Below are 72089 nucleotides of genomic sequence, written 5' to 3'. Positions count from 1 at the left end.
CTTTGCTGGACATTGAGTGTCGTCAATATAGTTTGCTATGGTCGAGGTTGAACACTCTCCTAGATCGAAATCACTCACACAAGCCTTTAACGAAATTACACATTAATGGCAAAGATTTATCCGGTGTTAAGCTCGCTGATGCATTTAATGATTTCTTCACAAGTATCGGTAACACTCGGTCTCCATCCTCTCAGGCTAATAACTACGTATGCGCTCATAATGACAACACAATGTACCTTCATCCTGTAACACTGAATGAAGTTACGTCCGTTATAAAAGCCTTGAACAACAGCACCAGTTGTGACATAGACGGTCTTCAAGTTGGCCCTATTAAACACGTGGTTGACACTATTGCCCCAGTACTCGCTCACATTTTTAACACGTGCTTGCAATCAGCAATTTTTCCGGCGAAAATGCAGTTTGCAAAGGTTACTGTTATTTATAAAAAAGGAGATCGTAATGATCTGGGAAATTACAGGCCGGTATCCATTCTACCCGTGTTTTCAAAAGTGTTCGAAAAAATTTTGTCCAAGGATGACAAACTTCATTGAAAAGCATAACTTGTTAACACCACATCAATACGGTTTCCGTAAGAACAAATCAGTCGAGTTAGCATTACTAGAACAGAAAGAATATATACTAACAGAGTTCGAGAACAGAGCAGTAGTTGTTGGTATTTTCGTAGACTTTTCAAAAGCATTTGATTTAGTTGACCATAATATTTTGCTGGAGAAATTACAGAATTATGGGATACGAGGACAATCACTATCTCTTATAAAATCCTACCTTTCCAACAGATCCCAAGTTGTTAAAATAGATACTTTTACTTCAAAAGCCACGTCTTTCCATAGCGGAGTGCCCCAGGGAAGTCTTTTAGGCCCTATACTTTTTAATATTTATATTAACGATATCGTCAACATAAACCCTCAGGCAAGATTTATCATCTATGCAGATGACACCAGTATTTTTTTCGCAGGGAATGACATCCATACTCTCATTAAACAATGTAACAGTACAATGAAATCCTTAGAGGAATGGTCGAAATTTAATCTAATGAAGGTAAATGAGAGCAAAACGAAAGCAGTTATATTTAAGCCGAAAAATAACATATACCTCTGCATCAAGATATTAAATTAAACTCGCGCAGTATTCAAATAGTGGAAAATTTCAAATGTCTGGGTGTCGTCTTTTCCGCGAACATGTCTTGGGATAATCATGTCAAAAATGTTGTAATCAAACTGAGCCAAATAACAGGTGTAATAGGCCGATTAAGGTACATTCTTCCTACGCACATCAAACTCTTGCTATATAATTCCCTTTTTTATTCACACTTGAACTATTGTCAGTTAGTGTGGGGAAACACGACAACCAGCAATCTAGAGCATATTTACTCAGTACAGAAAAAATATCTCCGACATACATATAATGCTCCCTACACTGCATCGACAATAACTTTCTTCATGAACACCGGTGTAATTCCAGCGTATAATTTGTACAAATATCGGTTAAGTCGTGTCTATAAGGCAGAAGTCTATAAGAATATTTTTAATCTACATAAACTCGCCCAATTGCAAACTAGACCACCACTATATAGCACAAGACACTTCGAAGACTGGGCAGTACCGACACCACGGTCAAACTATGGGAAACAGTGTCTGAGGTATACATTACCCACACTCCTAAACTATTACAATTCGGTTGGTTTCAATCTGTTCTCTTCCTCTCTCAATGAGCTCCGGCTGATGTACGCGATTGATTTGTAATACTTCTATGACCATTGTATGTATATTTTTCTTTGATGATCTTCGTGACTTCTTGAGTAATGTATATGATATGCAAAATTATGTATGTACGGTATAAATGCGTATATTTGAATGAAAGAATGTGATGCTGCCTCTGCCCAAATGAGGGACGGGGGACTTGTCAAACTGTTCAATGGACAGCTTTTTTTCCTCCACCCCTCCATCTGTATCTTACAAGATCTGTACCTTACAAGATGGAAAATAAACTTTCATTTCAGATCTTCGTAGCTGTCTCTGTAAATTCCTGACACCTGGCGAGTCTCCTGCCGTCCGAGTAGCTAATGGCAGTACAACAGCCGTGATGGGAATGTGGGCCGCCCGTGTTAGCTATGCCTGTCGTCCAGTGTTAGTCCTCTTCAATGTACCGGCCGAGTGTCCACACAAAGTGATTCTCGGAGTCGACTTTTTGAGTGCCCATTCAGCACTTATTGACTGAGCAACCAGCACCTTTTGCCTCGAACTGCCCCATTACTTTGCCCACCCGACCGACGCCCACGAATTCCAACTTCTTTCTACTGAATTGCTTAGACTACAACCTGAAGCTTCGACGTGTGTGCTCATGTCGCCTTCTCCACCACGTCGAGATGGTCCTTACGTGGTGTCCTCGCTTTTTGACGTCCTCCTCGCATGGCAGATAGCACTATCAAGCTCGATTGTAACTCTAGTCAACAATCGAGCATGGCTTCCTCTTGTGAACTTTGGTTCGTGTCTGCAAGTGCTTCCTGTGGGTACATATCTCGCGGTGCTGTCCCCTATGGAAGACCGTGAAGTAAGTGCTCTCACGCCCGAACCATGATTCGACACTGCTGCAGCTTCTGCCCCTCCTACTTCACGCAACTGAAAGCTTACGCCAATGACATCTACTGATGTACGACCGGCTTACGCCGACGCTCTTCCCCGCAATCTGATGTCCTAATAAGGCACCTTTGATTTTGGCAATCGCGCTCTAGGTCGAACCCATGTCGACACCCGCCCAATCTACCCTGGTTACACTCCTCCTATACACCTGAGGCTCCATAGTGTGTGTGCGGCTGAACGCCAGGTGATCCAAACCGGGGTGCACTAAATGCTCTCGAAAGGTACTGCCGATCCTCCCTACAGCCCGTGCGCGTCACCTGTCATTTTGGTTAAAAAGAAGGACAATACCTCGAGGTTTTAAATTGATTACAATTACCTTAAAAAGATTACCAAGAAGGACGTGTATCCGCTTCCGCGTAATGATGAAGCGCTGGACCGCTTACACCGTGCGAGTTATTTTTCGCCGATTGATTTGCGCTCTGGCTACTCGCAAATTGCAGTGAATGAACGAGGTCGCGATACGACCACTTTCGTCACCGCAGATGGTCCCAAAAAATTTAAAGAGATGGCTTTCGGACAGTGTAATGCACTCGCTACCTTCAAGCGCTTGACTGACTCTCTTCTGTGCGGAATCCAATAAACCACACGTTTCTGCTGCCTTGATGACGTCACTGTTTTTTCACTGACGTTTGAGAGCTATGTCTACCGACTCTCAGCTTTCCTTGCTGTTTTTGAATGAGCTGCCCTACAACTTAATTCTGCAATATGTCATTTCGGCCTCCGGCAAATGCAAGTACTTGACAATTTAGTTGAAGCTGCTGGCGTCCAGACTGATCCTGACAAAGCTTGTGTCGTTGTTGTGTTCCCACTTCCGCGTTCTTCTACCGATATCCAAAGTTTCATAGGCTGTGTTTCTATTTTCGACTACTTATCCAAAACTGTGCCGAAATCGCTCGTCCTCTCACAGGCCTCCTCAAGTAGGACGCCATTTTCTTTTTTTGGGGGGGGGGGACTTGACCAGGTTGACGCATTTTCAAAGCTTGTCAGTCGCCTTATCAATCCCCCATGTTGGGTCATTTTGATCCACATAGCTACACCGAAGTTCGCACTGATGCAAGCGGCGATGGCATTGGCGCTATCTTGTCCCAATGACAGCGGGACACCAATCTCGTGATCGCGTATGATAACCGTCTTTCACAACCAGAATGCAACTACTCCATAAGAAAACGTGAATGCTTCACGTTTGTTTGGTCCGTTGCCAAATTCAACCCTTACCTGTTCGATCGGCATTTCACCGCCGTGACAGATCATCATCCCTTATGTTGGTTATCCTCACTCAGAGACCCGACAGGCCTTCTTGGCCGCTGGGCTTTACGCCTGCAAGAGTATACCTTTTCCGTGTCCTACAAATCTGGGCGGCTATATAAGGACGCCGGCTGCCTCTTCCGCTATAACTTCGACCCACTAAATGGCACCGAAACCGATACTGCGTTTTGACAATGTCTGACTTCTCTCGCAACCCCGACGGGCAGCGTCGTGACCCATATTAGCGATCCATCATCGAACGCCTTACCTCGGAGCAACAGGGCGTTTCCCTCCGTATGGTTATTCTCCAGGGCGGGTCTTTACACAGAGACAATATGAATCCACATGGTGCTGAATTGCTTGTTGTCATTCCCCCGCATCTGTGCTCAACAATTCTATTTCAGTTACACAATGTGCCCACCGCTGGTCATTTGGGTATTCCCGTACGCGCAACCGCGTGCGCAGATGATTTTTCTGGTCTGGGCTATATACTCTGTTCGAAGCTACGTCGGTGCCTGCCGAACTTTGCCAACGTCACAAGAAAGCTTCATTGTCTCCCGTTGGGTAACTGCAGCCGATGGATGTCACCAATGAGTTATTTTTCCGCGTCAGCCTCGACCTCCTTGTACCATTTCCAACTTTATCCACGGGCAACAAGTGGGCACGGGGCCGTTGCGACGACCTATACCACGCGTTATGCCATAACCTGGGCTAAGCAACCATGGACTGCGCAACTGATGTGGCTGATTTCTCCTTCATGAAGTGATCCTACATCATGGCACCCCACGTCAGGTACTCACTGATCGAGACGATTGTTTTCTTTCTAAAGTTGTCGGCATCTTTCTTCGCTCTTTCTTAACATCCCACATGTTCACAATGGCTTACCAACCACAGACAAACCGTAAAACCGAGCGTATCAACCATACACTCACGGACATGCTCTCTATGTACGGGTCCGATGATCACCAGGATCGGAACTGCACCTTGGCCTCAGGTGACGTTTATGTACAATTGTTCGCGTCACGATATTACTGGTTATTCTACATTCTATCTACTATATGGCCATGACCTACTCCTGCCCCTTGAATCGCTGCGCCCTTCCGATGCCAAGGCTAGTACCTTCTATGCTCAAGATGCCATTGCTCGCTTGGCCACAGTACGTCGCATTGCCTGTGACCGTCTTCCGGCGTCTCAGACTATCCAAAAGCATCGTTACGATAGTCGTTGTCGGGACGATTATTTCAGCCCTGGGTCACAATTCTTCTTTGGTTACCCTCCCGTCGCGTCGGGCTCTGCGAAAAACTGCTGCCGGGATACGTCGGGCCATACCGAGTTCTTCGCCAACTCACCAGCCTCACATATGATGTATCACCTGCGAGTTCGACGTCTTCTACCCCACCAAGAACTGATACCGTGCACGTTTCGCGATTCTAGCCCTGCAACTAGCACACTGATTCGACGCCGTAAGAAGCGTCGAGGTGATGCTTCTGCAGCCCGGGGAGAATGTCACGCACGAGTTTTTTCCGCTGTGCACAAAAGGACGTTGGCAGGTGAAGAGGAGATTGAAGTATCTCCAAGAACGGTTGACTGTGTTACCCTGGTTGCTTAGCTACACCCTTGTAAATGTATATATTTAAATACGTATACTTTCCCCCCATAATAATTGTGATAATATGGTGCGCGGAAGTAGGAAATATAAACACATGAACGCAGTGCGCCGTGCGGTGGCGAAGAGGACGCCGACTCTTGGCAAATACCCGTGAGTGAGGACCCTCATCATCATCATCGACACGGAGTTGTGAGCGTCGACGGTGGCGCCTCGAAAAGCGTTGCGCGAGAGAGAGTGGCCCGTGGCGTGAGCAGTGCTCGAGGTTCGGCCAAAGAGCTCCCTCTTTGGGCGTCCGGCCCATTGGAGCTATCGCCACCTGCGTCACAACGCCACACCCGAATCTACGCTGTCACCCGATGTGAGGCTACCTCGTCCAGTTCTTCCGCTGGGCAACTGGTCCAGGAGGGCTGGCGATGCTGAACCTGGGTGAACGAGCGTTCGGTTGAGCCGCCAAAGGGCTACACACGCCAGTTGTGGACGTGACCCGGTGACTGCTGCTGTGGGCTCCCGACCGCAGTTCCCGCCGGAGGGAAACCGGGCACGCGGAGGCTCCAGTATATCGACTGTGGCGCAAAGCCATCTAAGCCCCGCGAGGCCGTCCGACCCTGCTCTCCCCGCAGGGGTGTCTGCGTCAGCAGGCATTTGGTGTGTTGCGACACCACGTACCCGAGCACACGAGGGTCGGACCCGCCCGCGTGTAACCGTGCGCGGCTTAGCCGTGTATGGTGTAAGGGGGATCCAGGGGGTTGAGCTGATGCTGGGTTTTTGGACCTTTAAGGCCCCCCGGCGGAGGCAACACACCCCTTTGACCTCTGCTTCACATAGACGGCACCACCGGACTGACCCACCCGGCGGAAATCGGTAGTTGCCTTTTCCTGTCTCTCCCTCCTCCAGCCTTCGTCTTTCTCTGACTTTTCATCTTTCCTGTCTCCTCCTCATTTATTTATTACTTCCGATCTTCCTGGCAGCAAGGGTTAACCTTGTGTGAGTAGCCAACCTGGGTTATGTCATATTTGGTTGTAGTGGTAGCGTACAGCTGGCGTTTGTAGGCCCTGTTTTACAGGCCCTGCAGCGTCCCCTTGTTGGGCTCCATGGTGGGTGGCTGGCGCTACTGCCGAAAAATACACTCCCACTTACGGCTAGTTCTTTCCCTCCACTATCTGATCGATCCCTGAAAAGGGTGCGCACCGAAGAATTGTTTGAATTTTTTGGACGCCAAAAAGAAACTCCCGCGATTTCATGTAATCCATTCTGGAAAACAAGGAAAAGAAGCACGAACAATCTCACCTTTTGTTGATTCAAGAACCCTAACTCAGGCATTCGGACCAGATTATAAAGCATCAAAGATGGCTAGCGGTGATCCCCTTTTGGAGCTACGCGACAAAAAACAACACGAGAAACTGCCTAACATTCTATCATTTGGAGATGTCCCTGTGACAGTTACCCCGCACCGCACGATGAACACCACCCGTGGTGTAGTTTCGGATGATGAGCTGATGGAGCTTACGGACGTTGAACTATTAGAAGGCTGGAGCGATCAAAACGTAGTCAATGTTAAGAGAATTCTGCTAAGGCGCGATAGAAAAAGAGATCAAAACAAAACATCTAATTCTTACGTTTGGTTTAAGTGTGCTCCCTGAGAGCATTGAGACAGCATATGTGAAGCTCCGAGTCAGACCATATATCCCAAACCCCCTGAGATGTTTTAAATGCAAGTGATTTGGCCACAGATCATTGAACTGCCGCGGCAACCAAACCTGTGCAAAATGCAGTGCTCATGAGCACTCCGCTGAATCATGTGAAAACACTCTCCACTGTGTGAACTGCGATGGGGTGCACGCCGCATACTCGCGGTCGTGCCCATCCTGGAAAAAAGAGAAAGAGATTGTAACGATCAAAGTGAAGGAAAATATAAGTTTTAAGGAAGCACGCAGGCGGGTGTCCTTCCTGCCAAAGAGCACCTTTGCCCAAGTGGCGCGTCAGGGGGCAGCGCCACAGCAGTCTCCGGCGGCTGACCATCCCACACCCAGTGAGGCGGCAATGACGCCATCCGCCCCCTTCACCCCCCCACCCCCCCCCCGGCGGCTGCAGCTAGCGCTGCTATGCAAACCCAGCAGACGGGGCCATCTATCTCCACGAAGGTGGAGATAGATGGACGAGACCTCAAAGGCCGGTACGTTGGACGAGACCTCAAAGGCCTCGTCCAGCGTACCGAGGCCTTCACGCCAAACAAAGCGCTCGGAAGAGCGCGTGTCCAGCGCCTCGCAGGAGGCGATGGACACAACCACCAGCAAGACGGCGCCCCTAGCGCCTAAGGAGCGGCGAAGCACTCTCGATCGCTCTAAAAGAGACAAAACTCCCGTCACGGCGCCTAAAAAAGGCCCGTGAGCTAATCCTCGTCTCTTCACACAGCACAACACACAACACACAGCACCCAACACATATAGCATAATGGATGCACAAATACTACAATAGAATGTGAGAGGACTTCTCCATAACCTCGACGACATTAGAGAACTCCTACACAAACACAATCCCAAGTTGCTGTGTGTTCAAGAGACACACCTAAAATTAGAACACCTACTTTATAAGGAAATATGCCATTTTCCGCAAAGACTGTGATGATGCACTCACCTCGTCGGGGGGTGTAGCCATAATAGTCGATAAGGGCGTAGCGTGTCAGCAAATAAATCTCCGTACCCCCCTCGAGGCACTTGCAGTACGAGCTGTGCTATTCGGTAAGCTAATAACGGTTAGTTCGATGTACGTCTCTCCTGCTTGTCAACTTACTAAAACAGAGTTCGAAAGCTTCATCGATGAACTTCCTCCGCCATATATAGTCGTTGGTGACCTAAATGCACATTAGAGAACTCCTACACAAACACAATCCCAAGTTGCTGTGTGTTCAAGAGACACACCTAAAATTAGAACACCTACTTTATAAGGAAATATGCCATTTTCCGCAAAGACTGTGATGATGCACTCACCTCGTCGGGGGGTGTAGCCATAATAGTCGATAAGGGCGTAGCGTGTCAGCAAATAAATCTCCGTACCCCCCTCGAGGCACTTGGTGACCTAAATGCACATAGCCACGGGACTCGAGGTTGGTGACCTAAATGCACATAGCCACGGGACTCCCGCATGGATGTAATGTTTTCGGTGGAGGAGCTTGAAGCGGCACTAGCGACTTGCAGGCGCTCTTCGTCACCTGGGCCGGACGGCGTTACCTATGCGGCGCTCGCCAATCTTGGGCAGAAAGCACGACTCATGCTGCTAAACCTCTACAACGAGTCTTGGCGCAACGGTTTGGTTCCACGTGAATGGAAATGCAGCCGCTTGGTTCCACTTCTCAAACCTGGTAAATCACCGTTAAACTTGTCATCGTACCGCCCCATCGCTCTGGCCAGCTGCATAGGGAAAATAATGGAACGAATGATTTTGACGCGCCTGGAATGGTACCTGGAAAGCTACAACGTGTACCCAGATGCTATGGCTGGCTTCCGGCGTGGGCGCTCATCCATAGATAATGTCATCGATTTGGTCGCGTATGTTCAACATCAAAAACGGATGAAACGACTCACTGCGGCATTATTCCTTGACATAAAAGGCGCCTATGACAATGTAGCACATTATGCCATTATAGAGGCTCTGATTAAAGCAGGAATCGGTGGCCGCACTTTTCAGTGGCTGTGCAGTTATTTGACTGACAGGCATTTCTTCGTGATGACCGAGGAAGGCGCCACGACTCAACACCAAACGTTCTGTGGAGTACCGCAAGGCGGAGTGTTGAGCCCGACGCTATTCAACCTAGTGCTCGTTGGCCTAGTCAGATGCTTGCCCAACACAGTTCAAGTATCAATCTATGCCGACGACATCTGCATTTGGGCGTCTGCTGTAACACGAGTGCAGGTACGAGCGCGGCTACAAAAGGCAGCTACCGTAACATCACTGTACTTGCGAAAACACAACTTAGAGCTGTCTTCAGAGAAATGCTGCCTTGTTACTTTCACTCGGAAGGAAATGAAGCGTTATTCTGTAAGTGTCAACGGCCAAGCAGTTGCACATGCACGTAAACACCGCTTTTTAGGGGTAATTATCGACCGCGACCTATCATGGAGCCCGCACGTTTCGTACCTAAAGAAGAGGTTGCTGACAATAATACATCTCCTCAAGTTTCTCGGCGGAAAGTCATGGGGCACATCGGTGCGATCAATGCTGCAGCTTTATAACGCCTTGTTCCTCGGCTTCGCAAGATACAGCCTCCCTGTGCTTGGAAACACCTGCAAAACAAACCTGCGTGTACTCCAGGGACTACAAGCTCAAGCCCTAAGGACGTGTCTCGGCCTTCCGAGGTGTGCGTCTACAGCGGCAACGATTGTCATAGCTCGAGATCACCCAATAACAACGTACTTGGTAACCGACGCTCTCAGAGCGCATATTCGCCACGTTGCCCGGCTACCTTCTCACCACCTTGCCGCTCTACCCGCAGAAAGGCCACACGCAGCTATCAGTCGTATGATTGTTGCCAATCGCACCTCATTGCCAATGAACTACATGCCTGCAGCAAGACCATCCACACCTTTATGGTGCCTGCACAGACCTGAAGTACGCCTCACCATCCCAGGAATCACTAAAAAGGCTAACATGCCGTCGTTTGCCCTGAAGCAGGCCACATTACAGCTTATACATGAGGTTCACAGCGGCCGCGTACACGTTTACATCGATGGCTCAGTCACATCTGCAATTTCAGCTGCTGCTGTGGTGATACCAACAAGATCCATCGAAATACAGCTAAAAACGTCGCATGTATCATCAACGACAGCTGCTGAACTGGTAGCCTTGCGTGCGGCTCTCCATTTCATTCAGGAGGAACCACCGCATGCATGGTCAGTCTTCTGTGATTCCAAGGCAGCCCTACAGAGTGTACTCTCAGCACTGCGCCATGGATCACATGAACAGCTCGTCGCAGAGATCAGAGAAGTACACCATCGCATAGTTGACAAAGGACACGATATCATATATCAGTGGTTGCCTAGTCACTGTGGCATACACGGCAATGATCGAGCAGACGCAGCTGCCCGATCTGCCCATGACGGCGTCAGGTGCGTTGCCATTCCTCTTTCGAGAGCCGACGCAGCGAAAAAACTTGCCGTACTGGCAAACGACCTGACATTAGCTCAGTGGAATTCATCCGATTTCACAAGTGCACGACTTCATACCCTGGACCCTACTTTACAACTCCGTATTCCGCCCGAACTTCCACGACGCGACTGTACCCTTCTAGTTCGTCTATGGCTTGGAGTAGCATTTTCAAATGCGTACTCCTTTCTTATCGGAATGTCCGACAACCCACTTTGTGACTTCTGCGGGTGCAATGAAACAATCGCGCACCTTCTTTGTGAGTGCTCTCGTTTCAACCCGCAAAGAGCAGTCCTCTCAGCAACCCTAGACAAACTGGACAAGCGCCCACTGTCAGAACACAAGATCCTTGGACACTGGCCTACGCGAACATCAGCGCGATCGGCTATGAAGGCACTGCTGCGGTATTTAAAAGACACTGGACTTTCTGACAGATTGTGACTTCACTGTGTGACTCAGGATTGTACGGTGCACTACATCACAGTAGGAACGCCTTTGCGGGCTGCGTGACAGTGCCCACAGAAACAGTTTGTGTCTACGTGAGTGTGTGTGTAGTTTCCTTTCTTTTTTAATCCTTCTCCCTCTCACCTATCGCTTCCCCTTTCCCCTCCCCCAGTACAGGGTAGCCAACCGGAGATAATCTCTGGTTAACCTCCCTGTCTTTCCTTTGCCTTTCTCTCTCTCTCTCTCTAAATGCACATAGCCCCCTGTGGGGTGACACGCGTCCCGATGCGCGTGGGCACCTTATAGAAAATTTTCAGTTTTCTTCAGGTGCATGTTTATTGAATAAAAAAGAACCAACGTACTATCATGTCACACATAAAACATACTCGTCCATAGACTTGAGCATAGCTTCGAGCTCATTATTTCCGTACCTGGAGTGGTCTGTTCTCAAGAACCCCTATGGGAGTAATCACTTCCCAAATACATTAAATCTAACAAAATCGGATGCATGCTTGCATCAATTCCCTCGAGGGAACCTCGAATCGGCAAACTGTGAAATGTTTCGAGAACTGACATATTTAGGCGTAGACGACATTTCTGATTTTAATATAGACGATGCTGTGGCATACCTAACTGGTTTTATTATTGACGGTGCAACGAAATGCATTAAACAATTTAACGGACTGGCAAAGAACCGTCGCATCCCATGGTAGAATGTCAAATGTCGAAAAGCACGCAAAAATCAAAACAAAGCTTGGGGATTGCTTCGCAATTCTCCAACCGCTGAAAATCTTAATTTTAAACAGGTCAAATCACAAGGCAGGAGAACACGTCGACGTGCAAAGAGAGAGAGCTGGGAGCGTTACATGTCTGGGATAAATTCTTACAAAGATGAGACAAAGGTGTGGAATAGGGTAAATAAACTAAAAGGCCGGGAGACGAACCCAGTGCCCTTAATAAGTACCCAAGGAGATGGCCTGGAAGACGAGGCAGACTGTCTGAGTGAACACTTTGCCTATAGCTCCAGGGAATCTCATTACACGCAATTATTCCTCAAGTTCAAAGAACGTGCAGAGCGACAGGCTCTTGATAGAAAATGTGGCCATTATGAAGATTACAACCACCCGTTCTGTTTAGCTGAGCTTAAAACTTCTCTTGCATGTGTCAAAAGCTGAGCGCCAGGTGGTGACCATATCATATGAAACTTCTATCAAGCACAGCATGGGGCAGTGACAAAAAATGTATTTTGAACTTGTATAGGTGTCTTGTTGGCTCGCGTCTTGACTACGGCGCTATAATATATCTGTCCGCTACACAAAGTGCTTTAAAGATGTTGCATCCTGTCCATCATTTAGGAATCCGCCTCGCAACCGGAGCCTTCAGGACAAACCCCGTAGGTGGTGGTGATTTTGAAGCAGGCGGGGTTAGCCTGGCATACATAGCCGGCAATTGTTCCGCCTGACAAGCCCCGTACAAATCCTTTACGTAGAAGCAAATGTATGGTCACTGCATCTGCAGAGATCATATAGCAGTTTTACATATTTCCTTAAAATAAATTCAAACCCCGAACATCCCTCTTATTCATGCATAAACGATATGACCGCTGCCATACTCTTCAATGACCGACCTGCAGCGAGAAGGCCGTTCTCTTTGCGTGCAAGAAACCTTTATGAGGAAATGGGTGTTCCGGTGCTTGAACATTGTCTTATGGCTCCAGCAAAAATATTACCGCCATGGCAGTAGCAGCTGATAGAGTGCGACACATCCTTTGTAGAGGTCACTAAACATGCGCCAGAGGCACATATGAAAGTGCATTTCTTGCAGCTCCAGTACAAGTACTCGTGCACAGAGTTTTACACAGACGCTTCTAAGTCGCATGCCGGGGTGTCCTACGCAGCCATTGGTCCATCCTTCTCGGAATCCGGTGTACGGCACCCTGAAACGAGTATATTTACGGCTGAGGCCCATGCACTATTGTCGGCTGTGAAACATATCAGAAAATCAAATCTTCAAAAAACAATTATATTTACAGACTCTTTAAGCGTCGTAAAAGCCTTGAAGTCACTCTGTAAACACAGAAACCCCATACTTACGTAGTTCTATTCCATTCTCTGTAGAGCATATATGTCTAACCAGCGTGTCATTATATGCTGGGTACTTGGCCATAGAGGCATCGAGGGGAATGTACTAGCTGACGAAATGGCTACATCAATCACCTCGCAAGCTATTATTCCTGCGGGTGCTGTCCCTGTCATAGATCTGAAGCCTCTCTTGCAGAAGAATCTGCGAAGCCACTGGCAACACTTGTGGGACAATGAAACAAATAATAAGCTCCATTTGATTAAGCGAAGGATATGTTTCTGGCCCCCCGTTACAAAAACAATACGGACTGATGTCCTATTCTGCAGACTCAGGATAGGACACACATATGGTACTCACAATTTTCTGCTTAGTGGCAACGACCCTCCTACCTGTGGTAGATGTGATGAAAGGCTCACCGTCCTCAACTTCCTCGTGGAGTGTCGGGAAGCCGAAAGAGAAAAAAGGAAACATTTTCCTCTAGCATACCGTTATTATCTCCCTCTCCATCCTGCTATGTTTATAGGCAAAGAACCCCTTTTTACCACCAAAGCTGTCCTGGATTTCTTGAAAGATGTGGTCTTGCATGTTAATAGCCCAAATGTCTCGTAGCACATCCTCTCTACAGAGGATGATGCTGTGATATTAGTCGTTGTACAGCACACGCCTTCAGGTCCTTGCGCTTCCAAGGAATCTGTTAGGGCTGTAGTGCTTTTCGAATTTTTATCCAAATGACCAATCGTACATCGCAACTCTTTTACAATGCACCTTTCGCGTCCTTGGCACACTTCATAGTCATTGTCATAGTTTTATTACATGTAGCTCTTACACACTTTACAGTGGCCATCTCTTAGGCTCCTTTACAGCCCCATAACATTCATTGCTCGTAATATATTGTTTGACTTTGATATAATTACCATTGGCTTGGCGCTCTTTAGCCAAACCTGGCCCTTGCGCCATAAAACTCCACACATCATCATCATCATCTCCGAGCCTGCTGTCCGAACCGGCTGTGCGACACTGCTGTCCAACCATGCTGGCCGACATCGGCTCCACAACGCCTCCGACATGGCGACATGCGTTTCCGCGTGAACTGCAGGCCAATTACATTTGACTGTTACATACATATAGCTGCATGTGGTCTAGAAGGTACTTTGGGGAACTGTCGCCAGTGTGTGCTGTTTTCTATGTGTTATGCGCGTCAATACAAGTTTTATGTGTGTTTGTGCTTCTGCGTGTTGCTTCTGCCTCTTTATGGAGTGATCCTGCACCCAATAGCACCACCACAATATCATTCCATCCGCAAATCTCCAACAATATTGACAAGGCAAGAAAAATGATCTTGGGTCTTCCCAGACCATCGCATCGCTCATTCTAAAATAAAAAGACGCCAAATAAACCGACACACAGAAGAGAAGAGAATGGGGCAGGGCGCTTGCACTTATGCGATATCGCATCGCATATATGCAGTGTATGCCGCCTCTAACCAGATCACTGAAGCTCAGCAACATTTCGTTCGACAGCTCATCTGGAGAGATACACACTCTGGATTGCAATGTTATGAGTATATTTTAGCGCCTAGAGCCCACTCAAAATGTCATCTTTGTGCTAGTGCTTCCCCTGTTCCTGCTGTAAATACTGTTACAATACTGTACAATACTGTTCCTGCTGTAAATCAACAGGTTTGGTAGCTCCTGCTGTCATTTTTGCAACTACTCCCAGCCCAATGAACAATTGGTGCTTTTCGATAGTTTTTAGGTGCTGATGCTTGCAATGGATTTTAAACATTCCTGAGTAGAAGTTCCTCCACTTTTAAAGAACTTTGAAAAGTTATTACGCATGTTACCTTGGGACCTTAAGTAGTTTGTCAATCAACATATTTACTCACCTCACTCAACAAATTGCTTTACTAAATTATTGGGCTACATTACACAAATTTTTACTAAAAGGCATCGTACCTTGTTTATTAGTGTGTTGGGAAAACATCTTTAAGGCGGCTACAAAACATCTCGCTACACTACTTTCTGCCGTTTTTAAAACGGCTTTAAGACGTTTTATCATAAGAAGCCAATAACGACGTTTTGCAATACAACTCATAGCCGTTTCTAAATTGGCTAGAAAACGTCTCGTAAAACGTTTCATAGCCGTTTTTAAAACGGTTACAATATGCCTTGCAAAATGTCTTACATCCCTTTTTTGACGGTGCATTAAACGGTCTTCACGGCAGCTACAAAACGTTTTAATATATCCGACAATGTTTTAGTAAGACGTCTTCAAGTCCTAAATAGCCTGCCAAGGCATGTTGAAAATGTCTTGTAATAGTTTACGATAATATTCAAGACGTCTAGGTGATCTTGTCAAGACGTCTTTTAGACGGCTAATAGACCAATGTGTGTTCAGCGGGACGGCTGGAAGATTTAAAAAAATGTGTTCAAGAACATGGCAAATCATGTCCATTAAATAACATCAATTTTCAACACCTTAGATTCCCTTGGCACAGGAGATGGTGTTCAACAAGAAAATTTGAAGTTTCATCCAAGATAATGTGTTGCTAAATACCAATGCTTTTTACTCGCACAGGCCTAATTTAGCAACCTCCCTTCCATGTTTTTCTTGCAGAAAACTTAAAACTGTGGAACATTTTATAGAGTATTGCAAGCGCGACGTGCACAGAAAACGGTTTCTAGGAGGTCCCCTTCGCCAACTTGAACTGGTCATTACGCTTCCTGTGATACTGTCTATTGGGGCGTCGGCACTAGGACACTGAAATAGGAATGTGTGTGATGCCGCATTCAATTTTTAAGTGAAACAATGAGGCTGCTATGTTAAATTTATAATCTCACCTTCCTCAGCATGAACACGAAAATGTTTTAAAATTTTAAAATAATATGGCGTGTGAAAATTGATAATAAAGAATATTGTTCATCTAATATCTTTTTTACAAGAAGTTTAAGTATTCTTCCCTTTTATTTCATAGCCGATACCCCATAGCGGGTTTAGCCATATCCCTGGGAACCAAGCGAAAACCAAACGTTTTATTTGTGCAGTGCTGGTCTGGCACCCTCACCGACTTGTCATGTGTGTAGGGAAGGTGAAACCAAAGAATTTTTTTCAATTTGTTTTCGACAATTTATTAGCTTAAAACGAACCTCAGAAATACTACTCCGCCTTCTTGGACTAGATTTACCTGTTCGAAATGTGCTTTATTTCAGCGCCTCTACACTTGGCCGACGCGAAGGCTAGCACTGCCATCCAAAATTTTCTTTTAGGATCAATGAGATTTAAACTCCATACAAAAATGTTTAGCGTTTTCTTTTCCTAAAATTGGACTTGAATTGTTTTTCCTTTGTGATCATGGTAAAATTTTCTGTTTCAGAAAATCGTGCAGGCTCTACAATCTCCATGTGTCAATTATTGCTTAGCTATTATAAAGTTTTGAATTATTGTGCACAATATAATACTCTACGCGATTATTGGTCAATACCTCTTAGTGAGTAGGTGCCAGTAGATGGCAAGCCGCTCAACAGGAAACTATGAAACCAAAATAAAAAAAGAATCAACCAACTCCTGTGCTTACAGAAAGTATTCTATAGGCGGCAGTTGCCGCTGCTGTGCGTTCAACACCATTGGACACTTGAAAGTGCTGCAGTGGAACTGTGGTTCTATATTTTCAGCTTTAACAGATTTATCTTGCCTATCTATTCAATTCAATCCAGATATCTTACTTCTTTAAGAAACGTGGCTTTCACCAGAGAAAAATTTTTGCTTAAAATGTTTTTGGTGTTTCCGATTAGATCGAGACTCGCGAGGTGGAGGATTAATGATACTTGTTTCCAGTAAAATTTGTGCAAAGGGAAAAGCTTTTCAAATCACGGACTGCGACTGCGAAATTTTGGCCATAGATTTATGACTCCCAGGATACCATCCATTTTCAATTATAAATGCTTATTTCCCCACCGGTGTGCAACGTACACGTCAACGTGATAGGGCTGTGGCTGCCTGTAGAAAAGAAATTTTGTTTGTAGGGGATTTTAATTCGAATCACATGTCGTCGGGGCTAAAAACAGATTGGTGAGGTAAGGGACTTTAGGAGTGGACTATTGATAGTCACCTTTCATGTCAGAACACAGGACAAGTAACTTTTGCTTGAGGTCCCTTTCGTTCAGTGTTAGATTTGGCATTTTGTAGCACTGGCATCAAGGTTTTGTCGTGGGTAGCGGTTGACTCAGCAACCAACAGTGATCATCTTCCTGCGTCACTTGAAATCAATTGTCCAATAGCATCTTTAGAATACCAGGCATGCACATTTGTGGACCATACGAAATTTAAGACTTTCTTGCGTTATGCCGTTTCGAAACTTGCCAATGCCAATGATAAGGAAATCGCTTCAACCATTTGCTCAATTCTAGAGGATTCACGGAAACAAGCAGAATTTGTCATCCCTTCGGCTAAAGGCACCGTTCGTCGTTGGTGGAATAATGAGTGCACGCCTGACTATAGAAAAAGAAAGGCCGCTTGGAAAATGCTTCTGCGCAATCAGTGCCCGACAAATTGGAAAAATTATCAGTTTCACGCTGGTGTATTTAAGCGTACTGTTAATCGAGCCAAAGAGGAATACGATATTAGACATTGCGATTATCTATCTAAATAAAAAAAATAAGCTTGCTTCATTTGCATTCCTTCATGCTAGGAATGTGCTACCAACGCCCTTAACATTAAGCTCAATTGTTTTGACCCCATAGGAACTGAGCGCCTCCCTAGAAGAGATTCGCGAAGGCTTAGAAAATCGATTTACGGCCAGGCTTCCGGCTATTCATTCTACATTAGGTCCTTGGGATGGCCTTACTCCAGTTTCTTTAGCTGAAACTAATGAGACTGCACTATGTTTACCGAATTCAGCCCCTGGCGCTGATGGTGTCACAAATGCAATGTTAAAAATATTGTTACAGGAATCACCTAAGCGTCTTTTAGACCTAGTGAATTATTCAATTAAGTGTGCTTGGATTCCGTTGCACTGGAAGCTCGCCAAAGTAATATTGATGTTTAAGAAACAAGAAGGAAGGTATGTATTGGAGAACATTAGGCCCATTGCGCTTACGTAAAACGTAGTAAAAGTCATTAAGAGGCTTCTTCACCGTCGTATCATGAAATTTATTAACGATAATTACATTCTTAGTCCCTGTCAGATTGGCTTCAGGGCCGGCTACTCCATCTGGCATGCCCACGTCGACTTAGAAGGCCAAATACAACTCGCTCGACGTCATAAGCAATACGCTTTCTTTGTGACCCTCGATATCGCTAAAGCATACGACACTGTGGAGCACACTGTATTGACCAATCAGTTAGCTTCCTGTGGTGATCCTGGGTATATAGTAACGTAGATTCAGTCATTCTTAGGTGAAAGAGAATTCTATTGCTACGAAAGCGGCGTTTCTCCTTCTAAATACAAACAAACGAGAGGCGTACCGCAAGGCTCAGTTCTTTCCCCGGTGATTTTTAATATTCTCATGAGCACACTACCTTTTCATCAAGAAACAACTTGTCATGTTTATGCAGACGATATTGCGTTTTTTGCGTCTGCAAAAGACATCCACACGTTATACAAACGACTGCAAACTTACCTTTATGCTCTGGAGAGGTGGTTAGATGTTAGTCACTTCACACTCAATGCCAGCAAATGTGCTGTTCTCGTTTTCCCTATACGTGACATCGTGCACATTTCATTGTCTTACCGCCTTCAAGACATACCATAGGCGGAATCTGTTAAATACCACGGAATTATTTATAACCCCTCCCCTCAACTGGCGCTCACACATAGATCATGCGACTGGGAAAGGTACCCGTGCAATTGGCATATTGCGTAGGCTGAGCAGTCGTCGAATAGGATTGAGAAGAGATGCACTCCTAATGATATTGCCGCGAATCCATGCAGTGCCTGCTCACTCAAGTCTGCCGCCATGCGACGCAACGCAAGACGCGCTGCCGCCATGCGACGCAAGGCGCGTCCAGTTGAGACGCGCCACGCAACGCAAGACGCGTCCAGTGGAGACGCGCCAAGACGCGCTTTAAATTGAGCGCAGACGACAGCGGCGGGCATTCTGTTCGACGACCGCCGAGCACGCTGGTCGCGTCGCCGTCGCCGGGTAGCTCAGGGCATTGTGGGCGCAAGTCAGCCCAATAAACAGTCTTCTTTGGACAAACCTTTGTCCGTCCTCATCGTCCCTGCGACTGCCGTCACCACTATTTCTTTATTTATTTATCTATTTATTTATCACAGTAACCACAGCGCCAGTTTGGCATAACAGTGGGGGGGGGGGGGAGAAGTACATATATCATGGACAAACAGCAGGTGATATAGGATACATGAAAAAAAAAAAAAGATACAGCTCAGGGCAAATCGCCGTCACAACAAAAAGAAGAAACAAAGAAGCAGAGCATAACCGTACATGTGCGAAGTGAAACAAGCGGTTTCTGTTGACGCAAGCACTAAGTACAGAGAAAAAAAAATTGCAAGTCATACAGCTGAAGCAAAGGCATCATTTGAAGATAGCGATACAACATCGCTGGGCAGCCTGTTCCACTCACTGACCGTCTTAGGAAAAAATGACATCTTAAAAAGCTCCGTTCTGCATCTATACTCTTTAAACTTAAGTGGGTGATCGCGCCTGCCAGAAGTGTACTCCGGTGGCCTTATGTAGCTATCACGATTGAGGCCGGTTTTAGAATGATATATATTGTGCAAAAATTTTAATCTGAATGTTTTTCTACGATTTTGAAGTGTATTCCAGCCTAATGTTTCCTTTGTTTGGGATGCGCTAAAATACCGAGTATAATTTTGTACCAAGAAACGGGCTGCTAAGCTTTGTACTCTTTCTAGTTTCTTTATGTCTGTCGCAGTCCACGGGTCCCAGATAGTACAAGCATATTCCAGTATTGGTCTTATGTTAGTCTTGTAAAGCACGTTCCTTGTTTCTAAGGGAAAGCACTTCGTATTTCTACGTAGCATAGCAAGAACTCTATACGCCTTAGCAATTATAGAATTAACATGACGGTGCCAGCATAGTTGAGGGGTCAAGTACACCCCAAGGTATTTATATTCACACGCGGATGCAAGATTTGTCCTGTTAATGCTATATGTATATACATTTGGTGACCTTTGTCTCGTAAAGCACATCTGCACAGTTTTATCAAGATTTATACTCATGCCCCATTTATCACACCACTCTGCAACCTTGTCTAAATCCTTCTGTAGTTCATTATAATCATCGGGACCTTTCATAACGCGATACAGAACGCAGTCGTGCGCAAACAATCGGATGAAAGATGATATGCCAACGGTAATGTCATTCACGTTTAACAAAAACAATATCGGACCCAAAACTGAACCTTGAGGCACCCCCGATGACACATCAACACCATGCGACAGTCTACCTCCAACGACTACGCGTTGTGTCCCACAATTTAAGTATTCTTTTATCCATTCAACAACCGTTTAATTTATGTTGTACCACGATAATTTTTGAAGCAGTAAAGAATGGGGCACTAGGTCAAAAGCCTTCCTGAAATCTAAAAAGATGCTATTTACGCAGCCCCCTTTGTTAAGAGTGGATGCTAGGTCGTGCGTTAATTCTGTAAGCTGAGTAATAGAAGAAAAACCACTTCGAAATGCGTGTTGCTGAGAGATCAACAAGGAAAACGAATTTAAGTGAGTCATGATATTGCTAAAAAGTACATGCTCAGGGATCTTGCAAGGTACGCTAGTCAAGGACACCGGTCGATAATTAAACACAGATTTTCGAGGTCCTGACTTCGGAATAGGAACAACATTGGCAATTTTCCAGTCTATAGGCAACATTCCGCGTGTCAAGGATCTGGCAAAGAGCACATAAAGGTATTTAGACAACGGGCCTGCACAATCGGAAAGCAGATAGTTCGGCAAGACATCGGGACCGCTGGCACTAGTGGTACTTAAACGTTCAAGTTGTAGTTCAATACCCGTCCTGTCGAATACGATGTCATTCATTGGTTCCCCTCCGATAAGCCCGTAGTGAAATATTGAATCAGTATTAGTTGCGCGCGCAGAAAAAAACAGAACCGAAGAACGAGCTAAAACATTCTGCCTTATCTAGACTATCATGCACAAGAGACCCATTGTGTTCGAGCACAGGAATTGACACTTCGTCTTTTCTATTCTTCTTCATAAACTGCCAGAATTCTCTAGGGTTACTTTTTAACCTTTCCCGTGCCTTTCCCGTGTGATATTGCGGAATTCGCCTCATTCTTGGTTTCGACATGGCTGCCGCCATGCGACGCAAAGCGCGTCCAGTTGAGACGCGCCACGCAACGCAAGACGCGCTGCCGCCATGCGACGCAAGACGCGTCCAGTGGAGACGCGCCAAGGCGCGCTTTAAATTGAGCGCAGACGACAGCGGCGGGCATTCTGTTCGAGGACCGCCGAGCACGCTGGTCGCCTCGCCGTCGCCGGGTAGTTCAGGGCATTGTGGGCGCAAGTCAGCCCAGTAAACAGTCTTCTTTCGACAAACCTTTGTACGTCCTCATCGTCCCTGCGACTGCCGTCACCACTACCTGACAATATATCGTGAGTACGTCCACCCTGTATTAGAATTTGGTTGCGCGTTCTTCTCTGGAGCTCCAGCCTACATGTGCCATCCTCTAATCCTCTTACAAAGAGAAGCAATGCGTCTGTGCTTAGGTCTTCCTAAATTTGTTGCAAATTCTATTCTTTATCTATAATCCCGTGTTCCTCCACTTTAGTGCAGGTTCCGACTTTTGATGGTGCGGGCGTTCTTAAGGATTTATGAATCACCGCTGCGTCGTCCCCAAATGATCTTTATTTCACAACCTGGATTGTTTTTCGGTGTCATCTAGCCGCGACTACATACTCCGCAAATTATATTCGTGCAAAAATTACTTGACTCTTTGGGCGCGTGCATATGCGATGTACTTCCTATTCCCGACAGAGCTGTTGCAACGGATATACAATTCGATGACACTTTTCCTAATAATGCAAAATTACTTCCACACCGTATTCTAGACGTTATATTACAAGATCATCTGAAAAACCTTCAAACAAACGTTGTAATTGCTACAGACGCTTCACAATTTGAAGAAAAGTCAGGTGTAGGAATATTTTCCCCGATTCTCAATTGGACATATTCTCTTCAGCTGCCAGATTTCATACCGATCTTTCTAGCCGAATTCATTGTCTTGGTGCTGGCATTAGGCAAATTAGGACCATCAATTACGTCAGCCGTGATAGCCACTGGTTCGTTATGATTGTGCTCATCCGTTACTGCTTCTAGTGATTCTCGCGTGATGAGAACATTTCATTCATTAATAGCTGGTTACTTGAGAATCCTGCGTTTGATTTGGGTGCCTGGCCATAAAGGACTAATCATTAATGAAATTGCAGACTCTCTAGCCAAGGCATCGATAAGTGGCCCGATTCTCCCTTGCTGCCCTTTGACTGCTTATGTTACTGCTGCTAGATTTCGCAGGAGTGTCACTATACAGACAGTGTCAGGCTCCGCAATTACTAACTCTGTGAATTACGGATATCTCCTACACCCTTGGAATAAAGACTTTTGCCGAACACGGAAAATTGAAGTGTCCATCACGAATCTGCGCTGCCGTATACCTGCATTGAACTTCTACCTCCACAGGGCTGGTCAGGTCCCCTCACCATTATGCTCGTTCCGTGGCGAAGTGGAGTCAATAGACCATTTCTTGTTGTCTTGCAGACGTTTTCTATCATAAGAAAACGACTACTCGAAATCCCGCTTCGCTCTATCGTTCTAAATTTATCAGTGCCTGTGATCGTATCTTTTGGAGCCTTCATTATTGGGTTCAGCCACAGAAATTTTTGCTTGAAAATACAAAATTACCTCATTGAAACCAATTGATTTTCATGTTAGATTGATCGTTGTCCCTCTTAACCATAGCTTTCTCTTATTCCTTATCTATTATTATTATTATTATTAATATTATTATTATTATTATTATTATTATTTCAAACCCGGTTTTATCTGATTATTTCCTTTTTTCTCCAAACACAAAACGTTTACATTTAAAATGCAACGCTCGAATTGTTAACTCCCTTGTTATCATTATTATTTTTATGCACCTACTTGAACCACCCGATTCTAGGCCGGTTCTAGGTCGGTTCTGGCTTCTCCTGCTTTGGGGGCTTAGGTCAAGTATCGGGTGGTATTTTCTTTAATCAGCTTGTTACTTAACATAACCTTTATATATATATTTTTTCTTTTTCTGATGTGTTTTTGTGTTAGCCTTGCTTGATGTCTGTAGCATCAGCTGGCTACGGGGCTTCCCCGTGGTCAGCCTGGGTAGCTCCTCAGGAGCAGCCACTTAATTTTTTCTTCGCAGTGGAGCCGGCACTGTTCCTGTGGCCATGGTGCCGACTGACGGAGGGACGATCAATTTGAAAAACCCAAAAACGATTCAGGGCGAATTGCAGAAGGCCTCACCCCACTTCCGTCAAATCACAGAGGTCCGTCAATTTGGCAGAGGTGGCATACTATGCTGCTCGCCAGACCACACCTGTGTCAAAGAACTGCTGAACTGTTCCACATTCGCTTCCCATCCGGTGAGCTGTTTCGTACCACCACATCTCGCATGCTCCAGAGGCATTGTACGAGGGGTGGACGTCACTTTAACCCCTGAGGAGATTTTAGAAATGTTCTCGGTAGCTGGCGTCATCTCCGTTTACCGGTGCAGTCAAGTGATTGGTAATAAGAAGATACCAACAGATTCAGACATAGTTGCATGTGCTGGAACGACGCGGCCCACAGAAGTTAAGGTCTGGCCCCTAATTTACAAGGTAGAAGCTTTAGCTCCACGCATTCTGCATTGTAACATGTGTTGGCGATTTGACCACAGCATCATAGGCTGCTGATCTGCACCCCGCTGCCGTACGTGTGGAGACAGCCACAGTTTTAGTGATTGTTCCTCCAAAGAAGAGAAATGTTGTCTCCGTGGTGGTGGTCATTCCACCAACTACTCGAGCTGTCCTGCAAGATCACAGGAAATGCAAATTGTAGATTTAATTGTAAGGATACGTTGCTCGCGCCATGATGCTGTTGTTGAGGTCCAGGAGAGATCTAAGGGATATGCAGGAGTGACAGCCCGTCAGCAAATGGTTACAGACTCAGCCCTTTCCGATTCTATTGCGACAGCGGTCGAAAAGGTGTTGTCAAAAGTTATGGAACGACTAACATCAAACCTGTCGGAAACTCTAGCTCAAGTGTTGACATCACAAATGATTCAGCTTTTCACTCCTTTAGCGAGTTCTAATGCTAGCTCGCAGATTATTACACAGACCCTAACATCGAAGGCTGAACAACTAATGGACCCCTCATCAGTTATTGTACAAGACGCAGACAATGCTGTGCCATCCACTTCAACTCAGCAGACCGACAACGGATGCTTCTCTCTAGATCAGTGTCAGAAAACAACCAGGATGTAGAAATGGACCTCCCGACTCTTAAACGCACAAGATCACCTAACGATAGCTCATCGATCTTTGTCCCGCACTCAAAAACCAAAAAGTTTGCGAAAGATGGCCTTTCGAAGTCAGATTCTTATCCTAACTCTTCCAGCTATGATCCTCAATCAAAACCGACAAAGTACGGTAAAGACAGTCTTTCGAAGAAAGATTTTTTAAAAGACATTTTAGAGCAAGCGGTTTCTATAGCAGGCATTAATTCATCATAGGTTATCTAAAGGTATTAAAGTGGAACTGCCGTTCCATTATTTCTGCAGCTACTGATTTAATATATTTTTGCTCACAACTTTCTCCCGACATTATCCTTTTGCAGGAAACTTGGCTCTCCAATGGGCAAGATTTTCATATACAAAATTATCGTTTATTTCGATTGGACCGTCCATCGAGAGGTGGAGGACTTGTTTTCTTGATAGCAACTAAAATATGCCACAAAGTAAAAATTTTCGACCAGTACATGTCTACGGAGTGTGAGGTACTAGCAATAGATGTAACTATTCCTGGTTGTTCCCCATGTTCCTTAGTTAATACATACTTTCCCACAGGCGTGCATGATACTAGGTTCCTCGATACCGTTGTCAACTCTTGTAGGAAAGAAATTGTGATAGCCGGAGACTTTAATTCGCATCATGTATCTTGGGGTTTCAAAACGGACTCATGTGGAAAGCGATTATCCGACTGGGCAATTAATCAAAATTTTTGTTGCTTAAACACGGAGTCAGCTACCTTCATTCAGGGTCTTTCTAAATTGGCATTGGATCTAACATTTGCTAGTTCAGGACTTTCCGTAACTTCCTGGTCTACTGTCGACTACTCAGCTTCAAATAGTGACCATCTACCCATTAGGTTTGACATTGTCTGCCCTGTTGTTCACCTGGAGTCTCCGACGCGTACTTTTGTCAACTACCAGAAATTTCAGAGTATCTTGAAAACGGTACTCAGTTCCCAGAACATGCTACCGAATGACATCAAAGCCATGAGGCTTTGCGCAATAGTCAAAAGTTCCTTTAAAAAGTCCCAATTTAATGTTAAGATAAACAAAAATACAACCTCTCCTTGGTCGAATTCGGATTGCACGCGGGAATATAGAAGACGAAAAGCCGCGTGGAAGAAATTACTTTACAATCAGTGCCCGAGTAACTGGAGTGATTAAAAATTTGCAGCTGCTGCGTTCAAGAGAACAGTTTCGAATGCCAAACACGAGTATGACGTAAAACATCATGAATTCCTGTCTAAGCCCAGCAACAAAAAAGCTCTGCTCAGATTCCTTCGATATAGAAAATTCATGCCAACACCAGCGAATATTGAATCGATAATACTTTCACCATGCGAGTTATCTGCTTCTTTAGAATTCATAAGGAAAGGGCTTAGCGCAACGCTTAACATCACGTTTGCCGAATGGGCCACTAAGACCTCCCATCGCTGATGACTTGTCAGAGTGTCAGAGCTCTCTAATGTCCTTAGATCTCTGCCTGCCTCAGCTCCAGGTCCTGACGGCATTTCCAATGCCATGCTAAAAATGTTGTTTGAAATGTCTTCTGATAACATTCTCAACGCAGTTAATTATTCTCTAAAAAATGCTTCGATTCCACCAGAATGGCGGACAGCCAAAGTAATTCCGCTGCTTAAAAAACAAGGAGCTGGCTACAACCTTGACAACATTAGGCCTATCTCTCTTACGTCAAATATGGTAAAACTAATTGAAAGAGTTTTATATGATCGTATGATGCATTATATATCTGAAAATTCGTTGCTGAGCCCAAGTCAAATAGGTTTCCGGCCCGGTCTCTTCATTTGGTGTGCGCATGTAGATTTGGAAAGCCGCATCCAACTTGCTCAGCATAGAAAAGAAATTAGCGCTTTAGTGACACTTGACATAGCAAAAGCTTATGACAGCGTCGAGTACTCTCTACTGCTGGACACATCACATTCCTACAGTTTTCCTAAATATATAACGGCATGGATGTTTGAATTTCTGAGAAACAGAAAATTTCATTGTTTTCAAAACGGATTTTCTTCAAGAATGTTCGATCAGACAAGAGGGGTGCCTCATGGGGCTCTTCTGTCTCCTATACTATTTAACCTGTTGATGAGTACAGTACCACTGCACCAGGATGTGAATCTGTATGTCTATGCAGATGACATTGCATTTTTCGCGACAGCTAGAGACATCAATTCCCTTCACCTGTCTTTGCAAACGTACCTCTGTACTCTACAGACGTGGCTTCACAACCTGCACCTGTCACTAAACGTAAACAAAAGTGCAGTCCTTGTTTTTCCGCTTTCCAGGCCGTTACAGTTATCATTAGTATATGAACAGAGAACCATTCCTCAGGTAGAGTCGCTTAAATACTTGGGTATCACATATGACGGAAAACTGAACTGGCGTTCTCACATAGAAAATATTGGAACGAAGGCGACACGAGCCATAGGTTTACTACGTAGAGTCAGTAACCGACGCTCTGGTATGCGAAGTGACACATTAATTATGATTTATGGTATGTATATACGACCGATCCTAGAATTTGGTTGTGTTTTGTTCTCCGGAAGTGCAAAATATAAATTAAGGCCCCTTGCTCTGTTAGAAAGAGAAGCTCTTCGACTATGTTTAGGTCTTCCTAAATTCGTTGCTAATAATGTATTATACCAGGAAGCGCGCCTACCTACTCTTCACGCAGGATTCCGCATGCTTACGGTTCAAACCTACTTAAGAGCTTATGATTCTTCGCTACGACGTGGACAATATGCATTTATTAGTGAACCAGGTCCATTTTTTGAGACCACGTGGTCACGGTTCCATACCCCGCAAGTAGTATTTGTGCAAGCGCAATTAGCACCTTTAAATTTTCGCCTTAGAGAAATAATTCCGCTCCATAGGTCTCCGCGGGGTCACTGAAAATTAAATTTGCAGACATTTTTCCACACAATGCGAAATTTCTGCCCACAACATATTTGAATGAGCGTTTACAAGATTATTTGGCCCGTTTCAAAATGAACGTTATTGCGACCGATGCTTCTTCGTGTGAAGAGAAGGCAGGTGTGGGTATCTACTCACCATTCCTCAATTGGTATTTTTCACGTCGCCTACCAGATTACACATCAGTTTTTCATGCCGAACTTCTGGCTATAGTTCTTGCCTCGCGGAAATTACCTATGCATATTACAAGAGTTATTATCATTACAGATTCTGTATCTGTATGCAGCGCACTTACTGCGTCTACAAAGTCGCCAACCGGAAACACGTTTTATTCATTGGCTCCACCTCACTTAAGTTTAGTGCATATAGTATGGGTCCCTGGCCACCGAGACATTGATATAAATGAAAAAGCCGATTCCTTAGCAAGAGCTTCTTTAGCAGGTCCTGTGCTATTTGTGCTGTCGGCAACTGCGCACATTACTGCAGCCAGATATCGGAGATTTTCTTTGAGCAAGGACAAAAAAGCTCTGTTATTAGCAAAATCTTCAGATTTTTTCCTCTATGCTACCTCTGTAATGAACCAGAACCTATAGATCATTTTTTATTATCATGCCGGCGGTTTTCTAATCATCGAAAACTATGTCTAGAAATTCCACTTCAAAATTTAGGATTACTTTTAAGCAGCACTGTTATACTCTCCCTTGGAGCAACAGTTTTGGCATATAGCCACAGGAACGTTTGCCTAGCCCTTTATAATTTCCTATGTGGCACAAAAAGAATGCTTTGTTAATAGTTTTTAGTTTGAAGAATTGATTTATTTCTACTGCAGTTTAGAAAATTCAAAAAGTAAAAGCACCAATTCACAGTTCAAATCTTACTATTACTATTCATAATTTAACTTACTCAAGTTTAAGTATATCCTTTTTTAACATTCCTATCAACGCAAGGCTTACTATAGTATTGATCAATACTTCATCTCTGTCACGGATCTCCTCCGGAGAACACTCTGGCCGAAAGAATGGACTAGGCGACAGGTGTACCCACACAGATGCACATTTAATACAACCCACGTGACACGAACAGCAGCACACAAACCTAACAAAACTAACACACAACATACAAAGGCTATCAGTACACACGAACCGGTAACACTACCACTAGCGTTCTATTGAGAGTGGTTGGCGTTCGTGCTCACGTCTGGTTCGGTGCGGATGTGGCGTGGTGTGGGTCCCGTAGCCGGCGTCGGAGTGGCGTTCGACGTTCTAGGGCTGGCGTCGCTGGAGGCGTCGTTGGTTGCGTCGTACACGCTCCCGGTCCAAGCGCCCGTGGAGGTGTGGTCGATGATGTTGGCGTTGGGGCACCACCCGGAAGGCTGACAACAGTGGTAGAGACACCCCTGGCCGTAGCAGGTGGTGGCGTCCTCCGTGGACTCCCAGGAACGGGCTCAGGAACGGCAGGAAGTCTGCGGTGCAAAGCCGTAGAACACGAGCTCACCGGAGCAGTAGCCGGCGTCGCTCTCTTCCGGTCGAACCGTCGCTCACCCGCCGAGTCTCCGCTGCTTTCTTCTCCCCCCTGTGTCTCGCCCTTCCTCGCCCTTTTATAGCCTTGTTAGTCCACGTAATCCTTCTCTTCGTCTTCTCTTCTCCACCAATCATCGCTTTCCATCTCACCGGATACTTCTCCACCAATCATCTCTTGTCACCTCACTGAGAACTTCTTTGTCTTCTTTCGTCCTCGGTTAATCCACGTCATTCTTAACGCCCTCCTCGTCGTCTTCTTGAAACCTTTCTTCGTCTACCATTTTATTTTATCTTCCTTCTTATATGTGACAAGGGCCCCCTCTCTCGAGTTTTTCCCTGAAAAACTGCTCAAGTCGTCCTCCTCTTCAAGCCATCCACCCAGCAGACTATCTTCTGTGGCGATTCTGGCCCCAGCACACCACACAGCACAACGCAGATGACCAGCACACACCAAAAGCACACCACTAACACATCACTGCCGTTGTCCATACGGGGTTCTAAACATGTGAATGTCCACAACTAAACTGCGTTTTCAGAACAATGCAATTGTCCACATGGTGTCGTTAATAAAAATGTTAATGTCCACAACACGCTGCTATGTATAATCATGTAATAACCACAACACCAACAACGCGACACATCCCTGAAATACATAGCATAGCAGCAACAACAAGATACCTCCCAGAGATGCCTAGGGCTGTTCAACTGGCTCTACTCATAAAGTCCGCTCCAACGTTATCCCTGCCTTTAATATACTCCACCTGAAATGAGTATTCTTGTCTTTATCATGCTTTTCTTTGCTTCCGTGCTCGTCTTCGTTGTGGTGTTTCTCCTCGCTTTGTTGCTTTTCTTTACTTTGCTTATCCTTGCTGTGTTTCTTCTTGGTGCTCTTTTTCTTGCTCGACTTCTCCTTACTGCCTTTGTCCGCCTCCTTGCTTCCTTTGCCCCCCTTCTCCTTGCTGGACTTAGCCTTGCCAGCCTTATCTTTGCTTCTCGATCTGGAGCTGCCTTCCTTAAAGGAGCCTTTCTTGGCCTTCTTGGACTTGCGCTTGCGTCCTTCTTTCTCTTTGGTGCTCTTGCTGCTCTTGCTGCTCTTGCTGCTTTTGCTGCTTAGCCAGGGACAGAAACCCTTCTATTTCTTCTTCTCTTTACTATCGTTGCATTTGCTTTTCTTGTCTTTGCTTGTCTTGTCTTTGGACCTGTTTTTGCTCTTGCACGTCTTGTCTTTGGACTTGTCTTTGCTCTTGCTCGTCTTGTCTTTGGACTTGTCTTTGCTCTTGCTCGTCTTGTCTTTGGACTTGTCTTTGCTCTTGCTCGTCTTGTCTTTGGACTTGTCTTTGCTCGTGTGCTTCTTGTCTTTGGCCTTCTACTTACCCACTTTCTTTCCAAACGCTGCATTGCTCTGCCTGTCGCTTGAGCTCTTGTCTCCACTGCCGTCGAGAAACTGACTGCCCCATCCCCATCACTCGCCTGAGTTGTTGTGGCCCTCTCCTACTTTGGGAGTTCTTCAACGTCGAGCATGCTCCACTCAGAATCGGGGTCCTCGACACTTCTTGCACCCGTAATGTTTCCCATGATGAGATCGTAGATGGGCTGCTCTACGCATTTTGCCACTACCTGTCCGGTATAATATGGCATGGACACTCGAATCCTGGCTTCAGGAATGTACCCTACTGTGCTATCTGCGAGAGTGAGGTTCGATGTTTCCCCTGTAAGTTCCTCGTCCTTCACCAGGCTACTCCTTACCAAAGCTGTGTTGATTCCGCTGTCTCTAAGCACCAATACAGGACGGTCCCCTATTTGCCCCACCGCCACCGGCATTGCTTCTTTTGACTTCGGTGCTCCAGTCACCACCTCATTTCCCAGTGGCGTTTCTTCTCCTTTCAGATGTGAACTTCAGATGGTGTGACAAGTTCTGCCCGAGAGTCGGCAACGCATGCAGCTTGGTCTTGCCCCAGAGCTATCCGCTGGAATCTTTGCGGATACGCGTCCAAATCATCTCTTTTGTCATCAAAAGGGGCCATCAACTTTCTTGGACAAACTAGTAGGTCTAGGGGCTTCGGTACCAGCTAAAGAACGCGTATCATCGTCCGTGATCCCCTCATAGCCTCCTGCGATATGCGCCTGTTTCCACAATATGAACTCCTTCTCTCGTTCTATCCTTCTTTTCTCCTGTTCTGCCTCGCGAGCTCTTCTAGCCTCTCGCTCTTCTGCCTCACTAGCTCTTCTAGCCTCTCGCTCCTCTGCCTCGCGAGCATCTGCGCGTGCTTGCGCCCTTTCCTCTCTCTGCCTCTTTGCTTCTTCTTTCTTCTCGTCCCAGAGGTGCATCGCCACTTCCTTGCTTAACCCTAGCTTGAGCGCAAGTTCTAGCGTTTTTGCCAAATCCATACTTTCTGCCGTCGAGAGTTCGGAAAGATCCGAGACAAAGCAAAAAGGAACAAGGAAATGAATCCTGGCAGGCTCGCCACTTGTCTTTCTCACGGATCTCCTCCGGAGAACACTCTGGCCGAAAGCATGGACTAGGCGACAGGCGTACCCACACAGATGCACATTTAATACAACCCACGCGACACGAACAGCACACAAACCTAACAAAACTAACACACAAGATACAAAAACTATCAGTACAGACGAACCGGTAACACTGCCACTAGCGTTCTACTGAGAGTGGTTGGCGTTCGTGCTCACGTCTGGTTCGGTGCGGATGTGGCGTGGTGTGGGTCCCGTAGCCGGCGTCGGAGTGGCGTTCGACGTTCTAGGGCTGGCGTCGCTGGAGGCGTCGTTGGTTGCGTCGTACACGCTCCCGGTCCAAGCGCCCGTGGAGGTGTGGTCGATGATGTTGGCGTTGGGGCACCACCCGGAAGGGTGGCAACAGCGGTAGAGAGACCCCTGGCCGTAGCAGGTGGTAGCGTCCTCCATGAACTCCCCGGAACGGGCTCAGGAACGGCAGGAAGTCTGCTGTGCAAAGCCGTAGAACACGAGCTCACCGGAGCAGTAGCCGGCGTCGCTCTCTTCCGGTCGAATCGTCGCTCACCCGCCGAGTCTCCGCTGCTTTCTTCTCCCCCCTGTGTCTCGCCCTTCCTCGCCCTTTTATTGTTGTTGTTGTTGTTGTCCTGAGTGGCCGTGGCACATACCCACAGTGGGGGATTGGCCAAGAATCGGGCGGTTTAATTAGGTGCCTAAAATAATGATAACAAGGGAGTTAACAATTTGGGTGTGTGAGCTTAAAAGTAAACGTTTTGTGTTTGGAGAAAAAAGGAAATAATCAGATGAAAACCGGGTATAAGATAATAATAATAATATCAATAGTAATTAATAAAAGATAAGAAAAAAAAGAAAGCTATGGTTGGGAGGGAGAACGATCAATCTAACATGGAAATTTTTGGATCGCCAAGCAAACATTTCTATGGCTGAACCCAACAATGGAGGCTCCAAAAGATAGGATCACAGGCACTGATAAAGTCAGACCAATAGAGGGAAGCGGGATTTCGAGTAGTCGTTTTCTTATAATAGAAAAACGTCTGCAAGACAACAAGAAATGATCGATTGTCTCCGCTTCGCCACAGAATGAGCATAATGGTGAGGGGACCAGACCAGACCTGTGGAGGTAGAAGTTAAATGCAGGTATACGGCAGCGCAGCTTCGTGATGGACACTTCAATTTTCCGTGTTCTGCAAAAATTTCTGTTCCAAGGGTGCAGGAGATGTCCGTAATCCACAGAGTTAGTAATTGCGGAGCCTGATATTGACTGTATAATGATACTCCTGCGAAATCTAGCTGCAGTTACATAAGCAGTCAAAGGGCAGCAAGGAAGAATCGGGCCACTTATCGATGCCTTGGCTAGAGAGTCTGCAATTTCATTAATGATTAGTCCTTTATGGCCGGGCACCCAAATCAAACGCACGCTTCTCAAGTAACCAGGTACCAATGATTGAAATGTCCTCATCACGCGAGAATCACTAGAAGCAGTAAGCGATGAGCACAATGATAAAGAATCAGTAACTATCACGGCTGACGTAATTGATGGTCCTAATTTGCGTAATGCCAGCACCACGGCCATGAATTCGGCTAAAAAAATCGGTATGAAATCTGGCAGCCGAAGAGAAAATGTCCAATCGAGAATCGGGGAAAATATTCCTACACCTGACTTTTCTTCACATTTTGAAGCATCTGTAGCAATTACAACGTTTGATTGAAGGTTTTTCAGGTGATCTTGTAATATACCGTCTAGAATACGGTGTGGCAGTAATTTTGCATTATTAGGAAAGATGTCATCAAATTGAATATCCGTGGCAACAGCTCTGTCGGTAATAGGAAGAACATCGCATATGCGCACGCCCAATGAGTCAAGTAATTTTTGCACGAATATAATTTGCGGGTTATGTAGTCGCGGCCAGATGACACCGAAAAACAATGCAGGTTGTGAAATAAAGATTATTTGCGAATGACGCAGTGGTGATTCCTTTTATAGTCCTTTTATAGCCCTTTTATAGCCTTGTTAGTCCACGTAATCCTTCTTTTCGTCTTCTCTTCTCCACCAATCATCGCTTTCCATCTTACCGGAGACTTCTCCACCAATCATCTCTTGTCACCTCACTGAGAACTTCTTCTTTGTCTTCTTTCGTCTTCGGTTAATCCACGTCATTCTTAACGCCCTCCTCGTCGTCTTCTTGAAACCTTTCTTCGTCTACCATTTTATTTTATCTCCCTTCTTATATGTGACAATCTCATGTATTCATAGTTTATTTTACATCTTGGAGTATTTGTTTTCCTTTCTTTTTTTCGAGTTATTTATTTATTAACCAATTTATTTTATTTTATGTATTGAGTCATATTACCACCCGATTCGTGGCCTATCCCCCTCAGTGGGTTTGTGCCATTACCTGAGGCTTCATCATCATCATCATCATCATCATCATCATCATCATCATCAATCCCCCACTGCAGTACATTATTTGTGCCAGTGAATCAAGAACAGTGCTTGCGCTCATCATTTTTACCATGGTGTTTTCCAGCTTCGTCGGCGGGTACACCGACTGCCTTGTGGACAGCGTGTCGAACAGGAACAGTACTCTGAGGTCCAGGTACCCACACAATGTGAGTAACGCAGGTTTGCGCGGAGCTAGGGAAACCCATGTCTGGGTTGCAGTGACTGATCCGTTTTCCTGCAGCTCTAGGTATGAGCCAGTGGATGCGATATTTTGCTGATGAGCATCCTGCAGAGAACTCATTTCTCGACAGGGGTGCCCGGATTTATAAACGCTCGTTTACATAGGTTTTTGGCAGGTGTTATCCGCATCGTGCGCAGTAGGCTTACTGTATTGCTTCAAAGGTGGCAGACAGGATCGGTACAGCGTAAAACTATTCCAAAGTGATTTTGTTCCAAATCTGCCATTACTTCTCGGTGATTGACCTAATTTTTTTCAATTGCCTCGGTGAAGTGACGTCAGGAATCCTCAAAAACCAACACGGCAAACTGACGTTTACGCTTCCGCCAATGATGACGGCTGCCGATTGGCCCGGTTGAACAACATCTCTTGTTCCCGCCCCATTCACACAAAGAGCCACGTCGATTTGACGTCCGGAATGGAACAATTTCAGTTTGGAACAGTCATATTATCGCGCCCAGTGTCCACATCACACGCCCGAACACTTCCGACAATGTGCGTTAACGCGCGCGCTGGACCACCACCACGTGACAAAGGCTTGATCGATCGCTGACGCGAGTAGACAAAAATTGGCTGAGGCTTAGCTTGGTTAAGCCTAGTCAGATGCGAAGCATATTGGTGGCTAAGCTTGGTAAGTAACTTGTCGCCGAGCCGCATACTGAGCACGTTGCTTGGCCAGACGTTCTTCCCGCTCTTCATCAGTCTCTGTAGCACGCCGCAGCCTTCGCCTCTCATTCCAACGAGCAGCTCTGTCTCCAGGAGGCATCTCACCTCGTGAGTGTCTAGCAGAGGCAAGCGCAGCTGCTTGTATACCGCCGCGAGCCGCGAGCGACGGCGCGAGTTGGAGCCCCGTTTCTTCTCTATCGTGACGTCATGGTGTCACGTGGTCAGCCTTGAAGGCGACGCCGCGAGCGACGGCGCGAGTTGGAGCCCCGTTTCTCCTCTGTCGTGACGTCACGGTGTCACGTGGTATGCCATGAGTACTCAAGGTCATTGAAGGCGACACCGCCGCGCCTGAGGAGCTGGGTTGAGCTCTAGTAATATGCTTCGCCTAATAGTACAAAACGAGCGCTCCGGCCAAGACCAGATACGAGTATGCATCCAGCTACGGGCAAGTCCGCATAACACGTTTTGCGCGCGCATGTCACTGAAGAGGCCGCTCTCATTGGTTTCCGCCGTTCGCGTCTTGCATCTACCGATTCGCGTTCTCATCTTTCACTCTGCTCGTTCGCTCGGTCACTAGGTACGACGGCAAGGCACGCCGACGCGTAACGCAGGAACGGGGCGCGCAAGAGCCGCGCTCTAAAGCGTACGGACGCAAGAAGGACAAGTAGGAACGGCACACGTGCTTTTCGACGTCATCGAGGATTCGACAAACGCCAGTCGCCAAGCATCGCGTAATCACTGAGGAGTGCACTCGACCACTCCGCCAGAGCTCTTACCGAGTTTTTGCCGCGAGAATGTGAAGTTATAAGAAAAACAAGTCGACGAAATGCTGCACGACGACACCATCCAGCCGTCGAAAAGCCGTGGGCTTCCCCTGCTGTCATGGTGGAGAAAAAGGACGGAACCTTACCTTTCTGCGTCGATTATTGTCGACTGAACAAGATCGCAAAGAAGGATGTATACTCCCTACCACGGATAGACGACGCATTAGATCGGCTCTGCAACGCAAAATGCTTCTCGTGGATGTATCTCAAGTCTGGCTATTGGCAAATAAAAGGCGACGGGAGAGATAGCGAAAAGGCCGCCTTTATCACGCCAGACGGCCTCTACGAGTTCAAAGTCATGCCATTCGGACTGTGCTCGGCTCCTTAGGCGGCTTGGGGCAGTAGTAGAGGCCATCAAATCATCAGGGCTCACTCTCAAGCCAGAAAAGTGCCGCTTCGCTTACGATGAACTTCTGTTCCTATGCCACGTCATCAGAAAGTCTGAAGTCCACCCCAACCCGAAGAAGACAGCTGCCACCGCAAACTTCCCACAGCCCATCGACAAGAAGACAGTGCGTAGATTTCTTGGCATGTGTGCCTACTACAGACGATTCGTGAATGTCTTTTAACGCATCGCTGAGCCGCTGACACAGCTAACTAAATGTGACGTTGAGTTCAAGTGGGAAACGCCGCAAGCGGACTCATTTCAAGAACTGAAACGACGCATGCAGTCACCGCCCGTACTTGCGCGCTTCGACGAGCACGCGGATACCGAAATCCACACTGACGCCAGTAGCGTAGGCCTCGGTGCCGTCCTAGTCCAGAGAAAAGATGGACATGAACACGGGATAACTTACGCTAGCCGGTCGTTGTCAAACGTGGAGGACAATTATTCTACAACCGAAAAGGAATGCCTCGCCATCGTTTGGGCTACAGTGAGATTTCTCTCTTACCTATATGGCAGGCCATTCAAAGTCGTCAGCGACCATCACACCTTGTGTTGGCTAGCGAAATTAAAGGATCCTTCAGGACGGCTGGCGCGGTAGAGCCTAAGACTGCAAGAATATGATATCACTGTAGCCTATAAGCCCGGACGAAAATACCCTGATGCCGATTGCCTATCACGTGCCCCCATTGACTCGCCGCAGCAAGATTACGAAGATGACGACGTCTTTCTTGGCATTTTAAGCGCGGAAGACTTCGCAGAACAGCAGCGAGCAGACCCGCAGTTGAAAAACCTCGTCGAGTATTTGGAAGGGCACACCGACGTTGTCGCTAGGGCATTTAGGCGAGGATTGTGTTCGTTCTCGCTTCAAAACAACCTACTCGTAAAGAACTTTGCACCAGCGCGCGCCAACTACCTTCTTATAGTTCCATCAGGAATGCGTCCAGAAGAATTGCACGCCCTACATGACGATGCGACCATGACGATCCGTCCCCGTTATTTGAGTGTATCCTGCTTCTGAGGGCACAAGTTCGCCCAATAAAACGCTAGTTTCATCTTTCGCAGTTTGGATGATTTCTTCAGTCACTACCACGTGACTACTGCCTACCATACCAATACCATGCCATGCCTACCAATATGCCTACCACGCTAGGCATATTGTTATGTAGAAACAATATGCCCCGCGATCACTCAAAACTGCATTATTCCAAATTAATTGCAGCGGAAGTTAAAATTCTGGCGTATCCGGATGATGTGATAGTCTGTTGTGTAAACATGAAGAAGGTGTAGCTGCAGCAATCGGAATAATGAAGGGTGTCTCCAAAGTAACCGGAAGCCTGGTAAACTGGGGAAGTGCCTTAGTTTCTCGCACGGAGAGTGGCCTTCGACCAGGGTCACATTCGCCAATGTTAAGTGGTTGACAACACCCGTTGAATACTTAGGCGTTCCCTAGAATATTACAAAAATAACGATGAGTATTGGCTAGAGCGAAAAAGAAAAACGCAGATAAAATGGAACAAACGGAATGGTGGGAATCTGTCAATGTTTGCAAGAGCTACAGTTTGCAATCTATTTTTTGACGCAAAACTTTGGTATGCGATGCAGGTATTGCGTTCGTCATCATTATCAGCAGCAGCGGTTTATTTTATGTCTACTGCAGGACGAAAGCCTCTCCATGCGATATCCAATTACCCTTGTCTTGCACCAAACCATTCCAACTAGCACCCGCAATTTTCCTAATTTCTTCACACTGCCTAGCCTTCTGCCATCCTCTCCTGCGCTCCCCTTGGTACCCATTCTGTCACCCTTACGGTCCAACGGTTATCTAATCGGCGCATTACATGACCTGCCCAGCGCCATTTTTTTCTCCTAATCTCTATTGGAATATCGTCTATTGCCGTTTGTTCTGTGATCCAAACCCCTATCTTTCTGTCTATTATAGTTATGCCTAGGATTTTTTCTTCAATCGCTTCTGGCGCGGTCCTTGCTTTCAAACATCTTTGTCAGTTTCCAAGTCTCTGTCCCATGTATCAGAACCGGTGAAATGCACTGACTGTATACATCATCATCATCATCATCATCATCATCATCATCATCATCGTGATCATCATCATCAGACTGGTTACGCCCACTGCAGGGCAAAAGACTCTCACATACTTCTCCAACTACCGCGGTCATGTACTAATTGTGGCCATGTTGTCCCTGCAAACTTCTTAATCTCATCCACCCACCTAACTTTCTGCCGCCCTCTGCTACGCTTCCCTTCCCTTGGAATCCATTCCGTAACTCTTAAAGAACATTGGTTATCTTCCCTCCTCATTACGTGTCCTGCACATGCCCATTTCTTTTTCTTGATTTCAACTAAGATATTATTAACTCGTGTTTGTTGCCTCACCCAATCTGCCCTTTTTTTTTATCCCGTAACGTTACACCTATCATTCTAATTTCCGCAGCTCGTTGCGTCCTTCTTAATTTAGGTAGCACCCTTTTCGTAAGCCTCCAGGTTTCTGCCCCGTACATGAGTACTGGTAAGACACAGCTGTTATAAACTTTTCTCTTAAGGGATAATATTAATCTCCTATTCATGATCTGAGAATGCCTGCCAAACGCACCCCAGCCCATTCTTATCCTTCTGATTATTTCAGCCTCATGATGCGGATCCGCAGTCACTACCTGTTGTCCTAAGTAGATGTATTTCCTTACCACTTCCAGCGCCTCACTACCTATCGTAAACTGCTGTTCTCTTCCTAGACTGTTAAACGTTACTTTAGTTTTCAGCAGATTAATTTTTAGACCCACCCTTCTGCTTTGCCTCTCCAGGTCAGTGAGCATGCATTGCAATTGGTCCCCTGAGTTACTAAGCAAGGCAATATCATCAGCGAATCGCAAGTTACTAAGGTATTATCCATTAACTTTTATCCCCAATTCTTCCCAATCCAGCTCTCTGAATACCTCCTGTAAACACGCGGTGAATAGCATTGGAGAGATCGTATCTCCCTGTCTGACGCCGTTCTTTATTGGGATTTTGTTGCTTTCTTTATGGAGGACTACGGTGGCTGTGGAGCCGCTATAGATATCTTTCAGTATTTTTACATACCGCTCGTCTACACCCTGATTCCGCAATGCCTCCATGACTGCTGAGGTTTCGACTGAATCAAACGCTTTCACGTAATCAATGAAAGCTATATATAAAGGTTGGTTACATTCCGCACATTTTCTATCACCTGATTAAGAGTGTAAATATAGTCTATTGTTGAGTAGCCTTTACGGAATCCTGCCTGGTCCTTCGATTGGCGGAAGTCTAAGGTGTTCCTGATTCTGTTTGCAATTACCTTAGTAAATATTTTGTAGGCAACGGACAGTAAGCTGATAGGTCTATAACTTTTCAAGTCTTTGGCGTCCCCTTTCTTATGGATTAGGATTATATTAGCGTTTTTCCAAGATTCTGGTGCGCTCGAAGACATGAGGCATTGCGTATACAGGGTGGCCAGTTTCTCTAGAACAATCTGCCCACCATCCTTCTACAAATCTGCTGTTACCTGATCCTCGCCAGCTGCCTTCCCCCTTTGCATAGCTTCTAAGGCTTTCTTTACTTCTTCCTGCGTTACCTGTGGGATTTCGAATTCCTCTAGACTATTCTCTCTTCCATTATCGTCGTCGGTGCCACTGGCACTGTATAAATCTCTATAGAACTCCTCAGCCACTTGAACTATCTCATCTATATTAGTAATAATATTGCCGGCTTCGTTTCTTAACGCATAATCTGATTCTTGCCAATTCCTAGTTTCTTCTTCACTGCTTTTAGGCTTCCTCCGTTCCCGAGAGCATGTTCAATTCTATCCATATTATACTTCCTTATGTCAGCTGTCTTACGCTCGTTGATTAACTTCGAAAGTTCTGCGAGTTCTATTCTAGCTGTAGAGTTAGAGGTTTTCATACATTGGCATTTCTTGATCAGATTTTTCGTCTCCTCCGATAGCTTACTGGTATCCTGTCTAACGGAGTTATCACCGACTTCTATTGCACACTCCTTCATGATGCCCACGAGATTGTCCTTCATTGCTTCAACACTAAGGTCTTCTTCCTGAGTTAAAGCTGAATACCTGTTCTGTAGCTTGATCTGGAATTCCTCTATTTTCCCTGTTACCGCTAACTCATTTATCGGTTTCTTATGTACCAGTTTCTTCCGTTCTCTCCTGAGGTCTAGGCTAATTCGAGTTCTTACCATCCTATGGTCACTGCAGCGCACCTTACCGAGCACGTCCACATCTTGTATGTATGATGCCAGGGTTAGCGCAGAGTATGAAGTGTATTTCATTGCTAGTCTTGCCGTTCTGGCTCCTCCACGTCCACTTTCGGCTATCCAGCTTGCGGAAGAAGGTATTCATTATCCGCATAATATTCTGTTCTGAAAATTCTACTAATAACTATCCCCTGCTATTCCTAGTGCCTATGCCATATTCCCCCACTGCCTTGTCTCCAGCCTGCTTCTTGCCTACCTTGGCAGTGAAGTCGCCCATTAGTATAGTGTATTTTGTTTTGACTTTGCCCATAGCCGATTCCACGTCTTCATAGAAGCTTTCGACTTCCTGGTCATCATGACTGGATGTAGGGGCGTAGACCTGTACAACTTTCATTTTGTAACTCCTATTGAATTTCACAACAAGGCCTGCCACCCTCTCGTTAATGCTATAGAATTCCTGTATGTTACCAGCTATATTCTTATGAATCAGGAATCCGACTCCTAGTTCTCGTCTCTCCGCTAAGCCCCGGTAGCGCAGGACGTGCCCGCTTTTTAGCACTGTATATGCTTCTTTTGGCCTCCTAGCTTTACTGAGCCCTATTATATCCCATTGACTACCCTCTAATTCCTCCAATATCACTGCTAGACTCGCCTCACTAGATATCGTCCTAGCGTTAAACGTAGCCAGGTTCATATTCCAATGGCAGCCTGTCCGGACAGGCCGCCATTGATTGTATACATTCCTTTTCAATGATAACGATTAGCTCAAAGTGAGGAGCTTCCGATGTCTGCTGTATGCGATCCCTCCCATTTTTATTCTGTCAATTTCTTTCTTACGGTCAGGGTTCCCTGTGGCTAGCTGACATAACCGTACTCCTTCACAGACTCCAGAGCCTGACATGCGATCTTGAACTCTTGTTCCCTTGACATGTTATCATTATCTTTGTCTTCTGCATATTAATCTTCCACCCGACTCTTACACTCTTCCTGGTAAAGCTCTCGATCATTTGTTGTAACTCGTACGCTGTGTTGCTGAATAGAACAATGTTATTGGCAAACCGAAGGATGTTGTGGTATTCGCCATCAGTCTTTACTCCTAAGCCTTCCCAGTTTAATAGCTTGAACACTTATTCTATGCACACAGTGAATAGCATTGTAGAGATTGCGTCTCCTTGTCTGACCCCTCTCTTCACCGCTTCCGACTTTGCTTGTCTAGAATTAAGGTGGAAGTGGAATTTCTCTAGATACCTTCCAGGGTAGTTACGTAAGCTTTCTCCACTCCTTGATTACGCAATTACACAACTTGAGTACGATTACACAACTTTGATTAATGACATGGATGTGATCTATTGTAGAGCATCCCTTCTTGAACCCAGCCTGTTCCCTTCGTTACTAAATTCCAGTGTAGCCCCCATTGTATTGTAGATTGTTTTGCTAAATATTTTATATAATTCTGCGAGTAAGCTATAGGGCCTCTAATTGTTCAGCTCTTTAACGTCTCTCGTTTCGTGGATCAGGCAAATGCTTCCATTATTCCAGTTTTCTGGGACCCTTTCACTCAATAGACACTTCATATAGAAAACCGCCAGTTTTCCTAGCAGCATGTCTCCTCCATCTTTGAATAAATAGTCCGCTATTCCACCCTATCCTGCGCTTTTCCTCATTTCGTGACTTGCAAGGCCCTCCCGACCTCATCTCTAGTTATGCGAGGAGCTGCTACATACTGCTCATTATTATTTCGAATAGAGTACTCCTGAATCCTCTGGGTACTGTACAAGTCAGGATAGAATTCTTCCGCTCCTTTTATTGTGCCATGGAGATTGCTGTCTATATTACCCTGCTTATCTTTCAGTGCCTACATCGTGGTTTGTCCTAAGCTATGTTTCCAAATCGCTGATTTCGGCTTGCGTTCATATTTTAGAGCTTCTTCAGTCTTTCTCGCGTTATAACTTTGAATATCACTTATTTTCGTTTTGTTGATCAGTTTTGACAGTTCCGCGAATTATATCTTATCTCTCGAATTGCACACTCATTCTTTGTCGTTTCTTTAATAGGTCCTTTGTTACTTGGGAGAGCTTGCCTACTGGTTGCCTTGGTGCCTTGCCTCCCACTTCAATTGCTGCCTCTGAAGCTAGCCGCGTTACGGTTTTGTTCATTACCTCTATTTCATCATTATCATCATCATCATCATCATCATCATCATCATCATATCTCTGTTGTAAGGCTGCATATCTGTTTACAAGTACCAGCCTGCTTTTGTTTGCTTTTACGCATGTTGCCTCTGAGTTAACCTGTTCTTTCTCCACCAATTTTACTCTTTCTCTATTCAAATTTATCTGAACTCTTGCCCTCCATTTCGTATGGTCACTGCACTGCACCCTACCTGTCACTTCTACATCCTGGGCTATGCTGGGATCCGCATCCTTACGCAACTTCCCAAATAACAATACGGGTCGGTTTTGGCACTTGGTAGAGCAGTAAACGAGGAATCCAAATGAACTGCGTTCCGCAAATATATATTTGCATATTTTTCCATAGATAGGTCAAAGAACGCTACTAGAAATCTTCATTTTTCGCTTTAGCTTGTTTACTTGTTGGCAGTGTTCCAGCGATTCCTTCCTGCGTGAGTCCATTTGATGTGGTTCTTTGTTCACCAAGAAAAGGACAAGAGAGTCTGAAAGGCGTACTTGTGACATACGCCTTGTTTTTATTTAATATTTAATATTTTGTGGGTGTACGGCTCTTTGTGGCGAACGGTGGGCATTACTCACATTTCTGGCAGTAAAAAGTACCCCTCTGATTCCAATAGAAAAGTTACCTTGCGTTGGGTGTCCTCGAGAAAATATCCTGCGTACATACCTGATGGTAATTATTCATGCCTGTTCAGGGCGTTTCTAAGCAAAATACACTTTGAAACCATGTTACGTAAATAGTGCTGTCTTCGTCATGGGTCAGTGCAGAGGACAAGCTACCGGCCCAGGTCAGGATATTGTGAGCGTCTTTTTTAGGTGGCTGCGCATGCCTCATTGAGTGTGTGTCTAATCAAACTGCATTTATAAAAGGTGAAGTGTGAACAGTGGGTTGTTAGTGGGCAGAGAGTGCGTGTGGCATGTGTTTAGCACAGGTGGGCACTGTTCACAAAGATCACAGCCATCCCATGCAGCTATAGCATTTGTCATTACTGCTAATTTGTTTCTGCAGCTGCCACAGTATGATTCGAAATCACTGCTTATGGATATTTTCCGCAGTACCAATATCTAGAGGATTTCGAAGAGCATGAAGACATTGAATGCACGGAAGTACAAGCATGATGAACAGACAGTCAATGTCGAGTCCTCGTATTCAGCCTAGAAATTTTAGCTTGTTTCGAGTATGAAGGGGTACAATCTTGAATATATTCCTAGGGGTGAGCAGAACAACCCTGACGAAGGACAAAAGTAAGTGCACAATACCAGCGCAGACATACAACTGGTTTATTTTTTCAAACAATAAATGAAATATAGAGAATCTGCTCATGTGATGAAGTTGTGCGTACAAGTGGTTAAAGGGTGTCAGCCTCTTGCCATTCAAAAATTGCATTTCTTTATCACGAGGAAAAATAGAAGTCTGGCTGATGCCCGTGTCTGAGTGTACATGCATGATGTAGGTTTCCGCAATCTAGCGGTCGATTTGCTTTCCTTTTTTATGAAATGATTCAGTTTTTTTGAACAAAGGTTTCCGTGGGCAATTTCAACAATGCGTGGCCAGATTTGAGCCTCTTGCATTCCTGATCACATTTTGGTGCTCCCTGAGGCGGATGTTTAGGCCGCGTTCGGTATGCGCAAAGTACTTTTTTGCAGCACAAAAGTGGAATAATGTAGACAACTCCAGCCCCATGTGTTTCATGCGCCATATGGCCTTCTAGGCCTGTTCAGTTCTATTGACGCGATTGCAAATTTAGTTTACCGAGTTTTTATCTGAAAAGACGACTTGAACAGCACATTTCATGGCTGACTCTTTTAACCCATGCCCTGTCCGATGTGCATTATGAGATCACTGCAAACTTTTTTGCTGCTCAATCTGTTTCTGGGGTTCTACCCCTTTTTATTTTATTCACTAGCCCTTCACAAATTTACATAAGATATATTGGATAACCGTCGTCCTCTAGACGATTAAGCTGTTGCGAAAATATCAGATTGGTGAGGTGGCCGATTGCACGACTTTGTAAGTGCGGAACCTAGACATGTCATAGCAATGCCTCTTCACAATAGTTTTGAATGTGCCGACGCATATGGTTTAGAATTGGTTTGCTTGTCCTGGGTTTATATTGCCAACAAATATGTTGTGCTGTTAATCTTAACTGTAGATTTAAATTTTGAATTTCTAAATTTACTGGCAGTTTGTCAGTAAATCTGAGACCCATTCCTTCTTCACGAAAGGCTGCGAGATTAACGCCAATATCTTTGGAACTTCTTTGAGAACGGGCGGCTACCAAGTAGTCATCAGCAAATCCACGGCACATAACCATTGTTCCCCCCATGACGCTCTCGAGCACCTGGTCGACAATGCCGTGAAAGATCTTGCCAAGATTAGGTGTGACCTTAGAGCGAAAGCAGACACCCTGCATCTAAATTATAACATCGTTATCTCAGATAACGAACGCGGAATTAAGACTAATATCCAAGTGTTCGAGCAATGACTGAACCGGGACTCCAATCTCATTCCTAGAATAACTCGTCTTTATCCATAATGAAATCTTCATCCTCATCAACTGTTTTCTAGGAAGGGAACAATATAAATACGTCATCTCAACACTGAAGGCTCTGCATGCTGTATACACGCCTTCTTGGACAAAAACCAAACGGCTTCTTAGCTTTTTACTCTGAATGTGTTTTCTACCTGGAGGCCTGTTAAGTTTATGTGAAGATAACCAGAGACTACGTCTAGCAAAGCGTTTTTCTCAGACACAATTGCGCATAAAGGTTGCTCAGGCTTATGCGCTCTTATCACGAAGATAACCTCAAAGTTCAACCCCTGACTTTTCATTTCTGTACTACATAGATGCCCAAGGCTCAACTCCAGCGACAATTTCTTTGCTTGATCTTATACTTTTAGGGTTCAGTGTGTGTCTTCTTGACGTTTCTTGTTAAAGTGGTTCAGGCTTTTTCAGAAAACCATATCAGTTTTATCAAAATTTATGCTCATTTTCCAATTAGCACACCAGTCACAATACAAAACAAAGTCATCTTTAAGGCGCTGATGATCAGCGAATGAGTCAACTGGGCTGTACATAACAGTCATCTGCATAAAAGCGCATCTTTGAAGTAACATGGTGTGGAAGGTCATTAATAAACAATAAGAATAATAGATGGCTAAGTACGGATCACTCTGGGACTCCTGATGTGACGTGGACTGCGGACGAATCCGGAGAATCATAGCATACGAATTGGGAACGCAAAGAAAGGAAACTGGAAATCCAAGACACTAACTGAGGGTTAGTAAGAATATTATGGAGTTTCAAAAACAATTTAGAGTGTAGTACTGTGTCGAAAGCTTTCCTAAAGTAAATGAAAATGGTGTCAATCTGATTACCGAAGTTGATATAATGGGAAATGTCATGAGTGAACTCAGTAAGTTGGGTTACAGTACTAAAACCGCCCCTGAAGCCGTGCTGAAAGCTGTTCAATAGGTTCTTATGCTCAAGGAACACTATTATATGCTTATAGATTATGTGTTCTAGTATTTTACAGGAGGTTGCAGTTAAAGAAATAGGCCTATAGTTAGATAAAAGCTGTCTGTCACCAGATATATATAAAGGTAGTACTTTAACTCTTTTCCAGGAAGACTGCACAGCGCCACTATTAAGGAACTTCTTACATATAGTGAACAGATATTTAGATGTCCATAGCGACAATCATACTAAAAAGGAAATCCATCAGGGCTGGCTGCTCTTTTAGTATCTAAGTTTAGTACGAGATTGAAAACACCTTCTAGGCCAATGTTGATATTATCAACTGCATATCAATCGTTAGTTGTAAATGTTGAACGACTTGAATCATCCGAGGCGAATACTGACTGAAAATCGGTATTCGTTAAATAAAATCTTTGTTAAAAAAACTGAAATGCTTTTTAAAAATTGGGATGAAATCAACCGCGAGATTGTGGAAGCCTACTTCATGCATGTCAACCGAAACGCATGCGTTAGCCAGCCTTCTATCTTTCTGCATAATAAAGAAACAGATTTTTTGAAAGGCACGATAGGCTGGCACTCTTTCACCACTTGCGCACACACAGACACACACACGCACACGCGCACACACACACACGCACACGCGCACACACACACGCGCACGCGCACACACACACGCACACGCACACATGATCGCATTCTCTGTATATTTAATCACTTGTTAGAAAAAATAAAATAAATGTTAGTCTGCACTCGTATCATGCACTTCGTTTTGTCCTACGTCCAGGTTGCGCTGTACACCCATAGGAATGTGTTCAGTCACCAACTCGCCCGGCTTGCTGTGTTAATACAATCTTCAACCTGAATATGTCAAGCTTACTGTTGTGTTAGTATTGTTTTACAACACTTGGTCGAATTTGCACAGGAATAGAATTCAATATTTTCATTATTACCTCTGTAAATTACGTGGTAATAAATACATGGTGATGGTATTTATTTTTCTGCACTGCCTTTCTTTCTGGCGCATTGGTCAGACCTGCCGCATGAAACTTGCTCTCTACACCAATGTTTTGCGTGGTTTTCTATTTAATAGGTCTCCTAATTCCTTTACTATTTACGTTTTTCTTTGTTCTCGTTCCCAGATTGCGGTTGCGCCGCCTACGGTCTCCAAATGTATTTCCTACTGCCATGGCAGTTTTGGTTGGACTGCAGTGCTCATCGTGGCCGCAGCACTGAAGGCGATGGCCACCCATGAGTTCAAAAAGTATGTCAGGAACATGCGTGGAGGGTGGCGGGGAACGGCGATCCGCGCACTCGAGGAGGCGACGTTTTAGCACATCGGGGACGTAGCCTTAAGCGCGCTCCCCGTTGTCGACGCGGACAACCACTCCACGGCCCATGGCGCGCTGCTCCTCATTTATGTTGCATGCGCCACCCACGTGGCCATAAAGAAGGCCGCTGCACTGAAGGCAGTGGCATCTAAGGTACGTGTTTTCACTATAAGCATCTGTGCGCAATTTTGTGATGGATTAGGGGACATGTGTGAAGAAAAATATTTCCATACGGAGGAAAACGACTGGTCATCTCAATATCACGAAGCATGTTAATAAGCATGCTTTTCTTGTTCTTTATGCGGTTTACGATTATGCACTTGCAGCTGGGCTAGTTCTCAGAGTGGAGGTGGAGGCGCGCACAACGGACACACTACGTGTCATGACGCGATTCGCTCCTATTTTGACAAAGTTTTCTTCACCTCTTTTCTTTTTTGGCGACTTTAAGTTTCCTGATATAGTTTGGAACAATAATCTGCCTGACTTATTTTACTTTTTTATTCAAAAGAATTCTTGGATATTTCTACTTCATTTTCTTGAACTCGATTAGCTACGCAAGGCACAAAAATCACCCCCAATGCTCTAAACATTCTCGATTTCATCTTAACCAATCGTCCCGATTATGCCTCTTTCATCCATTACTTATCCAGTATTATCGACCATCTAATACTAAATATTCACTCTAATACTCCATTTCCGCAACTTCCAAATAGTAAAAGAATCATTAGAGACTATAAGAGAGCTAACTCTGAATCAATAAATGAGCCAAGTCCATTTCTTAAGATATTCTTGAGTGATTTTGAACATCTTACTGTGCAGTCAAACCAGAATATATTTTTGACAGAGGTAAATCACTCCATCAAAAAGCACATCCCAACCCGTACTATACCTTACAACCCGCACGCGCCTAGGTACAACAATCATTTAAAGCGGCTATCCAACAAAAAATAAGACTATCATTCTGCAATGCAATCAACCACTGACTCATGTTAGAAAGCCTACACATTAGCATCATGCGCCTATGTAGCCACACTCAAATGCGCGCAAGAAACATTCTTATCAACCACATTACCATGTACGTTGACAACTAACGTAAAAAAATTCTGGCGCGTCATACATCCTCCTTCCAAAAATTCTATCCCTCTTAACAATTGGTCTGGAAACCCTGTTCCCAAAAATTTATGCGCAACTTTTCTGAAAGATACCTTTGTTGAAAATTTCTCGTGCACTACAGATATTGAACTACCTAGCCGTCTTGAATGACTAACTTTCTAACTGTCTTCAGTGAATGCTGAAGCTCCCAGTGGTATTTGACTAATAGATTCAATGAAGATACATTCGTCACCTGGCTTTGGTAACATGAGTGATAATTTTCTGAAAAACACCTGCTCTTGTAATTTCATTATATTAACTAAAGTATTCCAACAATCGCTAAACACACATACAGTTCTGTTAGAATGAAAGAAGGACAATTATTCTTTTGCACAAATCCGGCGGCAAATCATCACCTACCAATTATGATGAAACGGTACCTGCTTCAAACTACTAGAACAAATCTTCACTAACCTTGCGGATTTTCTTGCGTCGAATTCATTTTTTCGCCATCACAACCCTGATATAAAAATCATTCTCATACGAATCGCAAGTATTAACGTTTACTCAAAGACTGCACCAAATATTAGACCAGTCTTCTTTTGCCGATTTCATCTGCATAGACTTTTCGAAAGCCTTTGACAAAGTGTGCCATATACACTTGCTTTATAAATTAAGCAAGTTAAACATTGATCATAGTGTTCTAAAATGGATAGAGTCACTTCTCGTTAACCATTCCCACTTCGTGACAGCTAATGGTCATAATTCACCGCATAGCGACTTTCAATCTTGTGTGCCACAAGGCTCCGTCCTGGGATCTTTCTTATTCGGTATCTATGTTGATCCCTTACCTTCAGCAATTACTTATGACGTTCACTTATTTGGAGATGAATGTCTCATCTTGAGATAAATACCTAACGAGCACGAAATTACCCTGCTTTGGGCGGACCGTCATAACGATAGCAATTGGTGCCGATTGTGGTGAATGGAACTTAAGGTTAACAAGTATAAATTTATGAGAGCATCCCGGTCTAACGATAATCTTCCTGTGTACCACCTGAATAAAGTTGCTTTAGAAACGACATGTAAATGTAAGTACTGAGGCACGCATATAAAATGTAAATTATTGTGGAATGATCACGTCGAATACTTAATTAACCAAGCCAGCCGCTTGCTCGAGCAGCCAGTAACGCACCAATATTGCGTTTATTTGCGGGTTACTTTGACATTTGCAAAAACATTCATGTAGCACGTATTGAGCAAAAGAAAGCTGTATCAGGAGATCATGTTGCTCCACAAATCTGTCATTGACATTTTTAATCTAACTATAACTTTTGGGAAGTTGAATAATTAGAGACCTCCAAATGTGTAGTAAGGCGGAATGCAAGAAAATAATATGAGTATCTCCAAGTGACGGCGGATAACAATACTTTGGTGCTGTCCAGCTGTGTGACATTTGCAAATTTATAAATCTGTATACATAATAGTTCGGACACCCGGTATATATATATATATATATATATATATATATATATACATACAGAAGCTGTTTATAAACTATAATTCCGTATGATGTGACACTGACACATTCGTAAAATGTACCGGCTGTTTTCAGTTCCATCACGGTAGAGCGAGGGCTGCCGGCAGCTTCGTCGGCCTGGTGGCGTTCCCAGCGGCTATTGCACTCGTCGTGGCTGGCACCGTCAAGGAGTGCCTCTCAAAGTTCGGCTCCGCTTGGGCCCACTACGAATTGTTGGTGGTGTCCAGTAAGTGAATGCCAATTTTTCCATTTCCGTTTTCATAGCTACTTGTTTGCAAAGACTCTCTTTACTTTCTCGAAATATAAATCTTAGATAGAGAAAGGAATAAGTCTGCGTACAATAATGGTGAGCGTCAATGGGAGCGAATAGCCGAGTGATTCGTGCTAGGTATTTCCTTTAATTAGAAGTTGATGAGGGCAGTCATTCATGAGCACTACACCAAAATTTTGAATTGTTCAGGCACTCGGAGCTGTCACAGTGCAGTGCACGCCTCACCGAGCTATACTAGTTATGTTCAGTATCACAACTGTCGTGTGAGAGCACATGGCCATTGCATCAGCACCTTTTGGCTGCAAAGGTTTGACAACCGACCATCAGCAGCCGACCACCGCAAACACGGATAAAAGAGCCAAAGAACGATGGCTATTCACATATTAAAAAAAGATCACTTGCGTGGTTATATTCTTGTCGCCCTTATCTGATGTTGACGTAACATAATTTGTGATGTATCTTTTATTTTTACACACACGCGTGAACTTTGTATAAAACAGTTCTTAAAGAAGAATACAATCAAATGCACTTCACAGAACTTGTAGGTCAGTGGAGCATACCATAGGGGTATCATATAAGCAGGTAGAGGTGTACTTAGTCTCCTTGATCCCACAGGAGTTGCAGTAACTTAAACAAAGAACAAAGGCAACACTCCGCTGGCAGCTGTGATCCCTCGGGTGCTCTATGCTAACACTAAACCCACACCCCTACATCGTGCTCGCTGCAGCTTTGCTTCCTTATGGACGCCGCTGAATGTGCACGTGGTTGTATTCATAGGCTGCCGAAGTTTTTTTTTTACTCATGTCTCCACTGAATGTAAGCGCGAGCTTGTACAGCAGATGCGAATTGTAGTTTTGAGCAAACTAAGGTTTTGTAGAGTGCTAGTTTTGTAGACGTCGGAATAGTAGAAAAATTACGATCAAGATATCCTAACATGCGATTAGCATTAACATGCATATCCCATGACAGATCGTTATATATGGGAAGGATAAGGTATTTGTTAGCGATAAAGTATGTTGCCACTTTTGGAAACCACGTTTCTGTTCAAAAGCAGCGAATTTCGTTTTTTTATTATTTTAAGAATCTACAGACATTCAGAATTGCGCTGCTGCAAAAATTATCTCTTTATCTGGTTCTGTCGAAAGCTATGATGTTTCTGCAAGTGCCGGCAGACCTCTCTAAAACTAAAAGTTACATTTTGTGAAAATGAAACCTACATTTAAAATTTTAAAAGGAACTTACGTTTGTGCACAAATACGCAGGATACTTTTTAATGAATTTGTGACGACGTATTCTAAAGGTTGATAGGATTGAGCAATGGTGATCGTAATCATTTCTTTATTCAAATTGAACACATTGCCATGCGGGTCGCACGACGTGAAATCGTGTTTACACTGCAGCGAGGCGTTGTACTGCCATTTAAAGCTATTGTTTCATCACTTCAGTGACCTACATTGTTGCCTTACATCACACAACAAGTTGTGGCTAAGTTACGAGTGAAACAAATGCCGAAACGCAAGTTCTACGGCAATCGGTGCACGACGAACTACTCTATGAAGTGTGAAGTGAATGTTGCTGTTTTCGCAAGTGAAGTGAAACTGGGCCAGCTGCAGGAAAACTTTGAAGTGCCACCGGAAGTGTTGTGGTACAGGGGAAGAGGATTGTAGATGTCGAAATTGTTTTCTCAGTTTTGTCGTCGTTGGCGTGCCCGGAATGCAAAAACATTTCACTGAAGCTTGAGGAGCGTTCGCGCCAAGGGTATATATATATATATATATATATATATATATATGTATATATATATATATATATATATATATATATATATATATATATATATGGCTGAGTAGTTCACGCTGGCCCCGGTAATCAGTTGAAGACAAAGAGTACGAGGTACGTTGAACAAGCACAGTGTATTTGACTGACGTTTTGGCTGGCGACAGCCTTTGTCAAAGTGACTTTGACTTTGGCAAAGGCTGGTCCACCAGCCGAAACGTCAGTCAAATACACTGTGCTTGTTCAACGTATGTCGTACTCTATTTCGTCATTATATATATATATATATATATATATATATATATATATATATATATATATGTATATATATAATTAAATCCCGGTCCCCCGAGAAAGACGATTCGTACCACCGGTAATTCAGACGAAACTTCGTGTTCATCTGCTGCACCTGATAATGACTTGAACAATATTTCCGGAATGCTGACAGAACTATTGGCTGGGCAAAAAACGATCGCTCGAGGCATCGCTGACATCAAGGTTTTTCAGCAAACTGTTAACAAGCGTTTTGACGCTCTGGAATCCCGTGTGGCCGCTCTCGAAAAAACTAGCGCTGATCCTAAAGTCTCATATGACCATTCTGGTTCTGACGTACGCTCAGGCTGTTTCGGAACTAATTAAAAAAAATGATGACCTTGAAAATTGCTCGAGACGCAACAATATAATTTTGCATGGACTTGGTGAACACAATGCCGAAAACACAGATACGCTTTTGTCTAATGTACACCAATTTTTCACAGAGAAACTTCAAATTGAATGCCCGCCCATCGAACGTTGTCACAGAATTGGCACCAAACGTGAAGGTAGATCGCGCCCAGTTATATTACGAGTACTAGACTTTCGGAACAAAGTAGAAATAATGAAAATTGTCTCAAAGCTGAAAGGAACAAACTTTTACATAACTGAAGATTACTCGGCTAATGTACGTGCCATTCGCAAAAAGCTATGGGCAGCAACCTCTTCTTGTCGTGACCATGGCTCTGTGGTGAGGTTGCGTTATGACCATGTCTTTATAAATGGTGTCCGCTACAGGTGGAATGATGCAGCTAATGCCCTAGTTGACGATTCAGGTCTCGCTGTAAACGCCGTAGTGAATAATTCGAGCCTTTCTGACAACACTCTCCCGGCCACGTCATCTTCACCTTGACAAATTCGCGACTCTTACAAGCTTACTTTCTTGAATTTGAATGCAAGAAGTCTAGTAAATAGGTTCCCGCTGTTTCTTTCCTTGGTAGCCTCCTATTCCCCTCATTTCATTGGTGTCACTGAAACATGGCTTCAAGATCACATATATGACTCTGAAATCACTCCACCCGGCTATGTAGCTGTTCGATCAGACCGCAAAACTGGTAGGGGAGGCGGTGTCGCCATTTTTTTAAAATCGGATTTAAAGTTTTCAGTTATCTGTCCTCCAGCAGATCTTGAGTCTGTTTGGTGTAAATTATACCTAGGCAAAAAAACAATCATAGTCTCTGTTTTCTACCATCCACCTGCCTCCTCACCTGATAACATTTTTCTGCTCGCTGATTACATCAACACGCACAGTTTTCATGCATCTAGCTTAATTCTAATGGGAGACTTTAACACACCAGATTTTCACTGGCCCTCACTATCGCATTACAGTTGTTTAGGTAGCGAACTAATTAACTTTTCTTGGGCTTACACAAGTAGTCAATGGCGCAACACGACAAAACACACTTCTTGACCTGGTGTTCATTAGTTCAGACCTTGTTGATAAGCTGTCTGAGTGTGAAATTACTGACGGCATTTTAGATCACAGGGCAGTGTTCATATCGCTAAACTGCACAGTTTGTAAACCACGTGCCGAAATTCAAACTTTTTTCGACTTTAATCGCTCTGACGACACGTCTATTCTTGATGTCTTATCAGAACGTTTTGAATCGTTTTGCACACTTAGTAAAGACTGTGACGTGAATACATTAGTTCGCCAATTTGAAAACTTATAAAGCTGTGTATTCAACGCTTTGTTCCGTTAAAAACTAAGAAAAGAAATCGTTCCCTCCCTTGGATTACTAGAGAAATCTTGCAGTTATCACGCCGCGTTAGAAGACTGAGACGCTCAAAACGTAGTAATGACCCTGATGCAATTGCTAGATTCACCTCTGCCAAAGAGGAACTAAATTTGAAAATGAATACGGCCAAAGATTTTTTCTTTCATATCGAGCTGCCAGGTTTACTAAGAAATAATCCTCGGAAGTTCTGGCGTTCTGTCATGCCTACTACTGAAGCTTCATCTTCATTCACTATCAATGATGAAACTATAAATGATCCTGCACGCATCTCCAATGCATTCAATGAATATTTCCATTCGGTGTACGCAAATGATTCTCATGTCTGCCCTGCTTTTGATAATGATTCAGATTTTTCTATTTCCGACATTTCCGTTGATGTTAATGGCGTTCTTAATTTAATTCTAAATTTAGACACAAAAAAGTCTAGTGGCTCCGACGGTATTCCTAATTCATTTTTACTTCGCTATTCACAATGGACATCACGCTATCTTGAAATTATATTCAATAAGTCTCTAGATACAGGAATCGTTCCTTCATCGTGGAAACTTGCAAGAGTAATACCCTTGTATAAAACAGGCAGGAAGACAGACATAACGAATTACAGGCCCATTTCTTTAACTTCCCAATCGTGCAAAATGCTGGAACATATTATTTACAAACACATAATAGATTTTCTGGAGTCCAACACCATTCTAACTAATGTTCAGCACGGCTTTAGACGTGGTTTCATTACTATCACGCAGTTAACCGACTTCACCCATGACATCGCTTATCAGTTGGATCTCGGTAAACAGATTGATGCTATCTTCATTGATTTTTCTAAAGCTTTCGATTCATTACTTCATTCTCACCTCTTGCAAAAATTAAATGCAATACTAAAAAATTCCCATCTGGTCAATTGGATCGCTAGTTTCCTTTCTAACCGGTCCCAATACGTCAACTTTAGTTCTGCAAGGTCCTCCATACTTGAAGTAGGCTCCGGGGTTCCTCAAGGATCCGTCCTAGGTCCTTTATTGTTTTTAATTTATGTCAATGACCTCCCAAAACATGTTTCCTATAATATTCGTCTTTATGCCGACGATTGCGTCTTATACGACGTGATTGATTCCCCGAATAGTTTTCAGCGATTAAACGATTCCTTTATCTCTTTCAGTGCTTGGTGTGAAAAATGGAAAATGAACATTAATTAAAAAAAACGGTTGTTTTGTCCTTCACGAAAAGAGCAGCACCTGTAATTGCGACATATTCATTGAATGGGTCTCCTTTAACCAGACTTCGACAATACAAATTCCTTGGCGTAACATTTACTCACAATCTCTCATGGACTACACACATTGACCAAACATGTTCAAAGGCGCTAAAACAGCTTGGATACCTACGTCGTACTATGCAAAAGGCTCTGAAAGCAACAAAACTTCTATTGTATAAAACTGTCTTCTCTGCACACCAGCAGTCGATGTGCTTCGTCGGTGCGCTGAATGTACTCCCCGACGTCAGGAGCTACCTTGTGGAGCTGATCAACGTCTTCATACGGAATCATTGCGTCTGGCATAGTTTGAACAGCTCGACCATAAACGAGGCAGAACGACATGAATCGTGCAGTTACCTGCGTGCCAGAGGTCTACACAAACATTACGTATGGCAGGATTTCATCCCATGTTTTGTGCGGCACATCCACGTACATAGATATCATGTCTGCCGGTGTTTTGTTTAGTCTTTCTGTCAAGCCGTTAGTCTGGGGGGTGGTATGCCGTGGTTTCGATGAATCGAATCGTGTAACTGAATTTGAAAATGACGTCCAGAAGTTTCGCCGTAAAAACTTTCCTTCGGTCAGTGACGATGAATGACAGTGCGCCATGCACCATGTAATGCATAAAAAACTCGGCAACTTCAGAAGCTGTACGGCATGGTAGTGCCTTTACCTCAGCGTAACGCGTCAAGTAATCAGTTGCGACAGCGCTCCAATTATTGCCGGACGAAGACAAGGGAAATGGTCCAAGACCGTCCAATATAATTTGATCAAACGCCGTACGCGGAGGGTCCATGGGTTGTAGAAGGCCTGCAGGCTTTGAAGGATGGTGACTTGCGGCGCTCGCATTCATGGCATCCTTTCACGTAGAGTTTGACGCATGCAATCAGTCTAGGCCAGTAGTACAGTTGCCGTACCTTGTCCATAGTCCTTGAGTAGCACAAGTGGCCAGATATCGGCTGGTCGTGGCAGGCTAATAGGATGTCGTCACGAAGGGCTTCAGGTACTACTAGAAGATGTGGTTTGTCCCCGGCACCTGTGCTTTCGTATCAGATGCGCTCTCGTAGGCAAAATGATGACAGCCTTCGTGAAATAGGGCGAGGAATGGACGCCATGCCGCCTTCTATGTGATCGATGATTGGCCTTAATTCAGCGTCCGATCGCTGTTTAGTGAGTTGATCCGGCCCGCTGAAGGCTCTCAGGTAGTCGTTGTCGTCTTCCTCGCCAGGATTCTGAGATTCAACAGGTGCTCGTGATAGTGTGTCAGCATCTTCATGTCTTCTGCCTGACCCATACAAAGATGGTGATGTTAAATTCCTGTAGTCGCACACTCCAACGTGTCACTCATTCAGAATGGTATCGGAGCTTGGTCAACAAGCACAAAGAATGACCTGTCACCACTTTAAATGGCCGCCCGTAGAGATACGGTCTAAACTTTGTAGTAGCACAAAAAACCGCGAGGCACTCCTTCTCTTCGGTGGAATAATTGGACTCTGCGTGTGACAGAGTGCGGCTTACGTAAGCGATAACTCGTTCAGTGCCGTCTTGCCGTTGCACCAGGATGGCTCCGAGACGGATATTGCTGGCGTCAGTGTGCACTTATGCGTCAGCATCCTCATGAAAATGACCGAGCACCGGAGGAAAAGACAAACGACGTTGTAGCTTCGCAAAGGTTGTCTGCTCTTCATTAGTCCAGAGTAATGGTATTTCGTCACGCGTAACGCGAAATAGCGGCTCTGCAATCTTCGAAAAGTTTTGAATGAAGTGTTGATACTATGCATACCAGCACAAAAATAGTCGGACAGCTTTCTTGCCTTTTGGAGCTAGGAATGGAGCTTCGGCACCACTCTTCTCGAGATCAGGCCGACCACCTGGTGCGCTCACGACTTGACCAATTAACTCTGGCTTGAGTGTAATATCAGTCAATCGAGTGGCTTGGAGTACATTCTGAAGGCGTCGAGGGTGCTCGCCAAATGTTTCCGAGAAAACAACGACATCATCGAGATAGACGAGGCAGCCTTTCTATTTGAGGTCAGCGAGAATGGTATCCATCATTCGCTGGAATGTGGCTAGAGTGCAACAGAGGCCGAAAGGGGGTACTCTAATCTTGTGAACGTCGTCCGGAGTCAGAAAAGCAGTTTTCTCCCGGTCCCGCTTATCTACTTCAATTTGCCAGTAGCCACATTTCAAAATCGATAGAGGAGAAATAATTCGTGCGCCTCAGCCTGTCCAGAGAATCGTCGACACGAGGTAACCAGCAGACGTCATTCTTTGTGAAGCTGTTTAGCTTCCAATAGTGCACATTTACCTGATGTGTGCCATTTTCTTTAACAAGAAGAACTGGCGATGACCAGGGACTGCACGAAAGCTGTATTACGCCGTCTTGAAGTGTTACCTTCACCTGTGTATGAATCGCATGTCGTTCCGCCGGGGAAACACAATAAGGCTTTTGCCGTATGGGGGGCACGTCGTCATAGATGACCATGCGGTGTATTGTAATCGATGTTTGCGTATCTTCGACGACCATGCAAATCAAGAGTGCATGTCGAGTTAGAGCTCGCGCGGGACTTGTTTGTTTTCTTCAGGAATCGTTGTACTAATGTCGACGTTGCGTAGACGTACTTCGACAGTGCCGATTGCCTCGGAAACAAAACACACAGTTTCATTGGCGATCGAGTTGGTGTAGACGATTACAGTACCGGGGAAAAGGTGCCGATGTTCGTAGCTGAAGTTCGTCACAAGAACCTCACAGTGGCCATCATGGAGATTAATAAGGCTTCTTGCTACGCAAACACCTTGAGAAAGCAGGAGCGAGCGATTACTTTCTATGACCGCTTCATCGTGTAAGAGTCTGTCACATGCCACATGAACCACGACACTTGCATGCAGTTGTATCGTGACAGCGTCGTCGATGACACTAAAGGATGGTCGAGGGTGGATGGTTTTGCTGGTCGTCGCTGTTGCGCGCTTTGTCGAGAAAGTGATGAAGTGTTGTTGGATGTTCATTTCAGCTCCGTGCTCCCCGAGAAAGTATGTGCCGATGATTACGTCTCGAGAACACTGATGAAAAATGATCAAGCTGGCAACAAAGTTAGACCCGCGAACCTGCATTCGTGCCGTGCACATGCCGAGTGGTGTGACGATGTGCCCTCCAGCTGTACGGACCGACGTTTGATTCCAAGGCGTCGTCACTTTCTTCAGAAGTGTGGTGAGTTTGTCGCTGATTATAGACTAATCCGCTCTAGTGTCCACTAAATCAGTCAATTCACGACCGTCTAGCAGTAGAGGAATGTCCAAGGAAACTCTTCTTCCGTAATCCGCAAGTACTGTCATCGTCGATGCATCGTGCGTCCACGTACGTGTCAGTAGGACACCTTGAGTGCGTCAAAACTGAGCGGCTTGGTCCCCGAAGGCCGTTGTGGTTAGTTTCCCGGCGCGGGCTGGGCGATCGACCCTGCAACACACTGGAATACTTACGGCCAGCCGAAGAAAACCGTCGCAGCGAAGGGAAGCGTGACTGGTGTCGAGCTGATGGGGATCCGCGCTGCTGGGCAACGTATTCTTGAATTTCAGGAGGACGCTGGCTGAACCTAGGTAGTGGTAAGTTTGCTGAGAATCCCAGTAGCCTGAGCTCTCGATAGGAGCACTGTCGGTAGGCAAGCCCAGCTTCGCCACAGTTAAAGCAAACGGGAGGGCGATCAGGTGATCACACCTATGAGTTCCTTCGGGCCTGTCAGTGATCCTCGTAACCCGAGGCTACTTGGACGAGCTGTAGCATCGCCAGGCACGCGTTGCGAAGCGGGGAGGCACGAGGGGCTGGTTGCCTCCAAGCTTGCGAACATTCCATACGGGGGCTGTCAGTTCTTAGCGGCCAAACTTCTGTGTTGGAGGATGGTTCTCTTAGCGCATGCTGGACTGCGTCACGGAGAGCGCTGGACAAAGAGCTGAGCGTTGTCTGTGAGGGTAGTTCTTCGCGGACTACGGAACAAATGAGCAATCAAAAGAAATTGACGTGGCTCCCGAGAGCCCCGAATGCGTCCGTAGGTGAGGCAGCGTTCACTTGGCGCTCGTATGATGGTGCACGCTGCCAAAGAGTCGTGTTTCATAGTGACAGCCTCGGAAAGAAAATCTGACATGGTCTTGGAAGAAATATGCACGGGACTGCCGAACAGCTGCTTTTTCACTCCGCGCATCAGGTACCCCACCTTCATTTCTTCCGACATGCTGCGGTAGGTTCGTCAAAAGCGACGCTTCGTGACCTCGACATACATTACCACATCTTCATTTGGCATTTCTATACGTTACTGGAGATCACTCTCAGCTCGCTCTCTGCGGTCGGGGCTCGCATACGTCTCAAGGAGCCAGCGTTTGAATCCTGCGCATGAAGTGAGGGCATCTGCACACTTCTCATACCAAACACGTGCGTCATCGTTAAGACTGAAACATACATTTTCAGTTTGTCTGCGTCATCTCACTTCTTGAACGCGGCAACACGTTAATGGTATAGCAGCCAATTTTCAACATCCTCATGTATGGCGCCGTTGAAGGGATTCGACGTTCGCGGATTGAGTAGCGTACAGTGAATCGGCGTTGTGTCTTCCGAACCGGTTGGGGTGGTCTGAGCTACCATTTTCCCTGGGAGGAGTCCAAACTCAGGGGCCTGTCCACAGACCCTTCTGCTGGCGCGGTGTACAGCATAACCACCCGTACGTGGCGGGAGCTACTGCTGTTCGGAGGGGTTTCGTGCATCGATTAGATTACGCCGCACCTCTACCAGTTTGTCACGCACGAAACGTCACGCCACCCAGTTTGTCAGGTGTTCGGTCGGGGCTGTGTATGTAATTCCCCTGACATGTGGAAAAGTTTACATTGGCCAGACGGGCCGTTGTATAAATGAACGACAAAGGGAACATAAGCTTTCTATGGTTAACGAAAAAGGGTCAAATTTGGCCTTACACTGCTGCGCATGCCCTTTGGCTATGCCTCATAAAGCATGCCAGCCTTTGCTGGCTAGAACCAAAATCTTAAGGCGCAGTCGTAACCAGGTAGCACGTGAACTCGCAGATGCTTTTTACATTGATAAGTCAGGTGATGAATGCGTAAGCGATTCTAATATCAATTTGCATAAGAAAGAGAAAACGTTCTTGGCATGTGCGCTTAGGCAATGATTGAATAAGAATCTAGGTATATATATATATTTATGTTCTTTCTGAATAAAATCAGTCGCGAGTTTGCACCCGTCCATGTCCTTACTCGTCTGTGTCTTTTTTAGCGCAATTCCCTTCCTTAAGTACTTTCACTTTTTGTCGTTTCTTTATTAGGTCCTTTGTTAGATTGGAGAGCTTGTCTGCTGGTTGCCTTGGTGCCTTTCCTCCGACTTCACTTGCTGCCACTGAAACCAGCCTCGCTACGGTTTTATTCATTGACTCCATGTCATCTTTATCTCTCTGTCCTAAGGCTGCACATTTGTTTGCAAGCACCAGCCTGAATGTGTCTGCTTTTACCATTACTGCCTCAAAGTTGACCTGTTTCTTCTTGACCAAATTAGCTGTTTCTCTCTTCAACTTGAGGTGAATCCTAGACCTCACTAACCTATGATCCCTGCACTTTACCCTACCTAACACTTATCCTGCGCTTTGCTGGGATCGCGGAAAGTATGAAAATCAATTTCATTTCTTGCTTCACGATTAGGACTTTTTCCAGGTTCACTTTCTTTTGCTACGCTTCCTGAACAAGGTGTTCAATATTCGTAGCTTAGTCCCTTCTGCGAATTCTACCAGCACCTCTCCTCTAGCATTCCTAGAATCGACGCCTTAGTTGCCGATTGCTTGTTCACTAGCCTGCTTTTCCCCACTTTTGCATTGAAGTCGCCCATTACTACAGAATACTGAGTTTGCATTTTTGTCATCGCAAATTCAACATATTCATAAAACTGATCTACTTCACCATCATCGTCACTGGATGTTGGAACGTCGTACGACCTTTGATCTGTATCTCTCATCAAGTTTGATTACGACTACTGCTACCCTCTCACTAACGCTGTAGAATTTGTCAGTGTTGCCCGCTACATCCTTATGGATTAGGAATCCTACCTCGTATTGTTTATCTGGGGACCTCTATAGCAGAGAACATGGCCGTTAGTCAGCCCTGTATAAACCTCACCAGTTCTTCTAATCTCGCTTAGGCCAATTATATCCGAAACAATATCTGATATTCATAATGGCAAAGCCTATAGCGCAATTGAAAAAAACAGGGATGTGACAGTTAAACAGGATTGCGCTGTCCGGTTTCTTTGTCACATCCCTGCTTTTTTTTAAAATTTGCTGAAGGCTTTGCTATTATGAGTAAACCGTAACAATTAGCCCAAGAATCAGCCTTGTTGGATAGCTGATAGTTACCCAAAGAGTTCTGTAAGCTAGGCGCACTCGAGAGAGTTCGACTGTTAAAAGTTGCCAGGTTCAGTGCTCATTCGGACAAAGTAGCGGTATTATACATGGCTTTCAAATAAACCATTAGGATGCGAGTAGAACCATTGCAAAACCCCCGTAAACAATCTAAAGTATTCACATAAAATATAAATGTATCAATCAAATTCGCCCTCTTTGAATTTTCTAGGCCATGCAGTTTACGAAATTGCCATATCTGTTCTTGGTGCAGAGCGTGCTTTCAATAGCATTAATTGGCAATGAGGCTTGAATGAGATAGTGCTTTTTTTGAAAAACAATGCTTAATTTTTTTCTTCTTTTCTTTCAGGCCATCGAGCTTTTGTAACGGCCGAGCTCCTCATGGCGAGCTTGCACTCCTTGGCGGATGCTGTAGTGATGTTTTACATTTATTTTTGACACGGTCAAGTTTTTTTTTTTAAATAAAGGGGGTTGATGTTGGGGTTTGTTTTCACATGGGATAAGTGCGGAGTTTTGAATGTGCACTCGCAGTACGACTGATAAACACAACAAAGAGTGAAGGAACTGAAAGCGCAGCAAGCAACCGACATAGCCATCGATGCCGTTTGCTTCAGAGACACGGAGTCGAAGCTTTCAAACGCATCGTGCCAAAATACGTGTTGCTGGCTGTAGATACATCGATTCACGTTGAAGCGCTGAAACTAATATCGAAACAAAAGAGGATAAGGTTGCTCCCTGGAGTTCACTGTAGCTGACAGCGCTCCGAAGAGTGAACCGCTGGCACGGCTTGCGCGACCTCGTTTTTCGGGGCGAAGAATTCGATAATCGCGACAAGCTCTGCGCTGTCGCTTTCGGCATGTCCAGTGACGGACATGAGGCAAACATCGCAGCGAGAACAACGGGACAGAGAGAACAAACAGGTCGCCGAGCGTCCATAAAACAAAAGAACAGAACGAAAAGAAAAACCCTATTTTCCTGATATGCGACACTTCCTTTCCAAAAAGTCATGCGCGATATCCATAATAGAAAAGAACCATTTGTACTATACCACAATTCTAAAACGTCGCATGGACATATATGGAAGCGTACGAGTTTTGATACAGCATATACTTTATGATCATGTAGGATTGCGGCCAAAAGGCAAGGAGCAAGTTTCCGACGTATTTTCGGAGTCCGCTGATTGACGTTGGCCGGCTTTCGTGCTTTGATGGCCATTTCGGTCGTGGGTTCAGAAGGGTTTGGGTGCGAGCTAGGTGACATGGATCATTCATATTTAAAACAGCGCCAAAAAACACGGACAAGGGAGGACACAGGACGAGCGCTGTCCGGACACAGGACCGCCCACGTCCTGTGTCCTCCCTTGTCCTTGTTTTTTGGCGCTGTTTTATATATGAATGGTCGTGGGTTCTCTGATCTGGCATGGATAGATTTCGATTCCGGCATCGAGTGAGTGCCTCTCCCAGGGTCACATTGTCCTTGACAATGACGGCCGACACCGACGATCCGTTAGAAACTTGTTCTGTGTGGTTGGGGCACTGTGGGCACAGGACACGTAAAGCAACATTTTTTTTCAATAACGATCCAGTATCCATAGGGAAAGCCTACTGAGACGACACATTTCAAGAGAAACTGAAGCTGTACAAGGTATTTTGCAAATGGTGTTACTGCCTGTGATATTATATTCTCGGACTAGCTAACTGCGAAAAAAATTTTGAAACAGATTCCTTATTGCAGGAGTTAAGCCTACACGCACACGTACAAATTCTAAAGGGACACTAACTCGAATTCGTAAATTAGTTTAGACTGACGAAGTGCTCTATCGAAAGTGTGTTTTCATTAATTGCGCCGCAATAGGTCAGCGACTAGGGGAAAATAAAGTTAGAAGTTCCATTCTTTCTTAACTTTGTGCTGAAACCCAAGCACCAAAACATTAGTGTGGCATCGCGGTTTTCGAAGTATATTTAAGAAGAAAGCCTTAAGTGAATCGTTGCACCATGGCCTTGACAAAAAAAACGTAGTACAGTGCATAGAGTTTCCTACAAAATTACTAGAGGGAACTCTGGCGCTGCAGTCGTTGTCCTACCATGGGAATGATGGGAAGTACATGGATTTGTCTGATCTTCGTGCTTATGGATTCAAACGTTTCTGTGGCGTTGTATATTACGCTTCATAAATCTTATTGTCGTATATTTCAGTGCAATTTATCTTCTTCGAAGTGCAGAAGACGCCGGGAACGCGTACAATTGCTATTAATTGCAACGATTGAGCTTGTCTATGTGCCCAAATCGAAACGCGCCAAGCGTCTCTAGCGTCTCAAAGCACTGGCATGCCCGCGATAAGTTCATAAGTGCGTTTCATTCGCTTGTCTTTTTTTGTCTTTATTCAGTTTGTCGATACATGCATCCTTGGCTTAATGGTTTCAATATCAGGCTTCTGTACTAGAGTCCCTGTGTTCGAATCCTGCCGTCGGGCAATTTTAATGATGTTTATTTAATTATTTATTACGCAGTAAACTGTTGAAAATGAGTTTACAAAGTCAGAAAGCCGTTTGAAGCCAAAAGGACGAAGTTTAGGCAAATCCATGTACTTCCCATAATTCCCATGCTGGGACAAGCGCTCCCATTGTAGCTCACGTAGACACTAGCGCCAGAGTTCCCTCTAGTAATTTTGTAGGAAACTCTATGGTACAGTGGACTGAAACAAACACGTGGCCTTCTCTGAGCAAGTGGCGGGTGGAAAGGGGCACGAACGCTGCGCACAGACAGAAAAACAAGTGTCGCGTCGCTGACGTCACGCGATGGCGGCGGCGGCGGCGGCGGTTGCGGCAGCTGCGGCGACAGTCTAGTGCGAAGCGAGAGAGACCTCGGTGGAGGAGGCTAGCCCGGGGCCTAGCGGATTGCGCGGTAGGCCGCGGAAGTATACGCTACGGTTCCAAGCCAGTAACGACGTGCGACATGCGAAGCGGCGCGAGCAAGGCGTTCAGTGAAGATTTCGGCAACAGTGACGGCGTAGTCTCTGACGTCACAAACACAGGGTGGCCAGCAAAACATCATGATTCGGGAAGACGCAATCAATCTTTAGAATTTATTTGATGGAAGACTAAATGTTTTGCAGTCGTATTGTTTGGTATAGATGATCAGAGTGCAAAAGAGAACATATGAACCTCGGTGGATATACACGTGACGCGGTGGAGTCTACAACCACTGATTTTCTGACGTGGCGTAAAAATGTCGGCGTGTTCATTTACTGAAGAAAAAATTTACTACGTCAAAGTTGTGCTATTCTAACACCAGGAACAGCAACAGTGCAACAAGAGCAAGGTGTTGCTTTCCGCTGCTGAGAGAATATAGCTTATGTGTGTTCCGCTTGTGTTACTCATTTGTAACATATACTGGCGACAAGCATGCTGCACCTTTAGGTAATGCATTAGGTGCTCGCATGTGTCGTTGAGGAGGTCGACCTAAAGCGTCGCTCGCGTACTTCACACTGCGGCTCGTTGTCTCTTGCAAGAAGTCTGAGCCCTCCGATCGTATAACTTAACACACTGCCACGTGCACGGCAGGCCTTCGCCTTCACGTGTTACAGGAGTGTCACGTGCTGCCGAACTTTTCTTTTTCGTATCCGGGCCGTGGTGGCTTGATAAAGGTTTTGACATTTGTAGAGTTCAGCCTCAGGTTCTGAGGACAAAATGTAGTCCATCTTTCTCGATAAAAAAAAAAAATTCGGTAGGTGCGAGCAGACACGGCGAAAATCTGTGACGTCATGGCTATTTGGTACGGGAAATTGACGGCGGCGTCGCTGACTGCTTTCGTTTTTGCATGTTCTGCGGCATATAATGCCTCCTGTCATGGTAAGAGCATGCGCATTTTTTTGGGGGGGGGGGGCGCATCGTAGAAAAGTAATTCAGTAAAACCAGTCATACGCGCATATACAATGTTTCTTTAATGTAGCCTAACGCAATATGCGCTATAACTCGGCGTTTTTCTTTTGCTGTGGTTTATTTTACTGCGAAATGTTGTGGTTGGCTATTGATGAATCCGCTATCCCAAAATTGTAGCAAGAAATAAAAAGGGATATGAACACGCAAAACAAGGAAATAAACATGCCTAGAATAAAAGTTGAAAAAGGAAAGACCTCTCCTTACTGCCGGAAGAAAGATACCAGAAACATCGATGGTCATACTAATATTACGATATAAAGCTGCAAAATATAGGGCCAGAGCATGGTCCATGAGGAGCATCTGTAGTCTTCTAGCTTTTCTTAAAGTTTGATTATAGAGTCCCTAACGCGAGAACTGCGTCATGGCATTGGGTTGAAATATAAAGGAAGAAAATAAACATTACTTCAAACCATTAAAAGATGCCATACCCGCGGGGAAATCATCATGACGTTGCATTTTCATTGAAATTGGGTCACTGAAATTTTACCCCGCTATTCACATGGATTACTCATTTCCGCATGAAAATCGCGCAGGTCTTTCACGGATTCCCTTTAATTGTAGACAGGAACAGGGTAGGAGCAATTTCACTACGATGACTGCGTTGCCCGCTGAACTGTTCCTGGTGTTAGAATAGCACAACTTTCACGTAGTAAATTTTTTGTTCACTAAATGAACGCGCCGACATTTTTACGCCACGTCAGAAAATTAGTGGTTGTAGACTCCACCACGTCACGTGTAAGATAGTCCAATTGCTAAAGAAAACGCATAAAAAACGGTATATAGAGAAAAAGAAAGAAAAAAAAAAGCGACATACATATCGAAAGTGATAGCGGTGCCTGAAGCACCGAGGGCTAATTTTGGTGACGTCACTGGCAGCGTCGGAGCTGGCACGCCCCATGACCGGGATTACCAGCAGTGACCCTTCCGAGAAAATACGTTAAACATTAACAAAGCCTAAACGCTCTTTTTGTTTTCTTTTGTTTCTTTTTTGCCGCACGTGTTTTCTAAATCTGGAAATAAATCGTAACATTCACTTTATTAAGCCGAAGTAGCTGCCATTCTTGTAGTTCATTAAATGATCACTGAAGCTTTGCACCAGCAAATAGGTCGAACACATGTCGTTCACAACAAGAATAGCCGAGCCCACGTCCTTTAAACACAGGTTAACGAGGCATCGGCACCCACAGTTGCTGCTGCCACCTTGATGTCACCAGCTGCAAGTACATGGCAGCCAATAGAAATCCTCCATCAGAGGGCGCTGATCGTGAGTGTGCACGAACGATCTTTGAAGAAAGTAATTTGCGTAGAAACAACACAACTCTCGGTCGTGCTGTAATATGGTGCGCACAAGATAATCACCTGGAGTAATGTACGCACGAATTTCATTCCTATCTATAGAAAGAAGAAAATCGTCGTAGCCCTTAAACTAGGGCATTAGGAGTGATAAAAACAATGCCGTAGGGAAGCGTTTAAATAGGTGGACATACCGGAAACGAGGGAGAGAGGAAGATAACCTTGGCAGTGGACATAAAAGTAACGAGGTTGTCCGCGTACGCGAAAAAAGGGTGCGGTCCATGCAAATGACCACGAAGCCTGGAGTGAATGTTCCTTATAACTTATGCATGATCAACTGACGATGAAGAGTCGCTTGTCAGTTTTAGAAATAAATGGTTTGAAAGAGACAGACAGACAGACAAAGAACTTTATTAATGGTCCTGAGGAACCGGCGTTAGGGTACCTCCCGTTTCAGGGAGTCCCCGTAGCCGTCGCGGGCAGCACCCACGTCGGGGTCGGAAGATCATGGTCCTCCGCCCTGTCGCAGGCCCTCTGGACAGCGCGTAGTTGCTCTGAGAGGTCGCCGCTCTTAAGGGCTGCCTCCCAGTCGGTTAGAGTGGTTAGCGATGAGCTGCGTAACGCAGGTAACGCCAGAGCATATGGGACAAGGAGCAGTACGCCTCCCCACAGTCTGGACAGTGGGGTTCTAGATTAGGCGTGAAGTGACTGAATCTGCCCCTGGAGGGAAATGACCCCGTTTGAAGCATGCGAAACTCCAACGATTGTGGTCTATTACGTTTAGGGTGTGGTAGCGGAAAGGCCCGGCGAGCAAGTTGATAATGTGTCAAGATTTTATGCAAGGTGAGAAGCGAATCCCTGTACAGCCCGAAGTCGCTGCCCGTGAGTCCACCTGAACCGCCGCGGTGTGTAAGACCTCGCGCACAGTCATGGGCCAACTCATTGGCGTTAACAAGCTCAGAGTGTACATTGATTCCCATATGGGCCGGGAACCATTTGATACTATGAAAACCAGCAGCCCCCTCACTGCCGAGGATGGCCGCCACCTCCTTTGAGATCGAGCCGGAGGCGAAAGCTCGGGCTGCCGATCTAGAGTCTGTAAAGATATTGGAACGTAGAGGGTCCTTCAGTGCTATAGCTATAGCAACCTGCTCGGCTGCTGTTGAAGAAACCTTCCGCTCGGATGCTGAATTCATGAGAGTGCCATTAGAGTCAACCGAAACTACGGCATAGTGATCAGAACACTCGTACTGGGCGGCATCAACGAAACATGCCAGATTCGGAGTGGCAGCAGCCGCTTTTAACAGGGAACGAGCCCTGGCTACCCGGCGCCAAAGGTTAGCGAGACATCGAGATGTCCTTGACATGTTGACCCATTAGTAAGCGGCCGATATGCTCTGGAAAGGTAGTTCATCATACTGAGCTATTTGGGATCGTCAAAGGGTGATAGGTTATAGCAGGGCGTGGCGCGGCGCATGCGAGTATAGAGCTTGATATCTTTGTGCCCTCGTTATTGGTCAACGGTAAATTACACGTTCTTCTCCCATGGCATCATCAATTGCCGACGGTCGTTAAACTGACGCGCACTCAATTTAATTCGTGCCTGAATCCAGCAACTACAATCTCTGCGTATTCAAAATACGCTTCAATTTGCTGCTTTACCGTTAGAGGTTGCGGTGAAATTGCCCATATTTATTTGAATTTCCGACGAAGACTAACGTTTCTAATGCCCGTAAATTCTTCGATTTTGCCCTGAGACACGGGGCGTCCTCGCCGACTGGCTGTATCGTGGTGCTCATTATTCGCAGCTGCAACTTCATGTGCACGTTTTCCGAGAAAATAAAACACACACACACACGCACTCACAAAAAACAATAAACAAACAGATGCTCGAATCTTGTACCCGATGGCGTCTCGTGGTGCCTAAGTCATTCAACTGCGGTGAAGTGATTCGAGCGATAAATGGTTTGCAGCCATAGCATACCAGTGAAAGACATACCAGTGAAAGACTAAAAACTCTTATTGGTTCGGTCATGCTATACGCTAAAACAGTTTTCCTACTTACCGAAGAGGTCCGGCGACTTTACATGTACTTATGTCGACGCAACACGTCCGGCCATTTCGGTAGTTAAGACAAGCATGAGGTCTTTCTCCATGCTGGTCAAACTGGCGGTATTCTGCGAGGTGTAGCTTGCAGGAGCGATTAAGTTTTACAATGGCAAAATGTGCAAAATTCAGAACATCACCGTTTCAATGAATGACATCAGCTAGTGGTGTTCGAAACATATGCATTGGCCCTACGGCAATGATTGACTTTAACGAAGTCAAGCTTTGTATATTTCTGCTGCAGGATTTGGTGAGTTGCTTCAACGAGAAAAATTTGCTTTTGCCTTGACACTACCCTTTCGATAAACATGAATCTGGATAAAAACTGGTGCATTAATATGTGTAAGCGACTGTCATTCCAATTCTGGGCTATCCAGCAGGCTCACGATGTGGCCGTGAGGCTTGGCCTTCCGGTCCCGACGTGGGAGCGGCCCGCTTAGTGATTAATTATCACTACTTGCAGGACCAAATAAAGTTTTCCTTCCTTCCTTCCTCCATGACCAGCGGAGATACGTCAAAGAAGATAAATGGGCACAATAAAGGCGTAATATGTCTCCAAATCGCTGCTGGGTAAAGGCAGGCGCCGAGAGGTAGGTCACAACATGAAATTAATTCAAACTTCACTCGAGGCTGTCACCTACGCTGGGGTGCTTATGGCCCCAGCCCGCCCAAATCGTCGGACATGTGAACAAAGTTTTCACTCATTCACCTGGAATAGAAGGAAAGGAGCGTCTACTAATTGGCTGCTACACGAGCAGCTTGCGACACCTACGACCCGCCACTATAGCATGGTATAGCTATGGCTTAACGCCGCTGAGCGCACTACGTCGCTGGTTCCGTTACCGGACACGAAAAGATTCAGCTAAAGCCCAAATGCAGAAACACCAGTTCGCTTACATATAGGCGCGTCTTGGAAATCGCTGGGATTTCCATAAGAATTCATCTCATTCTTGCCACTACACGGCGCTTCTCATGGCCATTAAGCATTCTTCAGACGGCATGCCCGAGGAATCGATAATCCTTGACTGGGAAATGCCTTCGGCGGATTGTTTTCCCCACGCGGCTCTCTTGGAAAGACGTTTTATTTTTTCAGTACTCTTAGGATATCCGTGTACTCGACAACGAAGGCCACATGAATATCAACAAACAACTGCTACTCCCAGAGAGATGATATATATATATATATATATATATATATATATATATATATATATATATATATATATATATATATATATATATATATATTGTTTTCAACATCATCCTCGATTAGCATGCCTACTCCATTTCACGTTTAGATCATTCCGGGTGCACACAAAGGCAACTGCGTCGGGAACTTCTTCTGATCAATACATCACCAAGTCTTCCAACACCCACATGCTTTATCGAAGGCCGACGGAGGTGGAGGACAACAAACCGTCGCGTTAAACATTCCCACAGATGGCGCATTCTCCCGCTTTTCTTTGCCAGATTCACGATCATTCTAGTTGCAGGTGGGGAGTGCAATTATCGGTTTTATATGCAAAGTAAATCGCTCTGCCAATTTCAAGCATAGCGGAAGCTGCACCGAAAGCGTGATTCAGTGCCATCAAGCAGAAGCATCGCTTATGGGGACGGAAAGCGTCGATATGTAGAATGTCCTTTCAGGATGACGCTGCAAGAGTACGATGGCAAGACCGCGCGGTCACTAACTTTTGAGCAAATCAAATAAACTTTCCAGACTTTCGTAGTATCGTGTTCATCGCACAAATCACCTGAAGTTTGTTTCTTGTTTAATGTCGTCGTCGTCATAGTGGTTGTTCTTGTTTTTGCTGTTGTGATTGCTGTTGTTGCTCCTGTTGTTGTTCTCACTGCTGTTCTTGTTGCAGTCGTCGTTGCCGTCCTTGTTTTGTTGTTGTCGTGGCAGTTAAGCAGTATGGCATCGTGTCGTATTTTACCCTAGTTGTGTTTTTCCACGTACTGGCTGCCCTCCCTACCTTCCCTCTTCTCTCAACCCCCTCCTAGTAGTATCAGCAGCTCACGACCTTCAGTTTCTACAATTTGAATGTGTGCGATAATTACGGCGCAACGTTATGAGGCCAACTCGCAGGCGAAACCCGTGGACCGTTCGTCAGGTACCTCTGTTTGCCGAGTGTCCCGTTCAACATACACGTCGATAAGAACTTTTAAGCGCACAACCAGATGTTGAAAGTAGGCAAACCAAGGCTAGACTCACCGCCCTCTTCTGGTTGTGCGCTTAAAAGCTTTTGTCATGTCTTACCAACACGCCCAAACAGCCACATGTTTACATCGGTGCCTAAGCTGCTTATTCTCAGCTTTTTCTCCTCTCTCTCTTTCAGGTGCCGACTCAAGTGCTGGCGTCGTCGTCGCCGGGATGTCCCGCCTAAAGTACAAGGGCAATAACACCGTCGCCGCGTGACGTATGCTGTATCTGAGAGTGAAAGCACGCGAGCGAAGACAACGATCGTGGCTCAATCTGGCGCCCGCGAAGGAGAAAAGCGGGGAGCATATGCGCCGTCTTCCGTCGCGCCAAGCGCTGTGAGGAGATCGACAGGAGGGAGGAAGAGAGGGAGGAAGGGGGGCGGCTCCGTGCTCCGGCAGCAACTGCGTATTTCGCGACCGGGACCCTAAAGGAAATGACGATCGCGGCACACTCTGGCACGTCATGTATGCAGGAAAGCACGGAGAAAACGCAGGAGGGTGGGGGTGGGGGAGCGGCTTGACTCCGCCAACAAGTGCGTACCTTGCACGGCCGCGCGCGGTCGCGTTTTGACTAGCGTTTCGACAGCGTTTCGACAGCGAGTGTCAGCGCTCATCGCGTGTGATGTGTTCATGCTTGCTTGTGCGCAATGACACCATGCTTGCTAATTCAGTTAGTAAGCGAACGTTTCCAAGTATATACGGGTGATAAAACAACTGTCCTTACTTTG

At 45.2% G+C, this 72089-nt stretch overlaps 1 protein-coding gene, 1 long non-coding RNA gene and 1 pseudogene across 2 annotated transcripts; 2 read left to right on the top strand and 1 right to left on the bottom strand.

The window, feature by feature from the left end:
* Positions 1-23705: 23705 nt before the first annotated feature.
* LOC139052702 (uncharacterized) lies at positions 23706-50290 on the top strand. The gene is made up of 4 exons (XR_011510016.1): positions 23706-23800; positions 34168-34249; positions 47249-47590; positions 50145-50290. It is a non-coding gene; the product is annotated as an uncharacterized lncRNA (long non-coding RNA).
* Positions 28770-32071, bottom strand: LOC139052680 (cylicin-2-like). The gene is made up of 3 exons (XM_070529719.1): positions 31841-32071; positions 30305-30518; positions 28770-30256 (listed from the first exon to the last, which is right to left on the bottom strand). The coding sequence occupies exons 1-3, from the start codon at positions 32069-32071 to the stop codon at positions 29868-29870; spliced, it is 834 nt and encodes a 277-aa protein (XP_070385820.1). The 3' UTR covers positions 28770-29867.
* Positions 50291-52554: 2264 nt separating the features above from the next.
* LOC139052682 (uncharacterized) lies at positions 52555-53281 on the top strand (annotated as a pseudogene).
* The last annotated feature ends 18808 nt before the right edge of the window (positions 53282-72089 follow it).

Source organism: Dermacentor albipictus, unplaced genomic scaffold (genome assembly GCF_038994185.2).
Source record: "Dermacentor albipictus isolate Rhodes 1998 colony unplaced genomic scaffold, USDA_Dalb.pri_finalv2 scaffold_29, whole genome shotgun sequence".
In the NCBI taxonomy this organism is placed as follows: Eukaryota; Metazoa; Arthropoda; class Arachnida; order Ixodida; family Ixodidae; genus Dermacentor; species Dermacentor albipictus.
Note: the sequence above shows the minus strand (reverse complement) of the source record. Positions and strands in the feature narration are given on the sequence as shown.

Excerpts from the sequence above, each read along its gene's own strand:
- LOC139052680 (XM_070529719.1), bottom strand. The coding sequence starts at position 32,071 with ATGGAGGACGCTACCACCTGCTACGGCCAGGGGTCTCTCTACCGCTGT. Across the intron at positions 30,519-31,840 it reads ACATCCGCACCGAACCAGAC|AAGGCCAAAGACAAGAAGCA; the intron begins GTGAGCACGAAC and ends GTGGGTAAGTAG. Across the intron at positions 30,257-30,304 it reads GAAAAGCAAATGCAACGATA|AAAGCAGCAAGAGCAGCAAG; the intron begins GTAAAGAGAAGA and ends GGCTAAGCAGCA.